At 44.1% G+C, this 61,891-nt stretch overlaps 1 protein-coding gene and 1 long non-coding RNA gene across 3 annotated transcripts; both read right to left on the bottom strand.

Annotated features, from left to right (window-relative positions):
- Positions 1-1,727: 1,727 nt before the first annotated feature.
- Positions 1,728-9,864, bottom strand: C15H18orf21 (chromosome 15 C18orf21 homolog). Of its 2 annotated transcripts, none has more exons than XM_048363053.1 (5): positions 9,717-9,864; positions 9,614-9,636; positions 6,503-6,705; positions 4,481-4,677; positions 1,728-1,895 (listed from the first exon to the last, which is right to left on the bottom strand). In XM_048363053.1, the coding sequence occupies exons 1-5, from the start codon at positions 9,791-9,793 to the stop codon at positions 1,742-1,744; spliced, it is 654 nt and encodes a 217-aa protein (XP_048219010.1). In that variant the 5' UTR covers positions 9,794-9,864; the 3' UTR covers positions 1,728-1,741. The 2 variants fall into 2 exon arrangements, with proteins under 2 accessions (XP_048219010.1, XP_048219011.1); XM_048363054.1 differs by having other exon boundaries at positions 6,503-6,699.
- A 9,640-nt stretch (positions 9,865-19,504) lies between these two features.
- LOC125364005 lies at positions 19,505-44,418 on the bottom strand. The gene is made up of 3 exons (XR_007213395.1): positions 44,294-44,418; positions 35,368-35,370; positions 19,505-19,515 (listed from the first exon to the last, which is right to left on the bottom strand). It is a non-coding gene; the product is annotated as an uncharacterized LOC125364005 (long non-coding RNA).
- Positions 44,419-61,891: the final 17,473 nt, after the last annotated feature.

Below are 61,891 nucleotides of genomic sequence, written 5' to 3'. Positions count from 1 at the left end.
ACAACAAAAGGCATTTCACAAAGTATGTTGAAAATAACAATGACAAACCACTTATTTCCATAACTTGGAGTTCATTTGGTGTAGCATCTTATGTGTTCATAGCTATTGAGCTAAGAATACCATCGGAATTCTTCCTCGGCTTTTCAGTAGTTTATGAACCTAGGCTGTCAGTCTGATTAATTATGAGTATGGCCCAGCTCACCATTTTTTTGAAGTTTGCACTAGTTAGTATAATTTTGCATCATAAAATTATTCGACCAATTGGTGACTAGTTGTTTTTCAGCTATTCCGTTTTCTAAGCCCTAGTAAATACAATTTAAGCTTAAAATTTTCAAGCAGCAAAGAGGAGTAGAAACAATAAATGACTTGTTTGAAAAGGTTTTTTGTTGTTGTTTTTGCCAGTCCTGGGGCTTGAACTCAGGGCCTGGGCACTGTTCCTGAGCTGCTTTTTGCTCAAGGCTAGTGCACTACCACTTTGAGCCACAGCACCAACATGTTTTTTCCTGAGTGGTTTATTGAAGAGTCTCACAGACTTTCTTGCCCTGGCCGGCTTTAAGCTGAAATCCTCAGATCTCAGCCACTTCAATAGCTAGGATCCACCAACATCTAGTGTTTAGAGATTTTTAAGCTGGGCACCAATGGCTTACATCAAGAAGCTGATTTGAGAATCCCAGTTCAAAACCAGATCAGGCAGGAACATCTGAGACTTATCTCTCAATTAACCAGCAAAGCCAAAAGTAAAACTATTTCAAGTGGTAGATCACCAACCTTGAACAAAAAAGCTAACAGTGCCCAGGCCCTGAGTTCAAATCTCAAGAGCACAAGAAATTTTTTTTCAATATTTAAATTTTACTTTTCTTTTTTGCTCATTTCTACAACTGAGATCACCTTATATGAACTTACTCATCCATTTTATTTTTAGTTGCTAAATAATTGTATTTATAGAGTACAACGTAACATGTATGGCTTGATCAATCAGGCTAGTTAATGTAGCACCTTAAATACAGTATAGTTGTGTTGAGAACATTTAAGATCTTTTCAGCTATCTTGAAGTATACATTATGACTGTGAATTTATTCTTCCTAACTGAAGCTGTACCCATCCGCTGTCTTTCCTTTCCCGTGTCCCCAAGCCTCTGGAAATTGCAGTTCAACTGCTCTAAATCCACATGTGATTTGGAATTTGTCTCTCTGTGCCTTAAAAAGAATAAAATATCTCCATTTGTGCATTAATAGGCTCTTAGGCTGTTTCCACATCTTGGTTATTGTAAATGATACTGCAGCAAACATGAGATTTTATTATATAGGTTTTATCTGTTTGAATTTTACTATAGTTATGAGCATGACTGTGAGAAAATATGGACACACTTGGCTCCTCTTCTGAATTAGCAATAAAATTACCAACATATGGAAGAAGCTCAGGAGTGAAAAGACCTTCTAAGTCTCAATTTCCTTTTGGAAGAAAATGACATCAATAATGAAAATTGCAAAAACAAGAGGATAAAATAAATAATATTCAATGGCTACCTATCCTTTGTTATATATTTTTTGGTCCTCATAACCACCTCTGAGGTTTCAGTTACTCAATCAAATGATACATTCTCCCTATAAATACTGAGGGCTGCCAGGAAGTTTGTCCTTGGACTGAGTTTCCATAAATTTAAAGAATAAAAGTACAAAAGGTTGTTTACTAATTTTACTTTCAGGAATTAAGACTATACATTTCTTTCAAAGTTTCCTCTTCACAGTGAAGATAAGAAATTTCTGAAGTCTGCCTTTGGAATATTTGTAGATTCACTTTGACTAAGCAACATTTTTAGTTGGGAGAAATGTTTCTTTCTTTTGCTCATATTCCTTGAGGAGCAAATGGGTGTTGATTGTCCAGATACAGGTGTTCTGAAAAGAGAAAGTAAAAATCACTCCTTAAGTTATACTAACATGAAAAAATACTCCTCCTGCTTAGATAGTACTACTCCTACTACCAGAATTTTATGCTTATATATAGTAGCTATCCTCAATAGCCTGCCATTTAAAAGAAATGTCAGAGCATCTGGCTATGGACAACATAGCCTCAAGGATAGTGGGAGGTTCTGGAGGCTTCTATCACACCTGAAAGGTAAGCCTAGAGGTAAAAGGTTAGCAGGCCTGTGTTCTCCTTGAGACTGACATTAAGATTCCTACCCTTTCTATGCAAAAACATCAAGAATGTATTTCTTGGGGCTGGGGATATAGCCTAGTGGCAAGAGTGCCTGCCTCGGATACACGAGGCCCTAGGTTCGATTCCCCAGCACCACATATACAGAAAACGGCCAGAAGCGGCGCTGTGGCTCAAGTGGCAGAGTGCTAGCCTTGAGCGGGAAGAAGCCAGGGACAGTGCTCAGGCCCTGAGTCCAAGGCCCAGGACTGGCAAAAAAAAGCCAGAAGTGGAAGTGTAGCTCAAATGGCTGAGGACTAGCCTTGAGCGGGAAAGTCCAAGGAGAGTGTATAAGCCCTGAGTCAAGCCCCAGTACTTGCACAAAAATAAAACTGTCCTCTTAAAAAAAAAAAAAAAAAAAGAATGTATTTCTTCTCCAAATCAAAGATATCAACCTGCACCTGCACCTGCCATTACAATGGCAGCTCCACAGGGCAGACACCATACTGCTCCTTGTCCATCCTACTGACTTCTGACAGTGCCAGGCATACAGGAGGGGCTAGAAATGCCTACTGAATAAATGACTCCCATCTGTTGTGAGTGCATTTCATTCCCTCTAAAGTGTTCTCTCCACTTTCTAACTCCCTGTCAGGGTGACAAAATGCAATGTCTTATCTATTTCACATATATCTGACAAGCATTCACCCCTTGATATCTAATCCTTGAGATTGGTTTCAGGAACTACCCCACAGATACCAAAATCCAGGAATTCTCAAGTCCCTTACATAAGTGTTTGCATATAACCTGTGCACTCCCTCTTACAAAGTCCTCTCTAAAGTATGTACAATATCTAATGCATGTAAAATAATATAAATGCTACATAAATAAATGTTCTACTTTATTGTTTAGAGAACATGGATTTTACAAAGTCCACACCACTTCAGTAGGGATGCAATGTTATTTTCCTGAATATTTCTGATTCATGACTGGCTGAATCTGCAGATTCAAATTATGCTTTTATATATATTTACCCTATAAAGTAAAAACTTCTGTATCGTGAGCCAGGTGCTGGTGGCTCACACCTGTCATCCTAGCTACTCAGGAGGGTGAGCTGTGAGGATCCCATTTGAAGCCAGCTGGGGTAATGAAGTCCCCATGAGACTTTTATCCCCAATTAACCACTCAAAAAACAGGAAGTAGAGCTGTGGCTTTAGGTGGCAGAGCACTAGCATTGGGCAAAAAGAGCTCAGGGACAGCTCCCAGGCCCTGAGTTCAAGCCCCATGACCGACAGAATAAGTTACTGAATTCTTATCCCAAATACCAAAATAATTAAGAACGTAGAAAATTTTAACTATTTCAAACCTGATACAGCAATTCAATTCAATAAGTAGAGATAATCTAGTCCTTGCTGGGTTTTGTTCAAGAGATGACCAGACTCAGTTTCTTTTATAAACATCCAACATTCCTATCATTGTTTTTATGGAATGAACTTCCTGACTGTCAAGTGATGGAAGAACTCAGGATTACTAAAAAAATATGTGCCCAGCCATATGATTAACCTGGTGGTATTGGACAAATCTCTATTCAGCTAAAATTTCTGCAGGAAGCTCTGGCAGAGACACATAGAAGCAGTTCGGTGCGAGAAAGCTGCTGTGAGTAGTTCAGTTTTGTGGGTACATTGGGTGAGCTGAGGTAAAGTAATACAAGTTGGTGTTAGATATGGCCTGGAAAGCTAGAGTATTTGATCCATCCGTATTTAATCCATATCCTACAGAGTTAGACAGTAAAAGCTGCTAATCAGAGCTATGCTTTAGTAAGATCACCAGAGACCATGAAACTAGAAGTTGAAAGACCAACGAGAAAGCAACAGCAGTAGTCCTGACAGTAGGTGAATAAGGTTCCGAACCTGGACAGCAAGAGTAGACAAGAAAGGAGAATAGATGCGAGGAAATGACTGAATAGATGGAAAGAGAATGAAACAGAAACGGGGACAAGGTGGCAATAACTGGTCAGCTGTGCCTGCCATTTCATGGCATGTTAGTTCAACCCAGTAAGGAACTCAGGAGAACAGACAGGTTTGAATGATTACTTTGTAGGCAGCTGGGAATATGCCCAGGGGAAGACTGAAACAGCAATGTACCTGTAAGTCATAATGCACTGAGATGAGAAGTGGAGATATGGGAGTGTGTGGTATCAGAGAAGAAAGTGTAATGGTAAAAAAAAAAAAAAAAAGGAGACAAAGGCCAGAAATGCATAGAATATTTAGGAACACTTACTTAAAAGAGGAAATTAAAAGAAATACTTGAGTCAATAATGGCTATTTTTTAAAGTGACAAATGAAAATACCTGAAAATCAATGCTGGGCTCTTGCTTTCACAACCAGCTACACCATGATTTTGATTTGCAGAACGTGGAGTCTTCTCTGGCCCCATTGGGCTGACTTTACTGACGGGACTGGCAGGATTGCTTTTCAAGGCTGACAAAAAGCCTCTACTTTTACCAGGGTGCTTAACTGTTCTGTTGCATGTTTTGCAAGTAATCAACTAAAAAAGAAATAGCAATCCAGTGAGTTCTAAGTATTTTTAGAAAATACAATGTGCTCTATTTACTCAACATAAAACTCTGGGGGGATCAGGATGAAACCACGAAGATAGTTGTTAACAGCTGGGTATGCTTTTTTAACAGCATTTGCAGGTAAACTGTAAACGTTTTCTTAATGCAATATGGAGATCACTGCAAATTTAAGTAGTCCCATCAAATCCTAAATGAATCCATAGATAATGGTAAATTTATAAAAGCCAACCAATATAGAACATTCACATGCCCCTTCATTTCCATCCATAGAACTTTCACTTTTTGATTCATTTTTAAGAAATGGTCAATTTTCAAATTAGGCCATAGCACAAGTGGAGAACACTACTAACATGCATGAAGCCCTGGGTTCAACTCACAATATAGAAAAAAAGACAAGAAAGAAATGATCCAATTTTTAGCTAACTGCTTGTCTTCCATGTATCACATTAAGCCCACAGAGTCTAGCCCATTAATTCACATAACTGGTTTGGTTTGGGTAAGGTGTTCATGGGAGATCTGTGTCTGGAAATGTGGTTCAAGTAGTGGATTGCCTGTCTAGTAACTAGCACATGGCTGAGGTGTTTTTTGTTTTTCTTGCTCTTCTCAGAACTACAAGAAAGCAAAGCAATGAAAGCCCTGCATATTGCATGTATCAAGGGCGTATACTGCTTTATAATTTTTAGAAAGAGACTGTATATATAAGTTCAAATAAATGAGCAAAAGAATTACCCTTAGCACCATAGTACAACTATGTGAAGAACAGGATCACTGACTTGGAAATAATTCAGTGGTAACGACATTGTGGTTAGGTCATACTGGCTAGCTCAAGACATCCTCAAATTTGTGGAAATAATGCTTCTCAAGAGTTTTTAATGGGGGGCTGGGAATATGGCCTAGTGGCAAGAGTGCTTGCCTCTTATATATGAAGCCCTAGGTTTGATTCCTCAGCACCACATATATAGAAAAGACCAGAAGTGGTGCTGTGGCTCAAGTGGCAGAGTGCTAGCCTTGAGCAAAAAAGCCAGGGACAGTGCTCAAGCCCTGAGTCCAAGCCCCAGGACTGGCCAAAAAAAAAAAAAGAAAAAAAAAAGTAATGTTTCATTTAGGCAATTATGGAAAATAAAAACAAGCTGTACTGTTAATGAAGTACTAATCAGCAGAAAAAGTTTTTAGGTATTTTGATAATGTACATGTACTACTATAACAGATGGCTGTAATCCTACTCAGAAGGCTGAGATCTGATGATCATGGTTTGAAGCAAGCCCAGCAGAGACTCTTATCTCCAATTAAACACAGAAAAAGCTGAAAGAGGTGCTGTGGCTCAAACACAGCCTTGAACCCTAGCCCTCAGCAAAAGGAGCTCAGGGACAGTACCCAGGCCCAGAGTTCAAACCCCTGAACCGGCAAAAAAATAAATAGAATCCGAGTTGCAGTCAGGTTTGATTTTGTAAAAGAAATCTGTTTTTTTTTTTTTTTTTTTTGTTGTTGTTGCTATTGCTGGTCTTAAGGCTTTAACTCAGTGCTGGATGCTGTCCCTGGGCTTTTGTGCTCAAGGACAATGCTCTGCCACTTGAGCCACATCCACTTTTTGGTAGTTTATTGGAGGTAAGAGATTGGCTTCAGTGATCCTCAGATCTATCCCAAGTTGCTAGGATTACAGTTAGGAGCCTCTGGTGCCAAACCAGAAATTGTCTGTCTCTGTCTGTCCATCCGTCTGTCCATCGTCCGTCCATCATCCATCCATCCACCCATCATCCATCCATCTATCCTGAAACTACAGAACTGAAAACTTACCAATACACTTTTGGAATTCTTGTACTTCTTCACAATTTTTGCTTCTTTGAAACTGAGTGCATAATTTCTTGCTTGTTGATTAAGAAGTTTCTGTATTTTGGGTGTCAATTTGGCCTTGGGTTTGAGGCGCACTCGAGCATTATCCAAAACCAACAACTGGAAACAGTATGGACATGTTCCTTCAAAGGTGCTATTATCTAAAATTATACAAATGGAACCAACAATTCAGCAAATCAGAATATTGTTACAGACAACATAATGGCACAGTATGAAAAATAATATTGGTAATACAAGCAGATATGGATTCTCTTTAGCAAGCTCAAAATATGAAATCCATTCATTCCTGTTAGCAACAGATAAGACAGTTCTCCAACCCCTAGCAACCTAACTCATTACTTGTTATTAAGTGAAAACAGGCTATTGCCTTTAACCAATTTTACTAACATATTTACCTTTAAAAAATGCACTGGGATTTTCCTTTTCTTTTTAAACAATTGGCACAACAAACACTGCTAGGCACTGTGCTAAGCTCTACAGATACAATGGGCTCTGCAAAAGCATGAAAAATGTTTGTAATATAGTTCCACCAACTATACCTTTCATTCATACTTATTATGTGAATGTTCAGTCTGACAGTGTTCAGGGTGTTGGAGATATATCAGTGAAGAAAACAGTATGGAAGGCAGGGTATAATGCCAAATGCTAAGTGCTAGGATGAGAAAGTAAAATAGGCCAGGGAAACAGGATATAATGGTGGAACTATTGTAGTTTTCAGTATGGTGGCTAGGAAAGGTTACATTGGGTGACATTTGTAGGAGAAATCAAAGCAGGTATGTTGACGCAAGAGTTCCAAGCAGAGACACAGATTAGAAGAGACCAGGTAGAGTTGAAGTTAAGCAAACTATTGAGAGTAGATCTGAAATTTATTTGAACTCATGATGTAGGGCAGCATTCTCATTTTCAAGAATCTACACTTGCACCATGACTGGGAAAGCCATTTATGGCAGAGAAAAGACATGAGCTAGCCTTTTTTGTTTTTTTGTTAGTATTGGGGTTTGAACTCAGGGCCCAGGCATTATCTCTTCCTAAGTTTTTTCGCTTAAGGCTGGCATTCTCCCACATAAGCCACAGCTCATACACTGCTCTAGCTTTTTTTTTTTTTTAAATCAGGCCTTCTCTGGCTGCTGGCTTGAGACCAGACTGTAGGAATGCCTGAAAGCTATTGGCAGTAATTCAGGTGAAAGTGGGTGAAGTGCAAGGCTCCGGATGGATGCAGTTGTAAATATTTTCAATCCAACATGGTTTGCTGGCATTCTAGCTTAGGGGTAGGAGAGGGGTGGTTTGTTAGGGAGTCGAGATGGGCCCCAAGGTGTTTGGGCTGCATTACTGCAAGGATGGAGGTTACCATTTTCTGAAAGAAGAACTGGAGGAGTTTGTTGGGATAACACTTAATTTTGGACAAAGTTTGAAATGACTATTGGGTTAGTCAAAAGCAGCAGTCAGGAGTTTGAATGTGAGTGTTAAGTCTAGGCTGGCATTTGAGAAGCCTTCGTACACAGTATATGTCCTGAGTGATGAAAAAATTGCCAGTAAGAAAGTGAGTGTAATTAGGAAAAATGTCCCAGGGCTGATCTGGAAATGAGAAACCGCAAAACCCATGGAGAAGTACCAGCTCAAAATATGAAGGTGCGATCACGATCTAGAAGCCAAGTGAAAACTAGGGGACTGACCAGTGAATCAAATACAAAATGATTCACTTCACTTAGTATAACTTTTTCCAAGTCCTTCCATTTCCTTATAAATGGTGCAATGTCATTCTTTCTGATAGAGGCATAAAATTCCATTGTGTATACGTACCACATTTTCCTGATCCACTCATCTACTGAGGGGCATCTGGGTTGGTTCCAGATTCTAGCTATGACAAATTGTGCTGCGATGAACATTGTTGTGCTGGTGGCTTTAGTGTGATTATGTTTGTGGTCTTTTGGATAGATACCCAAAAGTGGGGCTGCTGGGTCATAGGGGAGTTCTATATTTAGCCTTCTGAGGAATCTCCATACTGCGCCAGAATGGCTGAACCAGCTTACATTCCCACCAACAATGAAGTAGGGTTCCCTTTTGGCCACATCCCCTCCAACAGTTGTTATTGTTAGTTTTCTTGATATAGGACATTCTTACTGGGGTGAGATGGAATGTCAGTGTTTTGATTTGCATTTCTTTTATGGCCAGTGATGTAGAGCACTTTTTCATATGCCTCTTGGCCATTCTCATTTCCTCATCAGAGAAGTCTCTTTTTAAGTCTCTAGCCCACTTGATGAGGGGGCTATTGACTAAGTGAAGTGAGCCAGACCCAAAGAAACATGGACTCAATGGTCTCCCTTATAGGGAATAATTAGCACAGGTTTAGGCAAGTCACAGCAGAGGATCACAGGAGCCCAATAGCTATACCCTTATGAACACATAAGATAATGCTAAGTGAAATGAACTCCATGTTATGGAAACGATTGTTATATCACAGTTGTAAATACTTTCAATGTACCATATGTAACTGTAACTCTATTATTGATGATATTCCTGTATCACCTTCCTGTGGTTGTACCTACACTATCTTTGTATCTTATCTGAATATATTGGAAACCAGGTATACTGGTATTAGAACCAGGAAATTGGAAGGGAACACTAAAATCGAGAGACACAGGGTAAAAAAAGACAAACAACTACAAAAGCAATACTTACAGTTTGGTGAAAATGAACTGAATAACTCAACAATGCCTGGGGCGGGAGGGGAAAGGGGAAGAGGGAGGGGGAATGAGGGAGGAGGTAACAAAAAGTACAAGAAATGTATCCAATGCCTAATGTATGAAACTGTAGCCTCTCTGTAATTCAGTTTGATAGTAAAATATATATATATATATAAACAAATACAAAATGAGCCAAGTGAAGATGTAATGCAGTATTTGATTTTTTCCATAAACGTGAGAAACCGAGAGCTGTGTTATTATTACTGTTATTTTCGGTAGGTCGATCCACCGTCTCTCTCGGATCACTGCGAGCGCGGGCAGAACAGAGGCGAGTGCGGCAGCAGAGCGGGACGACGCGCGGGGGACTTACCGTGAGAGGAACTGTAGGCCCAGCTGTAAGAGAAGACCGACTCGTGAGGATCCAAGGACCCTCCTCGCCGCCCCCCGCCCGTCTCCCCTCGGCCCTGTCTTACAGGAGGTAGCGGGCCTGGCCCGGGCAGCTCTCGCGTAGACCCCACGCCGCCGCCTCCAGGTAGTGCTTCTGCCTCATTGTCCGAGCCGCTGCCTCCCAACTTCTGTGACAAGGGATGCCGGAAGTCGGCTTCCGGGAGACTCAGGACGTCAGCTTCTCGCCAATCTCTGCTTCGCCAATGTGGTCCTCGAATCACCAGTCCCTCCGGAAACACGCACGCCCTGCTAATGGGTTCCGGTGGTCTGCGCGCCACTGGTGCGCAGGCGTGCGCAGCCGCAAAGTAACCTTTTTGCTTCTAGTAATCTTAGGTCTTCGGCTCCATTCTTAAACTTCCCGCCAATCAGCCAGCCACTTTTCCTTTTTTCCCTCCATCTCCGTCCCTCTTCTTCTCCCTCTCCTTCTTCCTTCTCTCCTTTTCTTTCCTTTCTTCCTTCTTTCCCTATCATCTCCAGGGTCCCCATAGCCTGGAACTTATCACATTGCCCAATCTGCCCTTGAACTCTTTTATCTTCCTGTTTCGGCCTCTTGAGTGCAGGGATTACAGGCATGTTCCACTTAGGCCAAAAAAAAAAAAAAAAAAGTAAAACCATAGTTGCATCTGTTCAGAAAGAAGAAGATGCACACATTTCTTTGCCTCCCAGCACACTTCCCTTTAGCTTTTCTCTTTCTTGAGCAGTATTAGGGTTGCTGAGACTGCCACGTGGTTCAGGCAGAAAAGAGCTTATTGGGAAAGCCAAATTGCTAGGCCGCACTCTAGTACAGGGTGAGAGAGATTATGTAGGGAAGGGAGAGAAGGAGGTGTGACCTACTGTATGAGGGAGTGATCTCAGAGCCTGAGAGGCCTCCCACTGCCCCGAGGTGCGCGGTGACGAGTCACCTGGGTTACTGGGGTTGGGCATCAGATTCCAGGAAGGGCCACATACAGTCTTGCCCAGAGAGAGAACCAAGGGGAAGGGGTCTATGTGCACTTTCAGAAGGAGATAAAACAGAGAAAGGGGCTATGTATGCTTTCACATGGAGAGAAAACCATTTTCCCCAGGCAGACATAACAAACACCATAGTCCTGTGTCCAGATGCCTGCTCCACAGCTCTTCTTGAATTGCACCTTGTCTTTTCAGTCTCAATGTGACCCACCTCCAGCTTTCTTCCATTTGGGCTTTCTTCTTCTGTCTTAACACTCCCATGCATCACTGCTGATACCTCATTCCACTACTTGCATCTGGTCTGCCTTTCCACCAGCAGCAAACCAGACCTCACTTGCTTCCGTGCACCAACATATCCACTCTCTTCTCTTGCCTGTGTCCTTAACATGGCGTCCCACACTCTTTTCTTGTGTTCTCTCTTACTCTTGCAGTCCATTCTTAGTTGTTTTTTTTTTTAAGTTGTCTTCTTATTTTTTTCTCCTGGTCCTGGGGCTTGAATTCAGATGCTGTCCCTGAGCTTCTTTTGCTCAAAGCTAGTGCTCTATCAGTTGAGCCACAGCTCCATTTCTGGCTTTTTCTGTGATTAATTGGAGATAAGAGTCTTGTGGATTTTCCTGCCGGGCCTGGCTTCAAACCATGATCCTCAGATCTCAGCTTCCTGAATAGCTAGGATTACAGGTATAAGCCATTGGCACCTGGCCCAAGAGTTGTCTTCTTAAAAGGGTACAGTAAATCTTTTTGTGGACATAGAATGTCCTGGCCCAAAGCCTTCTCAATTTCTCCATTGCTCTTAGAACATCAGCTCTATTATTCAAAGGCCTTTCTGGACTTGTGGCTGCTCCCCCTCAAACGCCTCCCAGTCTCACCTGCTCAACTTCCCTTGTCCACTTGTCCAATGTCTTGCTACATGGCCTCCTTGTCTCTCAAACAGTTCTCAGACTTACCCTAAAGGCCTATATTGTTCTGTGTTTTCTCACCAGAGCCTTCCTTGCCTACCAAAATGAAGAATTCCTCCCCACTCACACCTACTAAATCATTCTCTGCTCATCACTGGCTTTTATTGGTGTCATATGTTAGACTAAATTTGACCTGATGTTGTCTTTGTGCTTGAGTCCTTATGTAATGAACTGTAACTAAATTAGTGTGCTAAGAGCTTAACCTAAGCCTTTGATAACAAATAGTTGAATGTTAGCCAATTATGGAGGCTGAGCCACAGCCAATCACAGATGCCAGATGATCAGGCCAAGTTCAAGTAAGGCAAACTCAGAGCTGTAAATGATGGAGCTGCCTCTGTACTCCACTTCCATTTTCTGCACACAAATACTATCGGCCCACATTGCACTCTGAAATCTGTTGTTTTTGAGGGTTGCTTGATTCAGGAATCATTCTTTGGTGAATTAAACTTCGCTACATTTAATTTGTCTAAAGTTTCTTTTGACACATAGTAGCCTTAGAATCCAGAATCATCTTATTCATTGTTTACCTGTACTCATCCCAAATGAAACAATGGCAGTAGGATTTGGTGTGTCCTCTTTGCCATGGTTCCATCATCTGGCAGAGGAGAGGATGCTCAGGATTTGCTAAATGCATGAGTTCTTACCATGGCCCCTTGGGGGCAGCACTTTTCTCGAGGTCATACAGCTAGTATGAGACTTGACCTCGCTGGCTCTGGCTCCAAAGTTCCTATCTTTCATGTTGGTCTACTCCCTGCCCGATTTGCCCATTTTAAACCTCCCCAGCACATCACAGATCCCTAAGAGAAGGATACATTTCTGAGCCAAGGTCTCTGTAGTGATGTTAATTTTCTCTGCATCATATTCTCTCATATAAAGCTATCAGTAAGGGAGCTTCTCACTTTGTAATGTCAATCTTTCCAATTATGTCTTTCTCCAGAAACCTTGAACTTTATTTCCCATCAAGGAATTATTTTTTCCAATTCACAAAGAAGGCAGGAAGTCAGGCACTGGTGGCTCATGCCTGTAATCCTAGCTATTCAGGAGGCTGAGGTCTGAGGATCGCAGTTCAAAGCCCAGGCAGTCCATGAGACTCTCCCCTTAACCACCAGAAAACAGGAAGTGATGCTGTGGCTCAAGTGGTAGAGCACTAACTTTGATCTGAAGAGCTCAGGGACAGTGCTCAGGCCCAGAGTTCAAGTCATGACTGGCAAAAAATGTAGGCAGAATGAATTCAAAGATAAGCTGGCACTGTTACTAAATGGTGTTGTCACCTTGAAGAAACTTTACTTAGCTTGACTATACAATTATAACTAGATGTGGTTCTAGATAATTCTAAGGCTCATTTATGGGCTCACCACACACATGGGAGTCAGAGTACAAAATGAATGGGAGATACTAATCCATAATAGCCCCCTAAAGCCCAGGGAGTCCCTGGGTGACCCAGGAACCAGGGATGTCCCCTAAACATACTCTATCCTCTGTGCCTAATACCAGCAGCCAGGACCACTCTAGTATTCTCAAAATATAAGATAGAATTATTAAGAATTGTTGTGATAAACTGGTAGTTTTTGATTCATTTTGATTTAAAAGCAAGCTCCAGTGTTCTCAAAATGTGAGTCAGAATGATTAAGAATCATTGTGATAAATTGGTGGTTTCTGACTCATTTTGATTTCAAAGCAACTTATACCACAGGTTCTCTTTGGAAGAAGGGAGAATTAAATGTAAGCTCAAGTAATGAACGTGAGCATGCCAACCAAAACACTTGAGAATCACTACAGCAAGTACTGATGAGAAAGGTCTGCAGAAAAATAGGAGGGGGGGGGAAAGTTCATCAAGGTATCAAAGACTTTCATACTGTATAGTTGAATTGTCTTGCCATAACATGGATCAAATCTATCTGAGGTTGAACAACCCAGAGTCTTGCACTTGCTATGCCAGCACTCTACTACTTGAGCCATGTCCCCACCCCTTTTGTTTTTGAGGCAAAGTCTCATGTTAATTTGGAGGGGGGGGCTAGTCTTGAATTTCCTGTTTCTGCTTGAGTAACATGGATTACAGACATGTACTAACCATGTCCAGTAATTCTTTCCTTCTTCTTTCTCTCCATGGGGGTCTCATTATGTACTCAAGGTTGGCCTAAACTCTCCATCTTCCTGCCTCAATCTCATTCTTCCAAGTGCTTGGATTCAAAGGCCTGCACCAAACATGGCCAGCTAGTTGTAATGTCAGTTCTTCACAACACTGACTAACTTAGTCTAAGCTGCTCAAAGAGTACATCGCTTTCAGGCTCAAGTCCAGGGCCCAGAACAAGCCTTGTCAAGAAGGGTTTGATGGACACTGGGGAGGGACAGTGGGAAGTGCTCACCATCATATGCAGAGCCAGGGATATGGACAGCCATGCTCTGCCAACACAGTCTAAGGAGAGGAGGTTGGTGGCCCAGAAAGTGCCAGAATTGATAACTGTGCCATACAGAGTCAACCTATGGTTGGCTGCATGTTTTGGCTCTTGGATGGTTTTGTGTGTGTGTGTGTGTGTGTGTGTGTGTGTGTGTACACACATGCATGTACACATATACATGTAGTATACACTGATGGATCATGAATTGCTTGTAGTCAGTATTTTATTTTCAGTTTCATTCATTGTGTCCTTTTAAATTATTTTTTATTTTTTATTTTTTGGCTAGTCCTGGGCCTTGGACTCAGGGCCTGAGCACTGTCCCTGGCTTCTTCCCGCTCAAGGCTAGCACTCTGCCACTTGAGCCACAGTGCCGCTTCTGGCCGTTTTCTGTATATGTGGTGCTGGGGAATCGAACCTAGGGCCTCATGTATCCGAGGCAGGCACTCTTGCCACTAGGCTATATCCCCAGCCCCATTGTGTCCTTTTAAATTATCTTTTTATCATCGAAAATTTCAGGAATGCAAAAGTAATAAGAACAAAACCATCACCTAGTCTCTTATTGTCTCTCTGTCTCTGTGTCTCTGTCTGTCTCTCTGTCTCTCTCTCTCTCTCTCTCTCTCTCTCTCTCTCTCTCTCACTCTTTTGTTCTGTTGTAGGGCTTGAACTCAGGGTCTGAGTGCTGTCCCTGAACTCTTTAGCTCAAGGCTAGTGCTGTATCACTTTGAGCCACAGCTCCTCTTCTGGTTGGTGATTAATTGGAGATAAGAGCCTCATGGACTTTCTTTCCTGCCTGGGCTGGCTTTGACCCTCTATCCTCAGATCTCAGCCTCCTGAGTAGCCAGGGTTATGAGCCACTAGCACCCAGCACCTACTTTCTATAAGCATCAGTAACTGGCCAACCTTATTTCATCTGTTCCATGATCCACTTCTCTTCCTGCTGCTGCCTCATTCCTTGGCTGGGTTATTTTGAAGCAAACGTTTATAGGGTTTTTAGGAGGAAAATCTGATTTGTAGAGCCAAACCAGAAAGCTACTTGGGGGGAAAAACTCTCAGCTATAATAAAGGGTCTCTAATTTCAAATGTCTTTGATCATCCCACCCTCTAAGTCATACCCTCATTATCCCTTGCCTCATAGAAAACCGAGTTTCTGGCATGTGTGTATCAGGACGGGGCAGCAAACTGCAAGAGATGGCCTCCAGTGAACAGTCTAAGTCCGTGGGGCTGTAATGGAAATGTAGACTGAGCAGGGTCACCAGGCTCTGGCTTTGTTGATTTGCCTGCTCTGACATCCTGAGCATGCGCCTTTAATTTTATGATTGCCAGGTAGCTGCAGCAGCTTGGGACCCAGTGCTTTTCTTCAGGAAGAAAGAAGGAAAGAAGAAGCCAGTTCTGAACTCATGGCTACCCCTAGCCACTGCTCAGCCCCAGTGCTAAGTAGAGAATGGACTTGGGTATCCTGTTTACTGAGATTGCACAGAAGTGGGTGCCCTTAGTGTTCAGCCCTTCCCTGGTCATCCTCCCCTCCCTCCTGAACTTAGTGTGTGTATGTGGGGGGCAGGGTTCTCTCTGCCACAGCTGCTCCTGACCTGTTCATATAACCTCAAATTCCTCTCCTGGCTGTCTGAGTTGTCTTCATCCTTTCTCTTGGCAGGTTCCTTGTCAGCTTAGTAATAATCACACACACACACACACACACACACACACACACACACACACACACGCATGCACCATCTACTTTTGCCCCCTTTTCTTTTTGGGGGGAGGGTGGTGCTGGAGTTTGAACTCAGGGCCTCATGCTTGCTAGGTTGGTGCTCTGCCAATGGAGACACACCTCCAGACCATTTTTTTTGGCTGGCTGTATTTGAGTTAGGTTCTTGGAAACTTTTCTGTCTGGTCTGGCCTTGAACCAAGCTTCTTCCATTTAGTCTCCTGAGTAGGAGACTGGGATTACAGGTGTGAGCTGTTTGCCCAGCCCACAGTCCAGCTTCTTAAGCCACCAGTTCATTTTCCTTTCCTATTCATGCCACGTGCACACAGTGCAGTGTTGTTTCTGGTCCCATCACTGGTCTGTGCCTGTGTTACGGCACGAAATCAATCTTCTCATTGTCATTACTGCAGATGCTCCGCTAGGGCTGGAAATATGGCCTAGTGGTAAAGTGCTCACCTCATATATATGAAGCCCTAGGTTCGATTCCTCAGCACTACATATATAGAAAAAAGCCAGAAGTGGTGCTGTGGCTCAAGTGGTAGAGTGCTCGCCTTTAGCAAAAAGAAGCCAGGGACAGTGCTCAGGCCCTGGATTCAAGCCCCAGGACTGGCAAAAATCAAAACAAACAAAACAGATGCTCCTCTACTACAGGATTCTGTCCTGAAAATAAATGTCTGCGTACTTTCCTGTCTGTTTTGGTTTGTTCTATTTTTCTTTCCCTTTTCTTCTTCTGGCCTTGTGGGTTCTAACTGTCATGCCTGAAGTATGATTTTAAATTTCTTAAGCGTACCACATGGGCCAGATGACACAAGCTAAACATGAATCCAAGGTCATGAGAACCATGTTGGTGCCTCCTCTGTTTGAGCTCTTCCAGCACAAAAGCTCCAACAGGGCAGAAGGGGGTGGGGGCTTGATTGCTTTTCTAGACTAACCTCCCCTTCTGTAAAGTAGGACAGAATGCTGTTTTGTTTTGTTTTTCAAAATAAGATCATGTTTTGGAAAATCCACTACATACAGAAGGTGTATAATTATTGTTGGCAATTATTGTTGGAGCTGTCCTCCAGTTTCCTTCATTTTATAGAGCCCAGAATAAATTGAGAGAAGTAAGCCAGTGGTGAGATGATAAGAGCCTGTATTAAAGTGGTACAGTATTTTATGACTTACTCTATCATCATTTTAAAATGAGTTGCTTTAAACCTGTGAGCTTATCATGGCACTCTAAAAGCTACCTTATTGCCATCGAGAGATATCCATTATTTTGGAAACTGGTAAATGAGGAAAAAGAATGAACCACTTATTCTGTGCTTCTTACATTGTATATGGGACATTTGCACAGTCATTGAGGGAACATGTGTTTGTACAGAAACATTCCAGCTAATCAATGAAGAAGGAATCATGGAATTAGAGTAACCCCATTTGGCAACCTTGAATGCAGGACTGGGCTCTGAGTATCAACAGCTGCTAACAGCACAAAATGAGGCAAGAAGGCACACATGTAGCTCCTGATAGAAGAACAGTTCAAAATCTGGGAGTAGTTTTGCCAATAAAAATCAAACCAAAGTGTGACCAAGTTTCTGGGTTCAGAGCCTGTCTTCTACCAAACAACAGAAAATACAGAGGATGGAGAAACCTACTAAGTCATACCACAGAGATCTAGCTGAGGAAAAATCCAGATTGTATGAACTGCTACCCTAAAACAAACTGCTTTCCTTCAGCTAATATACTGTAAAGGAAAAGGGAGTGACGATGTATAATTTAATAAAAAGAGGATTTAAAAGACGAGTTACCACTTGCAGTGTATGGACCTTAGTTTTTTATTTAAATGAAGTATAACCCTATTTATGATGTTTATGAGACAGTTGGATATTTTACAATATCCAGGAATTATTCTTAACTTTTTTGGTTATTATGGTATGGGGGTTACTTTGGGAAAATGTCTACATTAGAGATATAGAAGGAATGTTTGCAGTTGAAGTGGAAGATTTTTGGAGTTGCTGGAAATTATATTGGAAGGAAAGGATGTGTGAGAGAGTTAAAGTAAAATTAGATTGACCACAACATGATAATTGTTGGAAGTAACTTTGTTACATTTATTGTTTTGTTTTGTTTTTGCTGGGGGGTGGTGGATTTGAAGGGGGCAGTATTGACGTGTGACCTCAGGGCCTCCTGTTCTTAATTGGCTTTTTCAGCTCAAAACTGGTGTGCTCTGGGCTGGGGATATGGCCTAGTGCTTGCCTCATATACATGAAGCCCTGGGTTCAATTCCCCAGCACCACGTATACAGAAAATGGCCAGAAGTGGCAGAGTGCTAGCCTAGAGAAAAAAAAAAAAAAAAACAACAACCAAAAAACCAAAACCAAAACAAAACAAAAACTGGTGTGCTCTCATTTGGGACACATCTCTACATGTGGCTTATTTTGCTGGCTAATTGGAGATGAGAGTCTCAAGGATGTCTGTCTGGAGATGAGAGTCTCAGGATGTCTGTCTGCTCAGGCTAGTTTCAAACCATATTTCTCAGATCTTAGTTCCTGAGTGTTAGGTGTGCCTAAGTCTAACACTGAGTAGCTGAGATTGTAAGCATGAGTCACCAGTGTCCAAGTATACTTATTTATTTTTATTTAAAACCCTTTTTATTATGAACATTTCAAACATATACAAAATGAGCACAAATGTACAAAGACTGTCATATATCCATCATCCAGCTCATCTACCTTCAGCATCTTGACATTCTTGTTTCATCTATACCTCCCCACACATCCCATCCAATTGCTACAATTATACTTTTTGTTTTATGTTTTTTGTTTCAATTATATTTTATTTATTTATTTTTGTCAGTCGTGGGGCTTGAACTCTAGGACTGGGTGCTGTCCCTGAGCTCTTCAGCTCAAGGCTAGTGCTCTACCACTTTGAGCCACAGCTCTACTTCCGGTTTTCTGGTGGTTTATTGGAGATAAGTCTCATGGACTTTCCTGCCCAGGCTAGCTTTGAACCACATCAGCCTCCTAAGTAGCTAGGATTACAGGCATGAGCCACCAGTGCCTGGCCAATTGCTGCAATTATATTTTAAACATCTCCGCCTCCTTGTCTGATGGTTCCTGAGTTCAAATTCAGGATCCTGTGATTGCTAGGCAGGTACTGTACCGTTTGAGCCATGTGCTTGACACTTTTTGCTTTTGTTATTTTTTTTTTAAAGTTCTTGTTTCATGCTCAGGCTTCCCTGTATAGTTCTTCTCGTATTTACTCTTCCTGCCATAGCTGGACTAACAGGAGCCACCACCAAGTCCAACCTTTTTATTTGTTGAGATGGAGTCCGATTATTATTGTTGTTGTTGTTGTTGTTTGGCCAGGGCTCCACCTTCCCAATCGTAGCCTCTTTAGTAGCTGGAATTACAACTGAGAACCACCATTGCGTGGCTGGTTTAATCTCAGAGTGATTTCCATTTCTGTATCTGTCTTATTTTGATTAATCTCCAATGCCTTCAAATAACTTTAAGAAATGTTGTAATTTCCTTCTTAATATCTGCGGAATGATAGCATTAATAAATGCTGGTTCTTCACTATCCTCTTATACTATCTATTTGATGTTTGCAAATTTCCATAGGGAGAAATAAGAAATAAGAAGGGGGGGGGGGACCCAAAACGGCTCAGAGGGGAGGTTAGGTTTTTCCCCTTCTCGTGAGTTACTTAAGGAATTTTCAAAACTTTTCAAATGAAGAGGGAAGACACACCGCTCCCCTGCCCCCCCCCCCCCCGCCCCCACAACCCCACCCCAAATCTGAGCTATGAGCGGGCAGGGAGGGAGGCCTTCCCTCGCCTGCAGTTCCCCACAGTCACCAGCAGGGGGAAAGTAGTTTTTGCCTTGCAAGGATCCAGGCGCCCAGTGGCGAATTCCCCAAACCAGAGCGCAGCGAGGGAAGAGCGCCGGGGAGCCCTCGCTCCGGGGCGGGGGAGGCTTGGCCGGCGGGAGTCTCTCGGAATGCAGAGGCCCGGCGGAATCGGGCACACTCACCCCCACCAACCTTCTCTTTCGGGATGCGTGGGTTAACTTGGCTGGGACACCCCGCTGACCGCTCAGTGGGGACTGGGCTGCAGCGTCGTCTCCAAGCCTCCTGGATGGCGCGGGCTGCAGAGGGATCAAGGTGTGCGGCGACGTCCGGGGGTGCGGGGGACCAGGTGAGCCCGCGCTAGGGTCCCCGTGCGATCTAGATGAGCGTCCGCCCGCACCTATGAGGGACCAGGTAAGCTCGAACTGGGGTCCCTGTGCAGTCTGTGTGCGCGCCCTCCCGCACCCGCGGGGGACCTGGAGAGCCCGCGCCTGGGTGCGCGGCGGATCTCGGAGAGCCACGTGCTGCAACTTTCGGGTCGGGGTCGGGGTCGGGTCGGGGTCGGGTCCGGGCGCAGGACTCAAGCAGTCAATAGGACAAATTGTTGAAGAGAAGAGCAACGCGCCTCACGGATCGAGGCTGTGCGCCCGGGCACCGCCGTCTTCCCAGGGTTGCGGCCCGGAGATCACCCCCCTCCCTAAACCTTTGCCTAGTGGCTTCACGGGGTGCGTGATCTGTAAGGAGGCGACACGCGGGGGGTGGGGGAAGATTTTATTAGCGTCGAGTGTTAAGAATTCCCAGGAGGTCCTCCACTAAACTATTTTGTCACCGGTGGCAAAGCTTGGGTCAGTGGCCTTGAGCTCTGAGTTTGGAGCGAGCGCGTGGATGGAAGAGCTGCGGCCGGGGATAAGACCGCTGCCACTTTCGGGGTGTTTTAAGAGGAAGTCAGCAGGTGCAAAAAAAAAGTGAGTTGGAGAGGTTGCAAACCCCAAACAAAGAAGCATGGGAACGGGATACGAAAAAGGAGGTGGTGTGAAAATATGGGGGAGATACCCTTTGCCCTGCTCGGTGGAGGGCACAGGTCCACAGGTAAGTGTTGGGGTGACAGACGTGCGCCAGGGTGGGTGCGGCTCTGGGCCGATGGCTGGGGTCAGAGGCCACTGGTGAATCTGTGGTTTGTCTCTGGTGTGTTCAGGTTATCCTGCTAGAATGGCAAAGAAGGTACCTTCCAGTGGGCAAGGAGATTTCTTTTAGATATCTAATTGGCTTAGGAAACCAACTGATCTCCTTTGTGCTTTGTTTGCTGTGCCTTGAAGAGCATCCAAAGGAGAAGTTCTGGAAAAGATTAATGCTACAAATTATACTTTAGTGGAAAGCAACACTTCATTCTAAGTCTCAACAGTGAGTGCCCAGTAGTACTACTCTAATTATATTTAAATATATTCAGGAAGATGTCCATTTGTTTTAGATAGCTAATTACTAGCTGAAAATAACTGAGAGTATAAAAACATTTTAATACCTTGAAATATATGCAGACATTTTGCCAAACTATGGGAAAAATGAATGAAATATAGCCAAGTTCCCTTACCATTCAAAATAAATCTATAGCCTGGGTGCTGGTGGACATCTCTGAGGATCACAGTTCAAAGCCAGTCCAGGCAGGAAAGTCTGTGAGATTCTTGTCTCCAATTAACACCACACACACACACACACACACACACACACACACACACACACACACAGAGAGAGCAGAAGTAGATCTGGTATAGAGCCAGCCTAAAGAAAACAAGCTAAGGGACAGTGCCTAGGTCCTTGAATCCAAGCCATAGATCTCTCTCTGTCTCTGTCTCTGTCTCTGTCTCTCTGTTTCTGTCTCTCTGTCTGTCTCTCTCTGTCTCATGCACACACACACACACACACACACACACACACACACACAGCGGAAATCTACTGTGCTAGAGTGCTTCCCTCTCCATGGTGCTTGAGTGTTATGGCTCTCTCCAGTAGTTCCACACCTTTATGCCCCAGCCCCACCAGCAACATTGAGCTGTGCATCCTTGCCTCGATTTGCCAGTTCCTGGGCCCTTTCTGTGCACATCTGTGAGAAAAACAGTGCATTCTTGCTTTAGAATTCTGTTCTGCTTCTTCTAAAAATGAATGGGACATGACAATAAAGTTCAGTGGTGGTGGTGGGGGGCATGATTGACTGCAGGAGAAGCAGGGTGGAAAGGGAGGGTAGGTGTGATGACCTCCTTTGGTTTTTATTTATTTATTTGTTGCCAGTCCTGGGCCTTGAACTCAGGGCCTGAGCACTGTCCCTGGCTTCTTTTTTGCTCAAGGCTAGCACTCTGCCACTTGAGCCACAGCGCCACTTCTGGCCGTTTTCCATACATGTGGTGCTGAGGAATCGAACCCAGGGCTTCGTGTATACGAGGAGAGCACTCTTGCCACTAGGCCATTTCCCCCTCCTTTGGACTTTGTGTGCTAGTTCTAAGGAGTTGTTTGGGGCAGATACTCGAGCTCCATTTTGGTGGGAAGGCATGAAGGGATTTATTCTTTCTTGCACAATGTTTATGGAAGTATTATGGGGCCTCAACATTTTTCTCAAAAGGTCTCTGACTCCCGCTTTCTTCCTAGGTGCTTTTCAGTAAAATGTTAGCCTGAACTGTTTTAATATATTCATATAGATCTCATAGAATTTAGCAAATAATAAGGACACACACACAATGTTGTATTGTAGGCTTTCTGTGCATATCCTTCCATGAGTTTGCATTTTAACCTGAGTTTACCATGTTCTATACAGTGGAAAGACAGAAAGACTAGCCTTTAAGTAGAGGCCTGTGATTTTGCTAATGTGCAAACTCCCTGGAACTGCTGTCTTTGGCCTGACACCTCCTCTATCTCTCTTCTCTGCTGTCTTCAGTGCACAGCTCTCCTTTTCCAGGTTGGCTTACTGATGCAAGATGACTGCTGAAGTTCCAGCCATCACTGCCACATCTCAGGGAACAATAAGGAGAAAGGGAGAAGGGCAGAAAGGCACCTTTACTTAGTAACACTGAATAACTTTCACTAAAATGTAGTGGTTCACCATCTGCAAAGATGGCTGCCAGTAACTCCTGTGAGCTCATGATCCTTTTTTTCTGTCAAGAAGTGGGGTCTGGGGGCTGGGGATATAGCCTAGTGGCAAGAGTGCCTGCCTCGGATACACGAGGCCCTAGGTTCGATTCCCCAGCACCACATATACAGAAAACGGCCAGAAGCGGCGCTGTGGCTCAAGTGGCAGAGTGCTAGCCTTGAGCGGGAAGAAGCCAGGGACAGTGCTTAGGCCCTGAGTCCAAGGCCCAGGACTGGCCAAAAAAAAAAAAAAAAAAAAGAAGAAGTGGGGTCTGGGCCAGGAGTTTGGTCTAGTGGTAGAGTGCTTGCCTAGCATGCTTGAAGCCCTGGGTTCGATTCCTCAGTAGCGCATACACAGAAAAAGCTGGAAGTGGTACTGTGGCTCAAGTGGTAGAGTCTTAGCCTTGAGCAAAAAGAGCTCAAGGACAGTGCCCAGGCCCTGAATTCAAGCCCCAGGACTGGACAAAAAAAGTCTGGTTTTTGTCTCTTTCCCCTTGAGTCAGACTGGATCCTGTGGCCTACTTTTGGTGTTTTTGTAAGCCACAATGTAGCTCAGGCTAGACTTGAACTGGCAGTGTAGCCCAGGCTGCACTAGAGGGCTTAGTACTGCCCTGTTCCTTCTGTCTTCACATTCCTGGGTCAAGCTGTCAAATAAGGAAGCTCAGAGTAGATCGCTGAGGAATGAAAGACCACATGAGGTCAAGGTGTCCCTCGTGTGTATGTGTGACCAGTCTCGTATGTACCATCTCTGACCAAGCGTCAGTAGACATTGTGTGGCAGACGCAGCTGAGTCCCACCGACTTACACAATTGTAATTGGAAGTGGCCAATCACTGCTGAATGGTGCAGAGACTTGAGTAATTGGCTCCCTGCCTCCAGTTGCCCAGACTGCTTAGAAGCAAGGTTCATTAGTTGGGCCTTTTGTTCAGATGAACATTAAAAGACTATAGTATCATGGGGGTGTATCACAGCATGGCTGTCTGGGTGGAGAGGAGGGGAAGCAGTTGTCACTGCTGCCAGTCACATGGTGGCAGCTCAGAAGAGAAAAGGCATGTGTGAGATCTTAGGAGCTGCATCCTCTGGGCTGATCACCAAACCCGGCCTTTGGCATTGATGGGGCTGTGCTCCTGGATTCTGTCTGAGCCTATCTACTTCTGTTCTGTAGCTTTTGGGTCAGGGGTTGCTCCACCTCTGGCTGCACACCGGTGTTCACAGCTCTCCCAGACTGCTGGGCCACTTGGCTCAACTCATCAGCCAGCTGGGTCACTACCAAAGTCATTGCTGGCTTTGGATTGGTTGTGAGGCCTCTCCAGAGGTAATGACAAGGGTAGTGGGAGAGACAGGCTTCCCTGGAAAAGGAGGGGATCATGAGAGTCAACTTTCTCCTGCTAGAAAGGAAGCCTTTGTGGTGGATGTGTCCTGAACTGTGTGACTTCCAGCAGGCTTTATTGTGCTTTGCAATAAAGTACACTTTGCAATAAACAGGACTGGGGCTACTGGTTCCCATTTTCTAGGATTAGTGTACAGATTAAATGAGAGGGTCTGTGAGACCCTCACCATGTGCTCACTAAATGGTAGCCTTTCGTGTTACTGATTTGCTTCAAAGGACACAAGAAACCATGAACCTCTATTCTGGAATCCATGTTTCCTGCAAAGAAGCTAGCTGTAAATCAAATGGCATTTTGTCCATCACACAATTGAGAAGTCTTTCCTACAGAAAGGTTTATTTCTAATAATATCACCACATTTTAAAACTTCTTTTAAAAATGCTGCAAAGCTTATTATTATTATTTAACAACAACCATGAATTAAGAGGGAAATTATCTGGACATATATGAAAAGTAACCCAAAGCCCATCCATATTGTATGCCTGTGGTTTTTCTCAGTCTGAGGTAAGCCAGAGTTTGGGAGTGAGAATGGACCTCTACCTCCCAGGTCACATGATCACCTGGTTTTTCTGGTGAGACTGAGATGGTTCCTTTGAGAGAAGAACCAGGAATGTGTAGCTACTTTAAAAGATAGGTTTTCAACTCGTAACTCAAAGCATGAGCCATCTTTCTTATGCAGAGGGATCTTTGCAAGAAATGGATTTTTCTCATATCTGCTTATTTGACAGTGGCAGGCAAGGTTGTGGCATGCTTCTGATGCATTATTTTCTTATTCTTGTGCTTATAGTAAGGGTGTGTTTGCCATTCTCCGAATGGTGAGCTTCTAATATGACTGCCTGCATAATGAGTTGCATTGTATGTTTTATCTTCATTCAGGAACATTTCTCATAGAGGACTTTTGTGCTTCCTAGGTACAAAGTGCAGTGAAAACATACATATCATTCTTTAAGTCAGGCACACTCTTACATGGTTATTTCTTTTTATGCACCTGAGGGTCAGGTGGTATGATTGATGATGAATTTATATGTTAATAAATGTATTAATGGGTGGTAGATTCTGTTTAGACATTGTCTGCACAATTCGGTGTGGTTTGCCAAAATGAGGCAAACAAGCCAACAAAAACATTCACAGTGACATTGCCCAGGCTGGCTTTGAGCAGAGATTCCCTGGCCTCACCCTCCTGAGTAGCTAGGATTACAGGCATGAGCCATTAGTGCCTGGCTAGAGAGATACACTATTTTAAGAAAATAATCTACTTTTTGCCTTTAATTATATCCTTGGAAACATAATCTGAATAGTTGAATTTGTAGCTATTCTCATCTTTCTCTGTGTATGTGTGTGTGAGAGAGAGAGAGAGAGAAAGAGAGAGAGAGGTGGGGGGGAGGAGAGAGAGGGAGAGAGAGAATGCATGTGGGTATTTTCCATTTCATATTTTTGTTCAAAAATCAACTTTGAGACTGCAGGTACAGCTCAGTGGTATAGTGTTTGCCTAGCATGTACAAGGCCGAGTTCTGTCCCTAAGTACTGCAAGAAAGAAAAAAAAATAAACTAAAATTCTCAATACACATCTCCACAATTTTCTTTTATCTCTTTTTTCTAAGTATTATATCACAGGGTATCACTGACAGGCATAACTGTGATTTATCGTGTGTGTGTGTGTGTGTGTGTGTGTGTGTGTGTGTGTGTGTCCTGGAGCTTCATCTCAGCGCCTGGGCACTGTCCCTGAGCTTCTTTTGCTCAAGGCTACTGCTCTTTCACTTAAGCCACAGCTCTACTTCTGGCTTTTGGTTGATTCATTGGAGATAAGTCCCATGGACTTTCTTGCCTGGGCGGGCTTTAAACCACAATCCTCAGATCTCAGCCTCTTGAGTAGCTAGGATTGCAGGCACAGTCATTGGCACCCAGCTGTAATTTACCTTTTCTTTCGCCTATCTAATATTTGGGAATACCAATTATGATTGGTCAGCTATCACTCTGTTGAGGGTAGTTTGGATGTTTCCCATTTTGTTTTCCTCTTCCTCTGTAAATAATGCTGGCACTTTTATTTCTAGAAGAGAAGTTCTCTAAAGCGGGACTCCTGAACCAAAGGTGCTAAACATTTCTAACTTTATTGGAGATTGTTAGGTTATTTTCTAGACTTTTATGAAGATTTACACCCCTCCTAACAAACATGACATGTCTATTTCCCTACATCACATCAATGTTGTAGTTGGATGCTAGAGGTCTTTAAAATGTTTACTTGTATCAGTTGACATTGTTTGAATTCACATTATTCTTGCAACTAGTGGTGTTGGCCATTTTATGGGCCTACATGTTGGTTGGTTGTGTCGTTGGCCTAGTTGTGTGTGTATTGGGTTTAAATGTAACAACCTTTAACAGGCTGCCTTCCAAAGTCACTGTGTGTCAAAATGCCAGGCACAAGACATTCCAACCTGTAGCCCTAACCTGTCTCCAAGGCTGTCACCAGGAAGCTCAGCCCTAGCATGGAGGAGAGGCTCCTCGTTGGCTGGAGCCCTTTGTCCTGGTCTACTTCACTCTTAGAGGGCCTCCAGGCCTTTCTCCTCAGCCTCAGGAAGCACTGCCCTCCTTGAGGATTCCCTCCCACCCCAGGGTGTGTGTGTGTGTGTGTGTGTGTGTGTGTGTGTGTGTGTGTGTGTGTGTGTGTGTATAAGATCACATAAATTGTGTTCAGTGAAGCCAGTGAGTTCCTATGATATTACTTTCTGGGAATATCTGGTCAGGAGACCCACAGTTGATTAAAATGAGCAAAGAATTATTAAAATGATTAAAAGGTATGTGTGTGAAAGAATGGGGTGGGTGCAGGGGAAGGGGGGAAAGGCAGGGATCAGGAAATAAGTGAACCACAAAATCTAGACATGATCCCATTTCACTCATTCAAATCCCCACACAGATTTTAGACAGGTTCAGAGTCTCTCTCTCTCTCTCTCTCTCTCTCTCTCTCTCTCTCTCTCTCTCTCTCTCTCTCTCTCTCCCCTCCTTCCCACCCTCTCTCCCTTCCTCTCTCCCTCCTTCCTTCCCTTTCTTCCTTCTTTCTTTTTTCTCTCTTTCTTTCAAGATAGGGTTTCAACCTGTATCCCAGGTAGGCCAGGTTGGCCTCCTGAAAGCAAGGATTATAGGTGTGCACCACTACACTCACCTTCCTCTTAACCTTTTGAAGGGCAATCAGTTCTCTGGGAATCTGGTGAGAGCTAACAGTATCTTCTGTGGCAAAAGCACCTATGAATACAAAAGCCCTCCCCTGTACACTATCTGGAAGACTTTGCCAGTCCCTCGAGACTACTAGGTTCTTTGGCTTTCTGCCTGTAGACTCAGGGACAGAGAGATAGTCTAGAAGTATCTGATTTCCTAAAGCACTGTTACCACATTATAATTACTTTTCCCCCAAAACTAATTAAAGCAGCCACAAAGCCCTGAAATTTACTCAGTTGGGTTGAGAGGCAGTAACACAGCTAAGGAGATAGGGCGCGAATGTCACAGGGACACATAGATGCCAGGTGGAGATTAGCAAAAAGCCCTATGAGTAAGATAAAAGGCACAATGTTCACTTGGAACTTGAAAAGCATCCATACCATGCAGAAGCATGCGGCCCAACTTAAACACCCCAATAGCAAACAAAAAAAGGTGAGCTCAGTCATGGTAGGCACTTAGAGCTGGGAACATATTTTAGAACTGCATAATGCACTTGCCCTGGGGGTGAACTTGTGCATGCGCTCTTCATTGTGTCATACTTTCCTGTCCTAAGCCTGTTTATCATCACTGCATGGGAAAGGGGCTTGTAGAGTACCCACTCTGATACCCCCACGCCTGTGCCCCTGGGTGCCTGCACACAAGGCAAAGGTTGGTGTCACTGAGAACCTTTCGGAGTGATCACCAGGGAGACGGAGGGGAGGCCTGTTCTTCCATCGAGGGGCTGGGCTTGAAAAGTCACAGAAATTGTTCAGGAGTGCAAGTCTTCTCACAGAGATGACTCCTCACTGCGTTTTTGTTTTCTCAACTGCTAGTAACACCTGGGCTCTCTGGGGTCTCTGGACATGAGTTGTTTTTTAAACCAGAAAACCCCAGTCCTTTATATTTTATAATCTGTACTTTTATGTGTGTGTGCATGCAGATGCAGGCTAGCCAGTACTGAAGCTTGAATTTAGGGTCTCACAGTCTCCCTTGTCTCTCACGGCTGGCACTGTACTGCTCCAGCCATACTGGAGCTTCTGGCTTATTTGTTCGTTAATTGGAGATCACAGTCTAATGGACTTTTCTTTGCTTAATCTGGGCTGGCTTTGAACTGTGTTGCAGCTTCCTGAGTAGCTTGGATTACAGGTAGGAGCCACCGATGCCTGGCTACTCCATCCCTTTGAGTGGGGATCAAGTCAAAGACCTTTGCATGTTCTGAACTCTGGATCTACAGATCTAGGTAGACTGCCTGATTTTGGAGCCGCTGGTGGGTGGGGTGGGAAGTGAGCCCAGAATGGTGGGTTAGCACCCTGGGAGGAGGAACAGGTGGCTGCTGAAGACTTTATATGTTGGCTTCATTTCTGTTTGCCTCCTTTGGCTGAAGTGGGAAGGAGAACATGGGGCAGGGACCTGTGGGTACTGAGGTGGCTGCTTCTTTGGGAATGAATGATCAGGCTGACAGCAGAGCCCACCTGTTCCTCTAACACGTGGTCCTTTCTTAAAGGCAAGGAAAGCTGGGCACCAGTGGCTCACGCCTACAATCCTAGCTACTCAGGAGGCTGAGGTCTAAGGATCACGGTTCAAAGCCAGCCTGGTAGGAAAGTCTGAGACTCTTATCTCCAATTAGCCACCAGGACACTGGAAGTGGTGCTGTGGCTTAAAGTGGTAGAGCGCTAGCTGTGAGCGGGAAAAAGCTCAGGGACAGTGCCCCACGATCGACCCCTCCGCCGCCAAAAAAGGCAAGGAAACTTCCTTTCCCTTCTTCTGCCATCCTCTGGGCCCTCTGACTTCCTGGCACTCAAGACACTGCACTCTCAGAACACAGAGTTCTCCAATCCCCTCCTCTCCCTCACCCACTCACCTGCACCACAGGAGATATAACCTTCACCTTCGCTGATCCCTGGTTTCAATCCAAAGCCCATCTTGTTAGCAGAGTGCACACAGCTTCACTCCTTTCTAGGTTCTGTGTGTGTGTGTGTGTGTGTGTGTGTGTGTGTGTGTGTGTGTACACTGGTATTGGGGCTACAATTCAGGTTGGGAGTGCTGTGCCTTGGCTTTTTCACTTAAGATTGACACTCTACCACATGGGTCTCAGTTCCACTTCTGGCTTTGAGCCACCAGCAAGTTCTCTGTAGAGGGGTGTGTGTGTGTGTGTGTGTGTGTGTGTGTGTGTGTGTGTGTGTGTGTGTGTGTGTAAACAATTCAGATAGGAAAACTAAGCAACATTGCACAGATCCATTTCCTCAGTTTTAGACAACTGCCCACACTTTGTCCAGCAAGCCAGGCTTAGTGAGGCCTCTCATGGCTCATCCTCCTTCAGGAAATGGGTAGCATTGCCGACGTACGTTTATTGAAGTAGTTTGCCTTTGGCTGAGCACTGAGCCAGGGTTCCTCTGAACACCAGTTCCTCCTCTGAGGCCTCTATCTCCAGAGCAGGGCAGTGGCCCATGTCTTTAATAATGAAGCTGTGAATCTAGTGATACACCGTTCTTTTTGCTATTTTTTTTTTTATGATCTTTATGCTTTCTTTTTGTCTGAGTTTTCTTTTCTAGCAGAGCCAGAGGCAAGGGCTTTGTTGTGGGTGGCCTGCTCTGGGAGAGGAAAAGGAAAGATAGAGGAGTGGAAGAACTTCCCTCTGTGGGTGGAGGCTCCATTCTGCCAGGACCTGGGGTCAGCTCATCTCAGAACTGTCTGCTGAAGGCCTGGAGGCTGCAGTTATTCTCGCTGGCTCTCACAGCCTGTAGGTGGAAAGCTTATCTGAGGCTGCGCACTGTCTTGACATCTGGACTACAAGGAGTTGGAGCATTTGACAACGTGGAAAGGCTTAGCACCATGCTAGGGATGTAGGGTGCTAGTGTGGTCACATGGAGCTGTCTGTCGCAGCTATGGCTCCAGAGGGTTGGATGAGTAGATGCAGTCACAGCAGCAAGCAGTGGGCTTTGGAGCCAGACCACCTTGGAACCAAGTTGCTACCTCCATCACTCATTAGCCAAGAGACCTCAGGCCGACAGCCAATCAGCACCTCTGTCATCTGTGTAACAGGGCTAATGGCACAGCGCGCTTTCTTTAGGGAGTGTTGTAATCAGTACAGATGAGTTATGGTACCCAACAAACACATCCTCCTGTTCTCAGCTGTGTGCAGATATCCCTCTTACCTGTTAAGGCAGGAGTAATTTCTTCATGTTTCCGTGGATTCCCATGCCAGCACATATAGATAAAACACACTTTTCTGTCCTGCTGCATCATCGACACTTGCAGCTTAGCAGCCCTTCTGACGGCTCCCCTATATGGTCTCCATTCCCCCTTTTCATCCCTCGGCCTCCCTACCTTTCTGTCTTGTTCTCATGGTACATAAGGGCTGCAGAGCACATGCTCTCAGTGTATCCTGCTGCTGTTACCTGTGGCCATTGGGCTCCTATCCCAGTATACTTTCTTTGAAAAGTTCACTGTTACCTGATGGGCTTTGTGCAAATGCTGATGTTTTCATTTCTCTACCAGAATCTGGTGACATTCAAACACTGCCAGGACTTAGATGAATGCTGACACTTTGTGTGTTGCTCTAGATACGGATCAGCTGAAGTGGTTCAACTAATGTCAGCATTCAGAGGTCTAAACTTCCCAAGCTTACTTACTGAGCAGAACAAATGTTACTCCTGGAAAACATAGATCATTTCTTTTTTCTGATAATAAGGCAATTTTTACCTTGGCTGACAGGATACTCTAAGCTAAATTGTATGTTCAGTATTGCAAATATACTTCGCTAATGTTTCCTGATATATCAACAGCTTTTCCTAAATAATGTACTATTATTGTTGTTCTTATTGTTCTTGTTATTAAAAGTTATTTTTCAGGTAGAGACTGATGTTTTCCCTGGGTTGATCTGAGAGCATAATCCTCCTACCTAGTCCTCCCACATAGTTAGGATTACAGGCATGCACCACCATGCCTGTACATTCTTATTTTAATTGTGTTAATAGATAGGTCTTTTATTGTACCTTGACTCAAACCTTTTTAGAAATAAGAAGGATGCAAGTAGCAAATGATGCTTGATTTATTAGAAATGTCATTGCTCCATGAAAATATAGTCTACATAGCTTGTAGGGTCATTTCCAAAGATATCATCTTTCTACACCACAATTTCCAAGTCTTGTTACATGAAATGTTGATCATTTTTGTTCTGTTATTTTGTGTGTATGTGTGCATATGCGTGTGCATGTGTGTGTGCACCAGTCCTAGGACTTGAACTCAGGGCTTGGGTACTATCCATGAGTTGTTTTGTAACCAGTCCTGGGGCTTGAACTCAGGGCCTGAACACTGTTCCTGTCTTCTTTTTTCTCAAGGCTAGCACTCTACCACTTGAGCCACAGTGCCACTTCTGGCCTTTTCTATATATGTGGTGCTGAGGAATCAAACCCCAGGGCTTCATGTATGGGAGGCAAGCACTTTACCACCAGGGCATATTTCCAGCCCTGTTCCTGGGTTTTTTGTTTTTTGTTTTTGGTCAGTCTTTGGGCCTTGACCTCAGGGCCTGTCCCTAAGCTTATGCTCAAGGATAGCACTCTACCACTTGAACCACAGTTACACTTCTGGCTTTTTCTGAGTAGTTTATTGGAGATAAGAGTCTTAAGACTTCCCTGCCCCGGCTGACTTCAAATTACGATCCTCAGATCTCAGCCTCCAGAGTAGTGAGGATTAGAGGTGTGAGCCATCAGCTCCCAGCTCCCTGAGCTTTTTTTCTCAAGGGTGGTGCTCTACTGCCGGGCTAGATTCACCTCCCCTGGTGCGGGGATGCTAAACTTACTCCCTTATCAGTGCTCCCCTTTTCACACTCTCCCCTGGGCGCCTGACCCACGGGGGGCCAAGGTGGAGCGAAGGGACATGGGCAAGCCTAAGGTGCACGTGGCTGAACGAGATCCCCTTTTCCTCCCTTCCTTACCCACCAAGGAAGCCAGACACACATGGATCTCGGAGACGCTTCGGAGAGCAATCTGGTTTATTCAGGAGGAGCTTACGGTAATATAGTGATGATGACGAGGATTGAGCAGGAGCTGGCGATAGGCTGGTGAGCTTGTCCGTCCAAGAGCAGCTCCCAAGGACCTCCCTCATGGGCTAACGTCACTTCCCATAGTACCGCCCTCTGGGCAAAGCCCGCGAAAAGGGAGCACACGTGCTCGCTGGTGCAAGGTGGGGGATGGTCTCAAAGCTACCCTTCTGGTTCAGGACCCAGAAGGAGATAGGTGTGGCTTACTTCCACACTGCCCCAGGGCTGGGGGAAGGGTGGCATCTCAGAAGCGCTCTCATCGCCCTTCCCCCCTCAAGGCCAAGCTGAATCTCCAACATCTGCCCCTTTAATTTTTTTTTCCTTTTGAACAGCAGGAGGTGCCTTACTTGAGGGCATGCCATGTCTTAGGTTGCCCCCCCATGGGGATCTGACCTGTCTTCGGCTAACGCACTAGCACGTCAGGCCAACCCTCCTGCCGGGCCGGCCAGCCCGATGAGGGGACTCGGGGAGAGTGGGATTGGCACTTGAAAGAAGGCCCTGTTAATTTTCTCTCATGCCAGCAGACCTCAGTGAGCAGCGGGTCCTAATGGGTGTGTGACCAACCTCATGGGGTTCCTAAATGGCTGAAGGCCAAAGGCCACTTGTTGTCTGGACAGCTCTGGCTTTTCACTTACAATATAAGAGACCAATTTGTCTAGCACAAGGCAATACAAACATAATGCAAATGGGAGCATCAAGCAGACATGAGCATAAGCAATCGTAACACAAGGCAAATGCAACATGAGCAACTGTAACACATGAGCAATTGTAACACAGGCACAATGCAATGGAGGGTCTCTTATCTGGCTTAGTCCATAGGAGATAGAGAAGTCCTGGTCCATTCTGGTGTCACTCAAGGTAGTGCAGATGGCTCTCCCTTCCCTCGATGGTGAGGTAGAGGCAGGTTCAGGTCCTGGCGATTTGGCAGCCAGGGTGCTGGTAACTTAATGATTGAAGTTAGTAAACACTTTATAGTAAACATTGCAGCAAGGTACCAATCCCTTGCTTATTGTAAACATTTATCATAAAACATTAAGGTGTCCAAACCCTTTAGCTCCTATTTCCCTCCAGTGGGGGCCCCTAAGATAAACAGCAAGGGGAGGGCAAAGGAAGGAAGAACAGTGTACAAAATTTCCCTTTAGTTCTTGTGCAACGCTGTGGGCCATGCTGCCACAGCAAACATTATGCCAAAAGGCGCCAGGGAAGAAACATGGCCAACACTGGGTCCATCACTGGTATAGGCAGGCTTTCCCATTTCTCCATGGAAAAAATCCACCACGGTCTTTGTTTTCCTGAAGAGAAAACAAGGAGAGACATCCCTCAAGGGCAGGTGCCCTTGGGTGGTCATTCAGATGAACAATATTTTAAGTCTCTAGCTGGTATCCAGATTGGATTCAGTTCCCCAGTTGGGAAAATGCATGCGAAGCCCCTTCCCGCACTCATAAGTGGGTCTGGGCCTCACCATGCTCCTGTAAGGGGATCCTTCCAATGGACTTCCACCTTTAAGTAAGGTGTTTGGCTTGACCAGTGTCTCTGGAAAGCCGACAGAGGTTGGTCCTTAGAGAAATTTAAAATATTCAGTGTAAACATCGCTGTCCTCAGCTGGTCATGGGGGCTTCCCCCCTTTTTGTTTTAATAATTGATCCTTCAGGGTCTTATTATGCCTCTCAATTATGGCCTGACCCTATGGGTTGTATGGTATTCCAGTGGTATGTTTAATATTCCACGTTTGGAAAAAGGCCTGTAAAGGCTTGTTGATGAAACAAGGTCCATTATCTGTCTTTACCTGTAAAGGGAGCCCTAGGATAGCAAAACGTTGTAGGAAGTGGCTCTCAGCATGCTGGACCCTTTCACCCGAATGGGCCCAGCACGTGTGTGAGTGTCTATGGACATAAATATATATTTCAACCTTCCAAAAGGAGCGTAGTGGGTTACATCAGTTTGCCAGATAACATTAGGCTTTAGGCCTCTGGGGTTGACCCCAGGAGATTGCAGAGGAGGGACTTGCAGAAAGGGCATACATGACTAGCAAGTCCTAATCATCTTTTTAAAATCTTTTATAGGAACTGAAGGGAATCTCTGATGTGTATGCTTTAAATGTGTACGCTCATGGAGTCCTTGGGCCATTTGAAGGTTTTTGAGGTTGTACAATAACCATAGCTACAATAGTCCCATTAGTGGCCAGCTGGCCGGCCATATGATTACCTTGTGTCAGGGCCCCAGGCAGTCCTTGGTGTCTGCGAAGGTGCTGTAAGAATATAGGCTCAGCCCGCTCTTTTAACAGAGACCTGACTTGGATCATCAGAGGGGTGATTGGGTTTTCATCTAATTTAATATATGAGGACACCAGGTTTGGTAGCAAATTAACCACATACAAACTGTCAGAAAACAGGTTCATCGGCTGTTTGACATGGGTCAGTGCCAGGGCGGCTGTGTACAGTTCCTTAAACTGTGCAGATCCAATAACTGCCTCAAAGTAATGGGTGTTTTCTTTCCCATCGGCAGGAGGGGAGGCGGAGTGTACCATCACGGTAGACCCCGCTCTTCCCCCATCTGTAAAAACATTGGCAGCCTTGACAAGAGGCCTGGTAGAGAAAAGTACAGGAGGGGTCCATTGTAGCCTGGAAAATGAGGTCACCCACCTCGAGGTGCCATAATGGCACTGGACACCCGTTCATTATTCCTTCTGACCCATTCAAAATCTGACAGCCAGTAGAGAATGGTTAGCACATCAGGATCTCGCCCATAATGTCTCAGGGAAGTATCCCTGCCCTTGATTACCAAGTCAGCTAGCTGGTCTAGCTGGGAATAAACCCTGGGACCTCCTCCCACTGATGCGTGCACCCATTGGAGAGGCTCGCCTGGCTGGGTAATAGCGGCTGAGGAAAGTTCAGACCCGGGGAGGATCCAAAGGCAAAGTGGGCACTCAGGCTTGTAGCAGGTCAACCGTGCCATATTTAGGGCCACTTGGATTTTCTGGAAGGCTGTTTGAAGTGATGGAGTTATTGTAATAACATCAGTGGGCGCTTTGCCCTTCAAAGAGTCATGGAGCAGAAGCAGCTCCTCTGTAGGCCGTGAAGCCAGGGTCTTAACCAGTTAATCTCCCCCAACAGTCTTTGCATCTCCACCAAAGTATGTGTAAGATGACTGGAAGGATAACTGGGGTTTAAGGGGGCACACAGAGTCTAGTTTAAGTTCTGCCCCCAAGATCTTTTTTTTTTTTTTGCCAGTCCTGGGGCTTGGACTCAGGGCCTGAGCACTGTCCCTGGCTTCTTTTTGCTCAAGGCTAGCACTCTGCCACTCTGAGCCACAGCGCCACTTCTGGCCATTTTCTGTATATATGGTGCTGGGGAATCGAACCCAGGGCCTCATGTATACGAGGCAAGCACTCTTGCCACTTGGCTATATCCCCAGCCCCTGCCCCGAAGATCTTAAAGGGATATACTTTCTGAACCTTGTCACTGGCTATATGCAGTCCTCCTCTTTGTAGGAGTGTTTGTAGCTTGCTATAGGCAGCGTCTAGCACTTGGACATCTGCTGCTCCAATAATGATATCATCCATGTAGACATATAAAATAATATCTGACTGGTTCCTAAGAGGTTGAAGAACTTGTGACACATAATGTTGGCAGAAGGCAGGACTATTAGCCATGCCCTGAGGTAAGACTACCCACTCAAACCTCTGGTCTGGCCCTTGGTAGTTAACCGAGGGCATGGAGAAAGCAAACTTTTCACAGTCCTGGGGGTCAAGGGGAATGGAAAAGAAACAGTCCTTGATGTCAATTATAATGAAATTCTGATCCCAAGGAATGGAGGGGATCCATGGCAGCCCCCGTAAAGGGGTGCCGGCGGGGATTATCCGCTCATTAATTTTTCTTAGGTCCTGTACCATCCTCCATTTACCTGAGGCCTTTTGTACAACAAATACAGGGCTGTTCCAAGGGCTCCGCGAAGGTCTAATATGCCCTAAGGACAGTTGTTCTGATATTATTTCCTTTAATCTTTCTAATTTGTTTGAGGGAAGTGGCCACTGTTCCACCCACACCGGGGGACCTGGAAGCCATGGAATGGCAGGGATGGTACGAACAGTGGCCCTTAGAATTGGGGGTGAGGCCCTGTAGAAGAAACAGGAGCCTCCTGCCCCGAGGCCTCGGAAGGAGGCAGTCTCTGATAGTCACTAGGGCCACCTGATAGGCCCTGGCCTGTGATGATCGAGGCCTCAACTTTTCCCAAGATATCCCGTCCTAGCAGGTTATCTGGTAAGTCTGTCATTATCAGGGGACGTACTATTCCCTTACCACCATTTATGTCATCCCAGGGAAGCCAGTCCCTGGTTGTTTCACTCTCAGCTATGCCTCCAACCCCCGAGGTCTGGGGTCCGGGGATTAAGTCCCACCATGGAGGATCACCCTCCTTTTTTAATATAGTCCGATCTGCTCCTGTATCAATTAAGAATCGGAACCTCTTTCCAGATATAATAATTTCTGTCTTTGGCCTCATTTTCAGGACTATTGGGACTGCCCAGAGGGCCTCACGCTGGTCATTAGGCCCGTCACTGGGTTGATCACTGGACTGATCGCCTCCTTTGGGCGACGGGGCTGGAGGGCGTCCCACTACTAGTTTAAAGGCCTCCCCTTAGCATCAAATCTGAACTTACAATCCTTTCGCCAATGAAATCCCTTTTTGCAGTGGAGGCAAGGTTTTGTGGGTAGCTCCTTGGTTCAGCCTGAGGGCTGTCCTCTCGAGGCATCAGATCTTACAAGACCAGGAGGACACTCCCTCTTGAAGTGGCCCCAGCCACCACATTGGTAACAGCGCTCCCAGCTTACCTCACAGGTGGGGGCAGGGGCAGGCTCCTCAGTAAGCAGAGTGGTCAGCGGCTGCGCCTGGTGGGCTCGCGCGCTGATGCCCCGACGAGCGTAAATCCAGCTGTCCACAGATCTCTCCTTTACTCCTGCAAAAGCCAATCTGCATTCTGATGTCATCCCTTCCCACACCAGGGTCCTTAGAAATTGATTTACCTGGGACCCAGGAAACTGTCAGTGGAGATTGTCCTTCACTCGGCCACTGAAGGCAGCAAGACTCTCATTGGTCCCTTGGGTAGCTTTTACTGCCATGGTTTCTAGGGACCCCTCTCCCAAGCCATGCCATGCGGCCAGTCCCACAGCCTGTATCTGCCCCGGTAGGAGGCAGGGAAGGCAGCCCGTTGGGGGCAGGTGGATCCAAACAGCATCAAAGGTTATGGGGATTGGCAGATCGGTGGCCTGATTTCTCTCCGCCTGAGCATAGAACTCATATCTGAAAAGGGAACACCACTCCTCATACATTGTTCTATCAAGCAGTGACCAGGCCAGGCTTCTCCACTTCTGAGCGGTAGAAAACTGGTGGGCCATGCCCTCGAGTAGGCTCTCCCCCAAGCGGGTGTTTGGTCCCCCTCCCTTGAGGACTATTTTCCTGAATTCTCTGAAATCTTGTATCTCCTAGGGCTACCACGAGGCTGAGATGGCTACCAGTTTGAGATTCGCGGATTCATCTGCGCTCGGTGAATGTGTGCTGCTGCAGCCACTGAGCTGCTGCTGCTGCTCAGTGGGGCTCCTTAGATCTGCATAGGGCCGAGCCGAACATCTGGTGGGGGAGGGGTAGTGAGACGGCAGGGGCCACTGCGCACATTGTTCTCCCACCACGTGTCTAGGGGCCGAGGCACCTAGTCTGGGGTCCTGGAGATTGGGCTCATGCTCGTCCCTGGGCCCCTCAGAGTGGGGCATCGCCCTCTCCAGATCAAAATTCCCCCCTGCTGCCCTCTCCTGAGTCCAGGGACTCTCCCCTGGATCCGAGGAAAAGCAGGCTTTAAGGGTCTTAATAGCTTGGAAGGTCGCGGGGGGGAGCTCCTCTCCCAATTCTGCTTCCTTGCCTTCCAATTCTTGCCCTAATCGATCCCAAGTTTCCCACGAGAGTGGATTGGCTCCAGCGAACCACAGGACCCTATGGGTCAAGTCTTCCCAAATTCGTATAGCACTGGGTTCCGAAATACTCATCCCCGCGTTTTGGAGGGTGAACCTCAGGATTTTAAGGGGCGAATTATTCCACCTACTCTGATTCTGTCCCATCTTCTTTGCTGACCTGATGAGAGAACCACGTGTCCTGGAGGCTCTACTCCAATTTCCTTAGGGCTTGCCGGTAGCTTCCGGACTCGCTCCTGTGGGCTCTGTGCCCCACATTGAGTGCCAATTGCTGGGCTAGATTCACCTCCCCTGGTGCGGGGATGCTAAACTTACTCCCTTATCAGTGCTCCCCTTTTCACCCTCTCCCCTGGGCGCCCGACCCGTGGGCGGCCAAGGTGGAGCGAAGGGACATGGACAAGCCTAAGGTGCACGTGGCTGAACGAGATCCCCTTTTCCTCCCTCCTTACCCACCAAGGAAGCCAGGAGCACATGGGTCTCGGAGACGCTTCGGAGAGCAATCTGGTTTATTCAGGAGGAGCTTACAGTAATATAGTGATGATGACGAGGATTGAGCAGGAGCTGGAGATAGGCTGGTGAGCTTGTCCGTCCAAGGACCTCCCTCATGGGCTAACGTCACTTCCCCTAGTACTGCCCTCTGGGCAAAGCCCGCGAAAAGGGAGCGCAGGTGCTCGCTGGCGCAAGGTGGGGGATGGTCTCAAAGCTATCCCTTCTGGTTCGGGACCCAGAAGGAGATAGGTGTGGCTTACTTCCACACTGCCCCAGGGCTGGGGGAAGGGTGGCATCTCAGAAGCGCTCTCATCGCCCTTCCCCCCTCAAGGCCAAGCTGAATCCCCAACACGCTACTCTTTGAGGCACAGCTCCACTTCCAGATTTTTAGTGGTTAACTGAAGACAATTGTCTCACAAACTTTTCTGCCCTTGCTTACTTTGAACTGTGATCCTCAGATTTCACCCACCCAAGTAGCTAGGATTATAGACATCAGCCACCAGTGCCTGCTTTTGTTCTGTTGTTTAATAATTCAGAAGATACACATCATTTTAGTTAGGAAGTTTCTGGTTTCAGTCTAGAGGAAACCGAGTGTACAGGTTTGAATTCAGATGGATTTACTGAGTTTTGTACACAAGTAATTTGTGGGCTCCAGGTGTGGCTTGATCAGGGCTCTAGTTTTCTCTCTACTTGTCTTAGTTCTCTTGTCTCCATTCTGCTATGAATTGGCCTTTTCTCTATGCTAGCTGGTCTAGGAGCAAGACTGCCTCCAACCAAGACCCCATGCTTTACTTTGCTTGGGCTATCTTTACTCATCTGCGAGTCCCCATTTCTGCACCAAACTCACAGTAAAAGAACAGGGGCAGCCTAATTAGAGCCAGTGAGGTGGGAGTTCAAGGTAGTCCGCCCTGTACAAAGCCCAGCCACTACACAGTAGGCACGTGTTAGGTAGAACACAGAAATGAGGCCCACTGAACCCTTCTTAGGCCAGGGCTGATAAGCACAGAACGAGGGAGGCGCTGTCAGTTCTGTGCGGAGAGCTACTGTAACACTGATGTGTTCTGGCGGAGGGTGCCAGATTGTGCCTCAGTAGACCTGTAAGTTCTGTTAGGACTCTTGCTCTGCTAGGGTTCCAGAAAAAAACCTGCCATTGATTTCTCAATGAGGCAGGTAGGAAGCTTCCTGAACTTACTTTCCTTGCCTATGTCTTCCCTTGGGATATGCAGTGTTTATAGGGTTCATGGATCAATTGAGATTGAGCTCACTTAAAATGTGAGTTCAGGCCACCAAGAAGAAGTGGGGTGATTTCCCCATGGTCTCCTTCTTGGGGAGCAGACCAAAGCTTGCCTTAGTACCTTTCATGACTGCACAGGAAATCCCTGATGGGAACTCACAGACTTGGGCAAAGGGATCTTAAATGTGTTCTGGACACTTTTCCTCTTGAGTTACCCAGGGGGAAATTCCAACGTGTTTTTAGAAAAAAAAGCCTTTTCTGTTTTTTCACTACCTATATTTATTTTTTTTCTGTTTTTTCTTTCTTTTTTAACTTTTAAGTAGTTGTACAAAGGGGTTCCAACTCAGCAAGTCAGGTTATGAGCACAACACATCTTGATCAATATCACCCCTTCTATCATTCTCTCCCAGTTTCCCAATCCCATCTACACACTCAAGTTACTTAGTTCAACTTCTATAAAATGCACACTGAATATAATGACTGCATTTGCCCACCCTTCCTCTCTCCATTTCTTCATTTTCTTATATCTAGCTATAATTTACTTCTAACATAAGTAAGAGGACCATCAGAATTTATGGGGAAAAAGAATTCTGTATGTGTGCACACCCCTAGGTGCACGTGTGCATGTATGTGTGTATGTATCTAAATGCCCATTTTACATCAGGCAATCAGGAAACACAAGTTTAGTGTTCTGAGGAAGGCCAGGAAGGTGGGAGCTCATATGTGCCATTGAACATTGAGAAGAACCAGGGCCTTTGCAGCAAGTGAAAGAAGATAAAAATGTGAGGTCAGGTGCAATGTGTATGTGCATCTGATCATATAAAATAACATTTGCCAAGACAAACTCCAGGAAATGGAAATAAAGTTTTTTCTTTGTTGCTGTTTTTTGTTTGCTTTTCTTTTTGTCTTGTTTATCTGTCTTTGTGAGGGCAAGTGGGAGGGGCACAGAAATGAAGGAACAAAGGTTGAATAAATGCAGCAATGGTACATGTTAGATACCATGTTGAAAATGAATTGCATAACTTGTGGGTGGTAATGGTAAGGAAAAACTGATAGCAAAGGAAGGGTGTACTCTTTATCTTATGTAACTGTGACTCCTCTGTATGTCACCTTTATAATGAAAAATTTTTTAAAATATGAGATCAACCAGGCATAATTGGCTCATGCCTATAATCCTAGCTACTCAGGAAACTGAGATCTGAGGATCATTGTTCGAAGCCAGCCCAGACAAGAAAGTCCATGGGACTCTTATCTCCAATTAATCACAGAAAAATCTTGAAGTGGTGCTGTGGCTCAAGTGGTAGAGTACTAATCTTGAGCAAAAGAAGCTCAGGGATAATGCCTAGGCCCAAAGTTTAAGCCCTAAGACTAGAAAAAAAAATGTAGTCATAATGGCAGTGTCCAAAAATCGAGGGATAGAAAAAAAAGTCTCTCCATAAGCACCCTGAGCCTCTAGGCACAAAGGAATTATTCAATTGTTTGTTGGGCCCAGAAGCCTGCAGTTAAGGGTGTATGACCCAAGTTCACATTCCAGGCAGTCCTAGGCTCCTGCGGAGGTTCTGCTTGCAAAAGGCCTCCGTAGCCATGTTGAAAAACTTGTCCACTGTTACTTTCATTTTATTTTCCTTTTATTTTCACAACACATATGCCAGGCACTCAGGATTGATCCTCTGCCTCTAGGATCCTTTACACTGCTGGACAAAAGAGTCCACTGTGGTTGCAGTCTGCCATGGTACAGGTGGGTTGAGAGTCAAAGGAGAACAAACAGCATGTAGCTCGGTGGCAGAGGCCTTTCCTACCTATGTGAGACTCTGGCTTCTATCTCCAACATGAGAAAATCAGAGTCCAAGATCCAGGGTGGGAGGAAGAATGGGCATCCTGGCTGGGGGAAACCACCCTTTCTCTACCAGACTCACTTTTGCCCCAGGGCCTGTCTACTGCCTGGGGATCAAAGTACCTGCATCAGCTCAGAGCCCAGACGTGGATCTGTGGTGGCTTTGTCCTATTTAAGAAGGAAACCAGGCCAAGGTGGCCCAGGCTGTTTTTATAATTGGAAAGGTGCTGTGAACTGGAGGTGCTGTTGTTGCCTTTTCAGTAGTTACTGTCACCTGCTAAACACTTCTATCTGCATCTCTTTACTGCACTAGGCACTTGTTGGATGCTGTGTGTTTTGGATGACTGCTTGAGACAAGCAAGATACCTGGGTGGTTTCTTGCTCTGAGAAACATTACTGCTCATGCACACTATAAAGTGAGGATCCCTATCTTTGGGTCCAGTTGGTGTGGGAGTATACAGGTGTGGGGTGTGCCAGATGGAACCAGCCATGGCATAGAGTGGCCAGCCATTCAAATGGTGAGGCTCTGGGGGTGGTAGGAAGCGTGGGATGGATCTGATTGGGACACAGGCTAAGGCTGCATAACGGCATGGAGTTCTTGGCGTGCACTCAGGGCCCTGTGGTAAAAGCCTACCTGGTAAATGGTGTGAGTCTTTCTAGAATGACTCACATGATGCTGTTTCTGGGGCTTGCTTGCTGTCTCTGAGCTACTTTAGCTCAAGGCTGGCGTTTTACCATTTAAGCTATATTTCCACTCCTGGCTTTTTGCTGGTTAAGTGGAGACAAGAATCTCTTAGGTTTGCCTTCCCAGGGTTGGCCTCAGTGTTCCTCAGATCTCATTTTCCTGAAAAGATAGGATAACAGATGTAACAGGATAACAGGATAATTGGTCTCCTGCTACTGTATTTTTTGCTTATGATGTTTAATTTAATATCATATTTTTAATTTTATTTTTTGCTGTTTCATCATTTTCCTTGTTGCTTCTTTCTCCATTTTTCTTTTTTCCTTCCCTTTTTTCTCTTTTTTTTTCTTTCCTGTTCCAATTTCTCTTCACTCCGTCTGCTTTCACTCATACTTGTTATTCCTTTCTGTGACCCAAAACATCTGTCCCTACTTCAAACTTGCAGAAACTTTCTATTATTTCCCCCCCTTTTTTTTGGGGGGGGGCAGTCCTGGGCCTTGAACTCAGGGCCTGAGCACTGTCCCCGGCTTCCTTTTGCTCAAGGCTAGCACTCTGCCACTTGAGCCACAGCTCCACTTCTGGCCGTTTTCTGTATATGTGGTGCTGGGGAATTGAACCCAGGGCCTCATGTATACGAGGCAAGCTCTCTTGCCACTAGGCCATATTCCCAGCCCTATTTTCCCCTCTTTAACATAGTTTTAGCCTGCTAGACAACCTGTGGCTCAGGCCTGTAATCCTAGCTACTGATGACCCTGAGATGAGAGGATCATGGCTCAAAGCCAGCTGTGGGAAGGAAAAAGTCTGTGAGACTCTTCCCTACAATTAACCACCAAAAAGCCAGGAATGGAGCTGTGGTTCAAGTGGTAGAGCACAAGCTATGAGCAAAAAAGCTCAGGGACAACAACCAGGCCCTGAGTTCAAGCCCCAGAACCTGCACACACACACACAAAATGTCATAGCTTTGTTAGGTTAAAAGTGTATGTTGAGGGGCTGGGAATATGGCCTAGTGGCAAGAGTGCTTGCCTCCTATACATGAGGCCGTGGGTTCAATTCCCCAGCACCACATATACAGAAAATGGCCAGAAATGGCGCTGTGGCTCAGAGTGGCAGAGTGCTAGCCTTGAGCAAAAAGAAGCCAGGGACAGTGCTCAGGCCCTGAGTCCAAGCCCCAGGACTGGCCAAAAAAAAAAAAAAAAGTGTATGTTGAGTATATCTTTCCTGTTTTTGAATTTTAATATTTCATTAGATTCAATGGACAGTATGCCACATTTATCACTGCAAAAAATTCCTAAGTGAAATATTGAGATGCTTGATATTCTCACTATTGATGTTCTACAATTGTGTATTATATTATTCTGTTACATTTCTGCACTTCTTTGGTATGCATTTTTCCCCTACAGGACACCTCCATTTGTTCTATCAATATTACTTCTTTCTTTTCCAAACTGTCAGGTTTAATAACCCTTTTTTCTTTTTTTACATTTGGTACTGTTTATTCACTTCTGTGTACTACCATTGTAGTATATTGAAATACAAATGAGAAAATTAGATGTTGCTGGTACAGAGTACAATTTTTTTAAATGCATGAATGCACCAACATATAATGTTAAATAATGAAATAACTCTTGAAGAAATTATACTAAATTTTTCCTTTATAAAAACTAAAGAATTATGAAAACTATGCCATAAATTAGCATGAAAATATATCTGAAAATAATATAATGATTATGCTAATATGGAAGTAATTTCTAAAATAACATCACTAGTACAATATACAATAGAAAACTGTGCCATTGCTTCCCATCTTCCACTGTAAAAAATTTATTCTTTGTAATAACCATCATGTGGACCCCTTCTCTAGCAACCAGTGGACTATGAGATGTCCCTAGAGTTGAGCCACCTCCCAGCAGCCTCTGCCCTGTCTGGCCTGCAGCTATCCCTTCCCATCATTCATTATAACAAGGCCTGAGAGAATGCCACCCAGTTGCCATGTGCATTCAAAAGGACAGGAGCCTGCTTTTTTTTTTTTTTTTTTTTTTTTTTTTTTGCCAGTCCTGGGCCTTGGACTCAGGGCCTGAGCACTGTCCCTGGCTTCTTTTTGCTCAAGGCTAGCACTCTGCCACCTGAGCCACAGCGCCACTTCTGGCCATTTTCTATATATGTGGTCCTGGGGAATTGAACCCAGGGCTTCATGTATACGAGGGAAGCACTCTTGCCACTAGGCCATATTCCCAGTCCTAGGAGCCTTCTTCTTTCCATTGTCTCAAGAATCTTGAGCAGATCCTTCACATGCTGATCCCATTGCCCAGCCTTCTTCTCCAGTCTCCACAGTTGCTGCTGTTGCTCCAGGTTCTGGAGACCAAGGCTCTGGTTTTCCTGTACCTGGATGTGAAGTTGTTCCTCTAGGTTCTTGAGCTCTTTCTGCAATGGGAGGGCCTGGGCCTGCAGCTGCTGCTCAGCCTGAGATGGCCCAGCAGGGAGCTGCAGGGTTGGCAGCTCTCTCAGTTCTACCAGGCTTGTCTCTAGGTCCCATACCTGCCTCACCCCTTGCTCTCTCTCCTCCCTCAGTTGGTTCATCTGCTCCAAGAGTTTCTGGACCTTCTCCTGCCACCTGGGGCTCTCCACTCAGTTCCTTTGCAAAGGTGTCTCTCTCCAACTTTAATTCTGTCACCAGCTCTTTCTTGTTCTCTAGCTGTCTTTCCAACTCTGCCTACTTCACTAGTCTTTGTTGTAACTCATGGATTTTGACCTTCATGTTGGTCTTCTGTATCAGAAGCCCTTCCAGCCTCTCCTGCAGCTTGGTGTTCTCATCCTCGAGGCTTCTGGGCCTTTTCTTGGAGCTGCCGCTTCACATTATTCAGGGCTTTGATGAGCTCTAGGTTGTTTTTCTTGGTCTTATTCTGCATGGTGGAAACTGCAGACAACATCATCTCTCGCTCTGCGCTGCGCTGCTCTGAAGCCTGCAGGCCGTTAGTAAGACCCTCCAGCTCCAATGCTCTTTTATTGGCCACTGGCTGCATATAGGCCCGGGCAGATTTTAAGTCAAATTTTTCTGAAACCAGTGTCTGTACTGATAGATGTGGAGCTCCAGCTCTGTTTTCAGTGCTTCCTGAACACAAGCCATCTTCTCATTCTCTTTCCCCTGTTGATCCTACAGGTCTTTCTTTTCCTGCTTCAAGTTGTTCGATCTCACTGCAGAGCTGCTGATTTCACATTCTGCTGGAGTTCAGGGCAAGCACCAGGTGTTGATAGAGCCTTTCAACGTCCTCGATGTTATTGGGACCTGTGACAGACACTCTTGACCCTGGCGGCTTTGACTTTGCTCAAAGGCAGGGGAGGCTGAGGGTCAGCATGGTCTTTGGCCACACCCTCAGTTGACTTACAGTGCCCAGTGGTGTTTGTCTTGGGGTTACCTCCCTTTTTATTTTCTCCTTTTTCTTAGATTCTGCAGGTCCATCAGAACAATTCCTCTGCTGGTATTCCTGCAGTAGTTTCTTTCCCAAAGCTATTTTTTGTTTGTTCTGTTTTGTTTGCTCAGACATTCCAGCGCTGGGAAGAGGAAGATGGGGGGGGGGGGCTGGGCAGGGAAAGCACATTCCCAGGCTCTCTGAAATAACTTCTATTCTCACAGTCTCCACCAGTTATGTCTACTTCTGACTCTACCTCCCAAATCACCTCAATGCCTTGATTCTCTCACTCACTGCTCAACACTTCTACCTCCCTCAACTGCTGGTAGTGGTGTAAGTCAATAGAGAATACCAGTGCTACTAGGCAGCATTGAGTGTGGGTGTGGCCTCAATTCTTGTATCTCATTCATTAGAGTGAAACATGAAAAATAGGGATTGTGGCCAGAATCTCGTGATCCAGACAGGGTGAGTGGAGTCACATTGACAGCTGCTCCTGCAGCCCCTCCCCCACACAACCTTCTCCAGTTTGGTTAGGTGAAGAGTGTGATCTGCTCTTCCTGGATAGATGTACAGTTTTACAAATCACCTTTCCTGGCTTCCATCACACAACTGTGGTCACCAGAGTTTCCACCAGGTTTCCAACTGCTCTTTGGGAAGTGGCACCAAGAAACAGAACTATGTGCCCACATTCAATGTCTTCAGGTCTTCATTCCATGCAGAATTAGCTTTGTTGTACTGACCATATTTGCTGACACTTGTATTCTCATCAGGGAGCCACTGAGGTTCATAATGGTCATGCTATAACCTGCTCTTCCAGTTTCTGTGGGACTGGGCTGGGAATATGGCCTAGTGGTAAAAGTGCTTGCCTCATATACAGTTTCTGTGGGACTGGAGGGTACAGGGATATCATGGGTCCAGGTTCCTCTCCATGAGTATTGGCCATGCTGTTTACCTAGTCCATGCACAGCACAGCATGTTTTTGCACTTTTTGGTGATCTCAGTGGATTCAGAAGCACAATCATGGGAGGAATGAGAATGCCTGAGAAGTCCACGTGACTTCTGTCCAGGAGTATATGCAATCTAGCATAGAAAGAAGAACAATAACTTGAAAACAAATTTGTTAGCTGAGCAGTCAACTAAGCAGCCACATCATGTCCAGAATCCAGGTTTGAGGACCGCCTTTACCACTCCATAGCCCTTGGACAGTTACTTCAGCACTGGAGTGATTGGTTGTCTTCCAATGATTGATGAGTTTATTTTGTGTGGTCAGCTTTTCCTTCCACGGAAGAATTCATGCTGGTTGTGGTGGTACACATCTGAAGTTCTCTCTGCTCAAGTCATTTCTTTGGATTAAGGTGTTGTCTCCAGAAGGCTGCTGTAAAAGGCAGGCTCCCAACGACTCAGGACAGTGTCAACTCCTCAGTCTCATGACTAAAATGGCAGCCAGTCCCAAGACCCAACCACAGCGACCCGATTAAATATATCTTGATTTAATTTTGTGTATCATTGAGATAGAAATACATACATATGTATGTATATATGTATATAAATATATATACACACATATTTTCCATATGGAGCTCTATTTGTTCTAGCTTTGTTGCTGAAGACAGTTTACTTTTCCCATTGGATTGTTTTTGTGGCTTTGTTCATCATTAAGCAAGCTGGTGAGTATATTTCTAACTTGCTCTGTATTCTGTTTCATTAAGATCTTTGTACAATCTTTTGCATGTACCACATTACCTTGATTAACTAACAGATCCATTAGTCAATACTACTTTGTTTTCTTTGTCAATGTTGTTTTTATAGATTCTATGTTCTTTGCATTTCCATATACATTGCAAAATTGATTTTAAACTTTCCTGCAGATCCTGCTGGGTTTGTGATTAGGATTACAGAAAATATATGAAGTTCTGGGGGAGGGATATATGTTTTGAGTTTTCCAATTCATGAGTGTGGAACTCCTCTCCAATTACTTAGGTCCACTAAAATTATATACTTTTTGGCATAGAGGTCTTAAATATCTTTCATTAACTTGGCTCCTAAGGATTTAGTTTCTTGATGTTATAAATAGCCTCTTGGCTTTTAAACCTCCTTTGCCATTTTTTTGATGATAGTAAGTATAAAAGTAATTGGGTTTTGGTTTTTTTTGTGGGTTGTGGGCCTTGAACTCTGGGCCTGGGCACTGTCCCTGAGCTCTTCAGCTGAAGGCTGTGCTTTACCAATTAAGCCACAGTGCCACTTCTGGCTTTTTGGTGGTTAATTGGAGATAAGAATCTCATGGACTTTCCTGCCCAGGCTGGCTTTGAACCTCAATCCTCAGATCTCAGCATTCTGAGTAGCTAGGATTCCAGGCATGAGCCACCGGCACCTGGCTGTAATTGATTTTTATACATTGACATTGCTAAGTTCATTTATTAGTTCTAATAATTTTCTGAATAAAAATACCTCCAGATTATCTATGTAAACAGTGGTAGTATCTGCACACAAAGAATCTTAATTCTGTATTTTCAGTCTTCATGCTTCTTCTTGCTTTTGCTGAAGTGGAAAGAGTATACTCTTTTGACTTGTTCTTTATGTGTGTGTTGTTATTGTTGTTGGTGGTGGTGTGTGTGCCCCATGTATGTGTGCCAGTGTTGGAACTCATGGCCTTTTGTTCTCACTTGGCTTGTGTGTTCACAGTAGGCATTCTGCCACTTGAGTCATGGTTCTAGTTAAGCATTTTGCTGGCTCATTGGAAATAAGGTCTTACAAACTTTCTAGCTCGGGCTGGCTTTGAACCATGAGACTTCATGTTTTCATCTCCCAAGTAGAAAGGCTTAGAGATGTAAGCCACTGTGCCTGGCCATAAATGTTTTCTTATTAATGTTTAAATATATGCAGAACCTATAGTGGTGCTGATTAGGATCTCCCTTTTACTTGTTTAGTGGGTGGAAGTTTATCACATTTACTGATGTGTGTGTGTGTGTGTGTGTGTGTGTGTGTGTGTGTGTGTGTGTACCAGTCCTGGGGCCTGAACTCAGAGCCTAGGTGCTTTTTTTTTTTTCCTCAAGGCTAGCACTCTTATCATTTGAACTACAGCTCTACTTCCAACATTTTTTGGTGGTTAACTGGAGATAAGAATCTGACAGATTTTCCTGCCTGGGCTGTCTTTGAACTGTGATCTCAGCCTCCTGAGTAGCTAGGATTACTGGTATGATCCACTGGCACCTAGCAACATTTACTGACATTTTTAAAAAACCAACTTTTACCTGTTATTTGAGTATTATTTGACTTTTCTATCTCATTTATTTCTGTTCTTTGATCATTTCTTTTTTTTTTTTGCCAGTCCTGGGGCTTGGACTCAGGGCCTGAGCACTGTCCCTGGCTTCTTTTTGCTCAAGGCTAGCACTCTGCCACTTGAGCCACAGTGCCACTTCTAGCCGTTTTCTGTATAAGTGGTGCAGGGGAATTGAACCCAGGGCCTCATGTATACGAGGCAAGCACTCTTGCCACTAGGCCATATCCCCAGCCCCCTGATCATTTCTTAATATTTCTTATAGCACAAGTCTGCTAACAATGAATTTACTCCAATTTTATTTGTCTGAAAGTATCTTTATTCTACATTCTTGAAGGGCATTATTTTATTATTACTAGTTATTGAATTCTGGGTTAATAGCTTTTTCTTTCAACACTTTATGTGCTTCCCTTATGTTTTGGTCCCCATTTTATTTAATAAAAGGTTGGATATAATTTGTAGAATTGTTCCTATGTGTGTAATTTATCAGTTTTGTCTGTTTTTAAGATTTTGTTTTGCCAGTCCTGAGGCTTGGACTCAGGGCCTGAGCACTGTCCCTGGCTTCTTTTTGCTCAGGGCTAACACTCTACCACTTGAGTCACAGCACCACTTCCAGCTTTTTCTGTTTATGTGGTGCTGAGGACTCTAACCTAGGGCTTCATGCATGTTAGGAAAGCACTCTACCATGAGGCCACATTCCCAGGCCTGTTTTCAACACTTTTTTTACTTTTGGTTTAAAAATTCACTGCAATTTCACTGGTGTGTCCAGATTTGGGAGCATTCTGCCATTATTTATTAAAAATTTTTTACCTTTTTTTTTCTTTTGAAATGAAGTCTTGTAAGATAGTCCAGATTGGCCTCAGACTCACAAAAATTCCATCTGATTACAGGTGTATGCCACTATGCTTGGATCAAAAAGCTTTGTCCTTTTGGAGAAGGATGATGACAGATTGCTGACAGATGAAATTCTTCTCTGCCCAACAGAAGCTATTGGGATTAAGTATGAAAAACAACGCATGAAGATACCAGACAAAGTATAAGCAGACAGATAATTGGAAATAAAAAAGAAAAATTAATGACTCTTAAGGAGAGGGAAAACAAACAACAAAAGTTTTTAATTTTTGCTTTGTTCTTTTCTTTTCCCCCCTTCTAGGATTTTTTTTTTAACCAGTCCTGGGGCTTGAACTCAGGGCCTGAGCACTGCCCCTGGTTTCTTTTCTGTTCCAGGTTAGCACTCTACCACTTGAGCTCAGAGCCACTTCTGGCTTTTTCTGTTTATGTGGTGCTGAGAAATTGAACCCAGGGCTTCATGCATGCTAGGGAAGCACTCTACCACTATTTCCAGCCAAAGGATTTTAATTATATGTCATGTATTTGTCCTTATCTCACACGTAACTAAAGCTTCTCGATAATGTTTGTCCTCCTCTTCAAATTGGATTATATTGATTAAATTTTCTTCAAAGTCCCAGGTCCTTTCCTCTGACATCTCCAACATACTGGGAGCTCATCCAGAGAATTTCATTTTAGATGTGTGTGATTTTTTTTTTTTTTTTTTTTGGCCAGTCCTGGGCCTTGGACTCAGGGCCTGAGCACTGTCCCTGGCTTCTTCCCGCTCAAGGCTAGCACTCTGCCACTTGAGCCACAGCGCCGCTTCTGGCCGTTTTCTGTATATGTGGTGCTGGGGAATCGAACCTAGGGCCTCGTGTATCCGAGGCAGGCACTCTTGCCACTAGGCTATATCCCCAGCCCCGGGTGTGATTTTTTTTTTTTTAAATTGTTTCTCTGCAGAGTATTCTTTGTCTTAATAATACTTAAATAGTTGTACAAAGGAATTCCCATTCATTCAAAGCACTTTATGAATACAGTTATTCTTGATTAACCTCTCTTCTTTAACATTCTCACCCACCCCTCACAACCCTCCTTCCCTCAGTTTTCTTAATTTCTTAGGATATATATTGACTTTGTGCCATTTAACAAAACAGTTTATGTATACAATGCATCTTGATCTATGTCATCTCTTCAGTATTTTTGTACACCTTTGACACACCATTTCCCTTATTTTTCTCAATTCTGTGTTACATACAACACATTCTCGACAGTATTCTTCCCTCTTTCCATCTTCATTTGGTTACCCCTTTCCCCTTGGCTCTACCCTTCTTCTCTTGCAAATACCCATTTCCTGGTACTTTTTTTTTTTTTTTGGCCTTTGACTCCTTAGTCTTTCTACAGAATTATACTATTTGAGCTCTCCATAGAGCTCTTGCAATAGCAACAGTTAATTCATTTGTAATCACCTGTATCCCACCCAGTATGTTTACTTATAGATGTATAGACACATTCTAGCTCCCACAAATGAGAGGAATCATATAACCTGTATTTCTCTGGATCTCGGTTACTTTACTTAGTATAATTTTACCAAGTTTTTCCATTTCCTTACAAATGGTCATTCTTTCTGATTCATGAGGGTTCTGTCTGTGCTTTCTGAGTGTACTGTCTTCCATATTCTTGAACATAGGTTTCACTATTACTTTAAAGACCTTCATTTGCTAAATCCAAACTGTAGATTATATTTGCTTCAGTCTCCTTGGCTGCCTTTTTCTCTTGTATATGTGGAGGATGTTTCCTGAGGGGTGTGTGTGTGTGTGTGTGTGTGTGTGTATAGTGATTTTTATTCTGGACATTGTGACCCTGTTGTAGATGCATGGCTTCTATTATCATCCTTCTGAAGAGGTTTAATTTTAGTTTTAGCAGACAATTAACTGGGCTGAACATTGATTCCAAACTCTGTCGCAGTGGTGGTGAGGAATAGCAGACATTTACTGAATTCTTTTAGCATGATGTAGTGTGCCTAGGTCCAATCTCATACATGTGTAGTTAAGAGGCACTGAGAAATATACAGCTTATATTCTGAATTTGGAGCTCCTCCTCTAGGACTCTTTCCTTTGAATGGTTTGTCTCCTCACTTTTCAGCTGTGGCAATAAACCTGAGTTTCATCCTTTGGTTCCCCAAACCACAGTAAAACTTCAGATGTTTATCTGACTTCTAGCTTCAGGGGAGTGGCAAATAGAATCCAGAGCCCTCAGCTGAGAAGGTGTGTGTGTGTATGTATATACACAGGTTACTTCTTTTGAGGTAGACTCTTAAGAGTTTTTGCCTGCTCTTGACCCCTTTTCAGTGCCTGTAGATTGTTATTTTGAGATAGTCTTTAAAGTATTTTTGTGCAGATTCTATAGCTGTTATCTGCAGAACATTTGGTCTTATGCAAATCACTCTACCATCACTGTCTACCATGCCTGTCTTCTTTTGACCATGTTTACACCCTTCCTTTTATATGCAAGTATTTCTTGTTTTTATAAATGTAAATTTATCACTGGCTCCAGTTCTTAGTGTTTTGTTTTTTTTGGTGTGTGTTTTTTTTTTTTTTTTGGATCGTGTGGCACATTTGGAAAGCTTTTCTTCAAACTCAACAAGAAATTCATCTGTGTTTTCTTCTTGTGTTTGGATGGTTTGTTAAACATATTTACATTGTTTTCCCAATAAATCTAGAGTTTATGTATAAAGGTATGAATCTAATTTTATCTTTTTATAAATCTAACTTTATCTTTTTATCTTCCTCCTCATCTTTCTTCTTCCTCTCCTCCCCCCTTTTTCTTTCTTTAAGGATTGAACCAGGGCCTTGAGCACTGAACTACTTAAGTGATACCTTTTACTATTTTGTTTCACTTTTGCTTTTGAAATTTGGTCTTGCTGTTTTTCCCCCAGTTGGCCTTGAATTTGCTGTTTCTCCACTGCCTCCGAAGTAGCTGGGAATACAGAGAGGCCCTACCAGCTCTGCTAGTCTGTCCTAGCTACCCAGCAGCACCTCACCATTATACATAGAAAGGCCTTAATGTGGATTTTAAGATATGATAGGGTTTGTCCTGCCTTGCTTTCCAATTCCAATTTATGTATTGTTTCATATGAAAATTTAAACAGCTTTATTTCACCTAATTTAAAAGCATATAAATAACATTTTCTTTCTTTTCCTTTTTTATCTTTTTGAGATAGGGTTTTGCTATGTAGCTCAAGCTGCCAAAGAACTCATGATCTTTCTATCATAGTTTCCTGATGGGATTACAAGCATGTATCAACATACCCAGCAAATACTTTTTAGTGTACTTAGGAGGTCCTGAGACCATCACACCTATGTTGTAGAACATTCTCATACTTCTAAATGAAATCCGTTATCAGTCATTTACTATATCCCTCCCCCTTTCCCCAAGTCTAATCAATCATCAACATTTATATCTTTACAAATTTTTCCATTCTGGGCATTTCATCTGATTACACTCATGTGCTTTTCTGTGACTGGTCATATACATTTTAGTGTCAACTTACCTAGTCTGATTAAAAAAATGTGTACTGGTACTTTCATTGCCATTTAATTGCATTTATAAATTAAGTTGAAGAGAACTGATATGCTTAATGTATGGAATTTTCCTACCCAAGATCAAGAGTTGTTTTTCCATTTACTCAAATCTCCTTTTCCGCCACCAAGAGTTTAGAAGGTTTCCTCATTTAGATTTTGTGCATTTCTTATTATTTATTCCTATATATATGTATATATTTTATTCCCATTTATTTCATTTATTTCATCAATGGGATTTATTCTACCATTCTATTTTATAACTGGTTGTTGATGGTATATTATGAAGGCTGGTGTTTTACAAGTTAATTTTACTTTCTTTTTTAGCCTGCTGGACCATTTTATCATTTAAGTTAATTGTATTGATTTTCTGGGCCCTTGCAAGTAGCCTCTTTCCTCTGCAAATAGGAATAAACACACCTGTCTTCCAACCTTCTTTAAGTCCTTCTGGCCTCCAATGCTTTCCTTGTCTAAAGGCATCAGCTGCTATCTGGACTATAAGGCTGACCAGTGGTCAAGACACAAACCACTCTTGGCTTTGTTCCTTATTTCTTACTAGAAATGCTTCTTGTGAGAAATCCTCATCCTAATTGTTTTTTGTTAATGAATGAATATTTATTCCTTTGCTTCTTGGACTAAGGATTAAGTTCAGCTCATTTGTTTTGAATTAATTAGTTAATCTATTTATGGGCTAGTGTCCAGTGGTATTAGATTGCATATATACCTATAACACATCATCGGCATATTATATTCATAGATCAAGTCTGTCATAACTTCTTCAGCTTGGATCATCTGCATTCTAGAAGATTTTTACTTAAATCAGTGCAATGTTACATTTGTGTTAAGCATTATGACATGATGTAGTTAATTTCCTTCCATGTATAGACCCAAGGGAATTGTTTATGTGACACAAAAACCCATGATAGAATATTTATGAAAGTTTTACTTTTTTCATTTTTTTATTGTTAAAGTGAAGTACAGAGGGGTTACAGTTTCATATATAAGGCAGTGAGTACATTTTTTATCCAACTTGTTACCTCCTCCCTCATTTTTCCCCTGCCTCCCTCCTCCCTATTTCCCTCCCCCCCATGAGTGGTACAGTTGGTTTACACCATATAGTTTTGTAAGTATTGCTATTGCATTGGTTTGTCTTTTTATCCTTTGTCTCTCATACTCTTTTTTTTTTTTTTTTTTTTTTTGGCCAGTCCTGGGCCTTGGACTCAGGGCCTGAGCACTGTCCCTGGCTTCTTCCCGCTCAAGGCTAGCACTCTGCCACTTGAGCCACAGTGCCGCTTCTGGCCGTTTTCTGTATATGTGGTGCTGGGGAATCGAACCTAGGGCCTCGTGTATCCGAGGCAGGCACTCTTGCCACTAGGCTATACCCCCAGCCCTGTCTCTCATACTCTTAATAACTATAACCCAACAAACAACCTGAGCTCTCATCAAATTAAAATGGATATCTTGGGATACAACAGTGAGACACTGCAGCCGTAAGGATGAATGGTTTGTGTTTGTTGTAGCCATTGTGGGTGACTCTCACAGTGACAGTGAGAAAAAACAGACTCAAAACACTATCCTTGGGCTGGGGATATGGCCTAGTGGCAAGAGAGCTTGCCTCATATACATGAGGCCCTGGGTTCGATTCCCCAGCACCACATATACAGAAAATGGCCAGAAGTGGCGCTATGGCTCAAGTGGCAGAGTGCTAACCTTGAGCAAAAGGAAGCCAGGGACAGTGAGTGCTCAGGCCCTGAGTCCAAGGCCCAGGACTGGGCAAAAAACAAAACAAAACACTATCCTTGCTGCTTGTGCCTAGTGTTGTGAAGTGCAGCAGGTGCAATGCATCAGTGGTTCAGCGCTGTAGAACAGGAAGTGGAAGGCTCAGCTGAGGGCAGGTAGGGTTCTGTGTCTAGAGTGAATGTCCTGGGTCTCTTGTCATTATGGTTTCTGGATTTTTCACTGTGCATATTATACTTCAATATATGTATATGTGTATATATGCATATGAGTATGTATTTAAATAAAAGCTTTTCACAAAATTTCAAATGCCAAGGAATAAGGAGGCAAACGTTTCCTATTTATAGCCCTCTTGGGGAGGAGGTTGGGGAGGCTGAGGAAATCCTAGTGGGCATGGTGGCATATATCTATAAGCCCAGCACTTGGGAGACTGTGGCAGGAGGAAGATGAGTTCCAGGCCAGGGGTACATAGAGAGACCTTGTCTCAGAAAAACAAACAACAGTCAAATTGACCATGGGCTGGTACTTAGCAGAAGGTTGGAAGAGCTCTCCAAGCCTGGCTACCATCCATCCACCATGCAGATCTGTTTTCCAGAGTCAGGCTGGGATTCAGCCCTGTGGGACTGTGGTCCCTCTACCCTGCCTGGGTGCCAAGCTCTCAGCTGCGTGCAGCCCCACGGTCAGACCAGCAGAGCCGATATGGAGGAGTACATTGACTCCTGACACAATCTTTGTCTTACAGGACCCTGAGAAGGAGAAATGTGACCTACTTGAAGAAGAAGAACAGGACACCACTTCTCAGCATGTGACATATTTTTCTCTTAGGGACATTGTAAACCAGGTAAACTTTGCTTTTCAGTGTTGGAGGATTCTAAAAGCCAAATGCGAGTGTTAAACATTTGTAGAGGGATTTACAGCATGCCTTATGTATTTCTAGCTCCATTTTGTACCTCTGCACTTGTTTTAGGCTAGCTTCTACTTTTCATGTCATCGTCACGTATTTTCCATATCTTTTTTTTTTCCAGTCCTGGTATTTGAATTCAGGGACTGAACACTGTCCCTGGCTTCTCTTTGCTCAAGTCTACCACTCTACCACTTGAGTCACAGGGCACTTCCAGTTTTTTCTGTTGATGTGGTGCTGAGGAATCGAACCCAGGGCTTTATGCATGCTAGACAATCACTCTACCATTAGACCATATTACTAGCCCCTCCATATCTTTTTTAGTTTGATTTTCATCTGTGTACTCAATCTTTGCATTTCTTACTGTGAACACCTTCTTAAAGAACCTTCCTACATAGAAGGATCCCATGATCCCCAAGCCAACCAATAAAAAGCTAAGTGTGGGATTGTGCCTTAGTGGTAGAGTGCTTGTCTAGCACTGGGTTCAATTCCTCAGCACCATGTATACAGAAAAAAAAAAGCCAGAAATGTTGTTGTGGCTCAAGTGGTAGAGTGCTAGTCTTCAGCAAAAAGAAGCCAGGGACAGTGCTCAGGCCCTGAGTTCAAGCCCAGGACTGGCAAAAAATAAAAAAAAAGCTCAGTGTGATCCAGGCCCTGGTGGCTCACACCTGGAGTCCTAGCTACTCAGAAGGCTGAGATCTGAAGATCAAGATTCAAAGCTAGCCCAGGCAGAAAACTCCGTGAGACACTTCTCGCCAGTAAACTACTCAAAAAAGCCGGAAGTGGCTCTGTGGCTCAAGTGGTAGAGCACTTGCCTTGAGCAAAAGAAGCTCAGGGACAGTGTCCAGGCCCAGAATTAAAGCCCCAGTACTGCCCTGCCCCCCCCCCAAAAAAAACACAACTAAGTGTGGTGGCATAGGACTGTCATATCAACTACACAGTATGCACAAATAGGAGGATGGTGGCCTGGCCACCAACCTGGGTGTAAATGTGAGACTCTCTTCCAAAAATAACTAAAATAAAAAGGGCTGGGAGGTATGGCTTAAATGGCAGAGCACTTGTTTAGCAAGTCCAAGGTTTAAATCTGAGTACCACCACCACCATCAGAAAATGAGAGAGAGAGAGAGAGAGAGAGAGAGAGAGAGAGAGAGAGAGAGAGAGTGAAATCAGCCACAGTGAGTGAATTTACACCATGAGTTTAGGCACATATGACAAAATAGATCTTTATTTTTATTCTCCCAGAGAGCTGCTAGTTTGCTATTTTTACAAAATATTATCAATTATCTGCTTACTTAAATTTTGCACATAATTAAAACTGTCTCATTATTCCTTTCAAAATCTGAATGAAATTTATTCTCAATTGGTACATAAAAACATATACATACTGATGAGGCTCCATGTGATGCTTTACACGGAACATTGTGTAATGTTTAAATAAGACGAAACAGAGCTGTCTCCTTTGACACTCAGCATGTGGGGGGGGGGGGGAGAGAGTCCAGCATCCATTCTTATAGCTTTTGTGAACATAAGGTACGTTGTTATCTACTGTACAGCAGTACACTTTTGCAACTGTTAACTTAGTACCTACTGGTTAGACTCTCCCCATCCCTCCCTTCCTGCTAATGTCACCAGCCCCTGGTAACCTCCTTTCTACTTTTAACTTCTATTAGATCCACTTTTCTATATTTCTATATGAGTGAAATTATGTGAAACTTGTCTTTGGAAATCTAGCTTGTTTCACTTAATAAAATGATGTCTAGTTCACTGAATGGTGTCTCAAATGACAAGATTCCATTCTTTTTTATTTAGTGGCTGAATAGTATCCCATTGTTTACATGTACTATATTCTCTTTATTCATTCATCAGTTGAGGGACACTCTATTTTTTGAGTACTCTAAATTGCACTGCAACTCTCAGGGAAGTTTGGGTACCTCTCCCACATATTGATTTCATTTCTTTTGGATGTATCAACAAGTAAGGGAATTGCTAGATCATATGATAGTCCCATTTTAAACTATAAAGAGCCTCCAGATTGTTTTTCTTTTCCATAACACTATAACTATTTATATTCCTCCCAACAGTATGAACATTTTTCCTTTTAAATTCTTTCCAACATTTGTTATCATTTTTCTTCTCAGTAGTAACCATTCTTAGTGGAGTGAAGCTATACCTCATTGTGATTGTGATTTGCATTTTTCTGATTATTAGTGATCTTGAGTATTTCACACACCGGTTGCCATTTGTATATTTTCTCCCACCCACTTCCTTATTCTTAGTAAGTTACTATTTATTTGTCTATCTATCTTTAAGTAGTTGTATAAAGAGGTTCAATCCAGCATGTCAGTTCATGAGTACAATGCATCTTGATCATCACCCCTTCTATCATTCCCCATCTCCTTATTCTTAGGAGAAGTAGCACTGTTTTGGATCTTAAAAGGAGTAAATCTTTGAAGTTGTTTTTATTGGTGACAAGGGGAAAATAGGTTTTATCTAGAATGTGTTTTCTAGTCAATCTGGCTGGAATGCAGCTATTGGATAAAGGAGGGTGTTTGTGTGTATAGATGTGGTGAATACTGGTGACATTTCTGTTGATCACATTGTAAGCTGTGTTCTGGAAGAGCTAAGATTTTGGTAATCTAGCAGTATTAGAAGCGAACGGGTATCCAATGCACTGTGTGATGGTTGCTCAGGGACCATTCAATGCAAATTAGAAGTAATAATAGCTCTGGTTTAAAAGGGCAAAGAATTAGGGCTGGGAAGGGAAATGAGTCCCTACAGATGCCCAGAGTTTTGTGCTGACAAATGGGACTGTGCTACACAACTCTTCTTTTCTGCTGGGGAGAAGGGGGGAGAGGAAAGGAGGACCAGAGGGCTGGGACAAGCAGGGGTAAGAAAATCCCAGTAGGACTTCAGGCTGCTTTGATATCAGGGAAAACGGCTTATGTTGGAATTAAGTACCAATAAATCAATGGAAGGCAAATTTGTGATCCAGAGTTGATAGCCCAGCAATCTTGAACTTCAACAACAGCTTGAAGACAGCAAGTTCCCTGACAGTAAAATGGCAATCTTTGAGTCACAAACAACAGTTCTAAAGAAAGCTGGAAAAGGCCCAGACCTGAAGTCCCCCTGAAGGCACTGCGGGAGGATGACACGGCTCATAGATCGCAGGAAGAGTGAATGATGACTGACTGTCTCTACTGCGGGCACCACTGTGCTGATAAACTCTTTACTTTGTATTAGCCATTTAATCTTGCAGCAGATGAAGACACAGAGACACAGAAACATGCCCAGAGAATAGGAGGAACCTGGATTTGAGCTACTGCTCCCAAGTGCAGATCAGAAAGGAAGAAAGGCGAAGGTCCAGGTGAGCCAAGGATGAGCCACTAATATAGAGCAAGGGCGTGAGCAGTGTGACAAGAGGCGCAAGACCGAGGGCAGATTGGAGGGCAGGGACCACACAGGAGATCTCCAGTCCTGGGCCACGAGGCGGCCAAACAAACCTAGAAATACAGAAGATTTCTCTTGGTCTACCCACTTAGTCTGTGCACTCAGGCCTTGCCGAGGCTCTGTGCTGTTAGAGGTGTCTCCATGGTGGGATCCGAGGGATGGGGAAATTAGTAGAGGATCCACCCAAGGCTTACTCAGGGCAGTGTTCAGGGAAGTTGAGCTGTGTGTCCTGTACCTGGCCATGTAATCCAAGCGCTGGATGTAGCACATCATCCCCTGGGCAGGAAGTGGAACACAGCCGGAGGCCTGGGCACTGTTAGGAGCAGAGCCAAGTAAATACTGAGGCAGACTTGAGGGACAGAATGGGATTCTGGAAGGAAGCAGTGTGGGCACAGAAATCTTGTGGGTTTGGACATGGTTTGAATGTGTCTTCCAATGGCTCATGTGTTGAGAGTTGGTCCTCAGTGTGGCAGGGCTAAGAGCTAGGAAGATCATTCAGAGACAAGGCCTAGTGGAGAGTTGGTTAGAGGTCATTGGGAGCCTTGCCCTTGTAGGGAATTGACGCAGTTTTGTGGAACTCTGGTTAATTCTATCAAGAGAGTTGTTATAAAAGAGCAAACTTTTTTTTTTTTTTTTTTTGGCCAGTCCAGGGCCTTGGACTCAGGGCCTGAGCACTGTCCCTGGCTTCTTCTTGCTCAAGGCTAGCACTCTGCCACTTGAGCCACAGCGCCACTTCTGGCCGTTTTCTGTATATGTGGTGCTGGGGAATCGAACCCAGGGCCTCAGGTATACAAGGCAAGCACTCTTGCCACTAGGCCATATCCCCAGCCCCAAACTTTTTTTTTTTTAAAGCAAGCTTGGAGACTTGCCTAGCATGAGCAACACCCTGAGTTCAATCCTCAGCACTGAAAAGATTTTTTTTAAAGCTCATTTCCTCCCCCCACCCCAAATCTGGCTTCCTGTCTTAACATGTGAACTCATCCTCTTACACACCTTCATGCCACAAGGCCATCTCAAAACCCTGAGTTAAATGATCATCTTTTCGTTAAATGTTATCACCCTCAGGTACTTTGTTATAGCCATGACAAAAGGACTTTTTAACTATGAGTAAGCATTTATACTTCCTGTGAATCTCATCTGTTTATTTCTGAAGACTGCTATTACTACCAAAGAGTGCCAATCATTGAAGAGTGTTCTTCAACAGCTATAACCTAATTGTGGATTCAGATCAAGTAATTAGGGATAAACTCATCCCCTAGATGAGGGGCTAGACATTTTATATCTGAGAAACTCCTGGATGTGGTAAGGTAGAGCTCCAACTTCTGCAGGTGGCTTTGGAGTTTCTAGATTGCCCAGCACAAAGCTTAGCTCTACCTTTTGTGAATTGAGTAAGGCATCCTGGGAGGCGGTGTGGCGGGGGTGGGAGTCGGGGTGGAGGACAGCATTCTTCCAAAGACTTGCATCTTCCATGAACAGTTGTTTTTCTTTTTAGAATGGTTTTACTGAGTTGTAATTCACACACCACCAGTGTGCTCGAAGTAAGTGTAAAAGTTAATGGTTTTTAGTATATTTAAAGAGTTATTAATGTAATATGCAGTTTAATTTTAGAACATGTCCCCCTCCCCCAATTTCTAGCTTATTGGCAATCATATCCCATTTTTACCTCCAGACATCAGCAAGCAGGAAGCTACTCTCTGTGACGTTTTGTATGCTGATAATACAAGAGATATTTTGCTAACACAGCTTCTACCCTGTCCCTGGAGTGAAGCAAAAACATAGACAAGCTAACTTTTTTCTTTATGTTCAGTTTCAAAGACTATGTTAAGAAATGGTAACTTATACAATTACCTATGGCACACCATCTTTTAATAAGAATTCTGTGAATCATCAGTTCCAAATCATTGGCTGACTTGAAGACCTAAAATTTTATATTGAGTAGATCATTGTAGGACTCGAGAGAGTAAATGCTTACATTTTGTTTATCATTTTCTTTTCCTCTGAAATTCCATGTCACTGATTTCATTCTACCCTTGGGCGCTCCAAAGAACATGAGCTGCAGAGCTTGCCTGTTTCTTGCAGCGTGAGATGGCTGAGAGTGGACCACCATCTCCTGTCCTCTCCTCTTTCTCTTCTTTGGACAACTTTCCCCACTCTAATGGACCATTTTTCATCTGTACTGCTTCCATGGGTGAAACCCGGTCTTTTACTTCTCTCTCTCTGCAGATAAGATGTCATAATCTCTCAGAGATCTTCAAGATCTC

This window comes from Perognathus longimembris, chromosome 15, assembly GCF_023159225.1.
Source record: "Perognathus longimembris pacificus isolate PPM17 chromosome 15, ASM2315922v1, whole genome shotgun sequence".
NCBI classification, from domain to species: Eukaryota; Metazoa; Chordata; class Mammalia; order Rodentia; family Heteromyidae; genus Perognathus; species Perognathus longimembris.
Note: the sequence above shows the minus strand (reverse complement) of the source record. Positions and strands in the feature narration are given on the sequence as shown.

Coding starts and splice junctions, on each gene's coding strand:
- C15H18orf21 (XM_048363053.1), bottom strand. CDS start 9,793: ATGAGGCAGAAGCACTACCTGGAGGCGGCGGCGTGGGGTCTACGCGAG. Junction 6,706..9,613: donor GGCCTACAGTTCCTCTCACG/GTAAGTCCCCCG, acceptor CCATTTGTATAA/TTTTAGATAATAGCACCTTT. Junction 4,678..6,502: donor AGAATTCCAAAAGTGTATTG/GTAAGTTTTCAG, acceptor TTTCTTTTTTAG/TTGATTACTTGCAAAACATG.